General features: G+C 41.3%; 2 protein-coding genes across 8 annotated transcripts in view; one reads left to right on the forward strand and one right to left on the reverse strand.

Annotated features, from left to right (window-relative positions):
* Positions 1–2,855: 2,855 nt before the first annotated feature.
* LOC149982210 (PTB domain-containing engulfment adapter protein 1-like) lies at positions 2,856–41,854 on the reverse strand. 6 transcript variants are annotated; one of them, XM_090239812.1, is made up of 12 exons: positions 41,412–41,519; positions 13,291–13,374; positions 9,213–9,277; positions 9,042–9,113; positions 8,344–8,442; positions 8,045–8,182; positions 7,586–7,702; positions 7,335–7,421; positions 6,959–7,195; positions 6,555–6,720; positions 6,259–6,350; positions 2,856–3,788 (listed from the first exon to the last, which is right to left on the reverse strand). In XM_090239812.1, the coding sequence occupies exons 2-12, from the start codon at positions 13,316–13,318 to the stop codon at positions 3,717–3,719; spliced, it is 1,173 nt and encodes a 390-aa protein (XP_090095938.1). In that variant the 5' UTR covers positions 13,319–13,374; positions 41,412–41,519; the 3' UTR covers positions 2,856–3,716. The 6 variants fall into 6 exon arrangements, with proteins under 6 accessions (XP_090095938.1, XP_090095937.1, XP_090095939.1 ...); XM_090239811.1 differs by lacking the exon at positions 41,412–41,519 and adding an exon at positions 19,691–19,780; XM_090239813.1 differs by lacking the exon at positions 41,412–41,519 and adding an exon at positions 19,399–19,492.
* A 28,410-nt stretch (positions 41,855–70,264) lies between these two features.
* LOC110527248 (calcitonin gene-related peptide type 1 receptor) overlaps positions 70,265–72,089 on the forward strand; it is a 14,193-nt gene continuing 12,368 nt past the window's right edge. The window contains exon 1 of one of the 2 annotated variants that reach the window (XM_036982269.2): positions 70,265–70,745. The gene's annotated coding sequence lies outside the window, so the exon portion shown is untranslated. The remainder of the gene's footprint in view (positions 70,746–72,089) is intronic. The other variant, XM_090239818.1, reaches the window with a different exon arrangement.

A 72,089-nucleotide genomic window follows, 5' to 3' on the forward strand; every position in this document is an offset into this window, starting at 1 on the left:
GCTTTATATACTGTGAGAAAAGTTGCATATATTATTGAAACAATGTTGCGATTGTTTGTGAGTGCCAGGTGTGGTTCCAGTGGGGGAAAGATTCTATTGGGGAAAGATTCCCGTGGGGGTTGCCATGGAAGCCAAGAAGGGGAGTGAGGTGTGTGTGTGCTCAAACACATGCATATGGGGGTCTAGGAGAAGTGTGTCCATCTTATGAATGGGCATGTGCCTGAACTCAATTTTATAAACTAATTGTAGTCTCACCCATTGACTTCAAATGACCGGGAATACCACGGGTGTACAAAGTCAAATACCCAACATGTAATGACAATCAAATGTATTTTGTGTGTTCAGATGCCCGGTCATGGCACCTTATGACAGATCAAATGAAGTATATTTTTCAGAGAGAGAACTTGTAAATCGGTCCAATTCAACCAGAAACACAGCAGGGGGGTTAAAGGGAGGTTGTGTGAGTTGGTTTGAACAGTATTGACTTGACATTTGGCCAAGAAGATTTTTGGACATTCAGGCTTTATTTGTTTGGTCTTTGAACACACACACACTCTCATTACTCCCAAGTAATACCGAATATTGCAAATTCTCTAAGTGTTATGACTGAGTTCTTCCTTGTCAATTGTTTAGATGAAGTTGCCTTTTAAATTGCTCTGCCATTATTATTGTATGAGGTATTATTTGGTTGGGTTACACCTGTGCTGTGACGTGTGTTTTATATGGCGTCTTATCCTTTCTCTCCACAGGCTACCTAGCAAACAGGCTATCCTCTTCTCCTGATGTTTGTCTGGTGTGGTACTCTTCCATTCGGCAGGGTTAATACCTGCCTGGCGCCAAACAAATCTCTTTACCTCTAACCAATACAACGTTTATTGACAAACAATGAAAGGAAAGGTAAAGTCATTTAAAAAGAGCTTCCTGGTGCAAAATTACACAGAAAAATATTTGTTAAAGTGCAAGGAAGGGCACGAGTCTCTAAAATGAGAGGAAGTCAATGAGCTAATGGTCTTCCAATCTTGTCAACCACTAATCACATTTAATGACTGTACAATAATCCAAATCACAAAAATCACAAAAGCAATGCACCCCCCCACAAACAAAAATTACACATACATTTTATTTATGGGCTAGAAAAATAGTCATCTACTGCAGTGCATTTATCATGACATTGGTCACCATTTAAACCAATACGTACAGTGAGGGAAAAAAGTATTTGATCCCCTGCTGATTTTGTACATTTGCCCACTGACAAAGAAATTATCTGTCTATAATTTTAATGGTAGGTTTATTTGAACAGTGAGAGACAGAATAACAACAACAAAATCCAGAAAAACGCATGTCAAAAATGTTATAAATTGATTTGCATTTTAATGAGGGAAATAAGTATTTGACCCCCCCTGCAAAACATGACTTAGTACTTTGTGATTACCAACAAGGGTTTGGCCACCGAGGTCAGACGTTTCTTGTAGTTGGCCACCAGGTTTGCACACATCTCAGGAGGGATTTTTGTCCCACCTCTTTGCAAAACTCCAAGTCATTAAGGTTTCGAGGCTGACGTTTGGCAACTCAAACCTTCAGCTCCCTCCACAGATTTTCTATGGGATTAAGGTCTGGAGACTGGCTAGGCCACTCCAGGACCTTAATGTGCTTCTTCTTGAGCCACTCATTTGTTGTCTTGGCCGTGTGTTTTGGGTCATTGTCATGCTGGAATACCCATCCACGACCCATTTTCAATGCCCTGGCTGAGGGAAGGAGGTTCTCACCCAAGATTTGACGGTACATGGCCCCGTCCATCATCCCTTTGATGCGGTGAAGTTGTCCTGTCCCCTTAGTAGAAAAACACCCCAAAAGCATAATGTTTCCACCTCCATGTTTGACAGTGGGATGGCGTTCTTGGGGTCATAGGCAGCATTCCTCCTCCAACCACAGTGAGTTGAGTTGATGCCAAAGAGCTCCATTTTGGTCTCATCTGACCACAACACTTTCACCCAGTTGTCCTCTGAATCATTCAGATGTTCATTGGAAAACTTCAGATGGGCCTGTATATGTGCTTTCTTGAGCAGGGGGACCTTGCGGGCGCTGCAGGATTTCAGTCCTTCATGACGTAGTGTGTTACCAATTGTTTTCTTGGTGACTATGGTCCCAGCTGCCTTGAGATCATTGACAAGATCCTCCCGTGTAGTTCTGGGCTGATTCCTCACCGTTCTCATGATCATTGCAACTCCACGAGGTGAGATCTTGCATGGAGCCCCAGGCCGAGGGAGATTGACAGTTCTTTTGTGTTTCTTCCATTTGCGAATAATCGCACCAACTGTTGTCACCTTCTCACCAAGCTGCTTGGCGATGGTCTTGTAGCCCATTCCAGCCTTGTCTAGGTCTACAATCTTGTCCCTGACATCCTTGGAGAGCTCTTTGGTCTTGGCCACGGTGGAGAGTTTGGAATCTGATTGATTGATTGCTTCTGTGGACAGGTGTCTTTTATACAGGTAACAAACTGAGATTAGGAGCACTCCCTTTAAGAGTGTGCTCCTAATCTCAGCTCGTTACCTGTATAAAAGACACCTGGGAGCCAGAAATCTTTCTGATTGAGAGGGGGTCAAATACTTATTTCCCTCATTAAAATGTAAATCAATTTATTTTTCTGGATTTTTGTTGTTATTCTGTCTCTCACTGTTCAAAGAAACCTACCATTAAAATTATAGACGGATCATTTCTTTGTCAGTGGGCAAACGTACAAAATCAGCAGGGGATCAAATACTTTTTTCCCCTCACTGTAGTCCCAGAAATGTTGATTTTATACAAATACTTCTTTACCAATTAAATTATGTCTACAAAAAGGAAAGCATTGGGGTCATCAACTGTCCATGTTAGGGTTGTGGTCAGCGTCAACTGTCCATGTTAGGGTTGTGGTCAGCGTCAACTGTCCATGTTAGGGTTGTGTTGTGGTCAGCGTCAACTGTCCATGTTAGGGTTGTGTTGTGGTCAGCGTCAACTGTCCATGTTAGGGTTGTGTTGTGGTCAGCGTCAACTGTCCATGTTAGGGTTGTGTTGTGGTCAGCGTCAACTGTCCATGTTAGGGTTGTGTTGTGGTCAGCGTCAACTGTCCATGTTAGGGTTGTGTTGTGGTCAGCGTCAACTGTCCATGTTAGGGTTGTGTTGTGGTCAGCGTCAACTGTCCATGTTAGGGTTGTGTTGTGGTCAGCGTCAACTGTCCATGTTAGGGTTGTGGTCGGCATCAACTGTCCATGTTAGGGTTGTGTTGTGGTCGGCATCAACTGTCCATGTTAGGGTTGTGTTGTGGTCAGCATCAACTGTCCATGTTAGGGTCGTGGTCAGCGTCAACTGTCCATGTTAGGGTTGTGTTGTGGTCGGCATCAACTGTCCATGTTAGGGTTGTGTTGTGGTCGGCATCAACTGTCCATGTTAGGGTTGTGTTGTGGTCGGCATCAACTGTCCATGTTAGGGTTGTGTTGTGGTCGGCATCAACTGTCCATGTTAGGGTTGTGTTGTGGTCGGCATCAACTGTCCATGTTAGGGTTGTGGTCAGCGTCAACTGTCCATGTTAGGGTTGTGGTCAGCGTCAACTGTCCACGTTAGGGTTGTGTTGTGGTCGGCATCAACTGTCCATGTTAGGGTTGCGTTGTGGTCGGCATCAACTGTCCATGTTAGGGTTGTGGTCAGCGTCAACTGTCCATGTTAGGGTTGCGGTGTGGTCAGCAGCGACTGTCCACTGGGTCCAGAGAGAAGATGGTGCCCTCCAGGGTTAGTCCCATATTGAACCCCTCCTTCAGAGAGAGACACACACAGGTCAGTGATCCAACCAGAGACTACAGAAGTCTAGAGCAGTGTGTCCTATACAACAATGAGTAATGCTGTAATTACGGGGCAGTATCCTAGACACATTCTCAATTGAGATTCTCAAGAAACCTTGCTTTTTAATTCAGGTCTACACTTAATCTATGTTATGACAAAAGCAAAATGATGGCTAATTGATAGGAAATTAGCAGGACTGGGAGCAAACATGGTATGATACAATCATAATGTACTTTGACAGTTGGCCTCTATGTACATAATGGATTTTCATGAGAGATAAATAGAGGCAGACATCAGTGAAAATGTGAACGCATGTTTCATGGGGAAAAAATATGTGATGGGCATTGTGAAGCCTACACATAGATGAGAGTAAACTAACCGTCGCTGACGCTGCACAGTGAAGAGAGAGAATATGATTATATACTGTCGTTTACAATCTACAGTTAGATTATATATAGTTAGATGAACTGTAGGTTACAATCTACAGTTAGATTATATATAGTTAGATGAACTGTAGGTCATAATCTTGTTAGATTATAAACTCAGCAAAAAAATAAACGTCCTCACGGTCAACTGAGTTTACTTTCAGCAAACGTAACATGTATAAATATTTATGAACATAACAAGATTCAACAACTGAGACAAAAACTGAACAAGTTCCACAGACATGTGACTAACAGAAATTGAATAATGTGTCCCTGAACAAAGGGGGGTCAAAATCAAGTCAGTCAGTATCTGGTGGCCACCAGCTGCATTAAGTACTGCAGTGCATCTCCTCCTAATGGACTGCACCAGATTTGCCAGTTCTTGCTGTAAGATGTTACCCCACTCCTCCACCAAGGCACCTGCAAGTTCCCGGACATTTTTTTGGGGGAATGGCCCTCACCCTCCAATCCAACAAGTCCCAGAAGTGCTCAATGGGATTGAGATCCGGGCTCTCCGCTGGCCATGGCAGAACACTGACATTCCTGTCTTGCAGGAAATCAGCCATACTGCTTGTTCTGTGTGCGATGGCATTGTCATGCTGGAGGGTCATGTCAGGATGAGCCTGGAGGAAGGGTACCACAAGGGTACCTCCTCCCATATTTGGGAGGAGGATGTCTTCCCTGTAACGCACAGCGTTAAGATTGCCTGCAATGACAACAAGCTCAGTCCGATGATGCTGTGACACACCGCCCCAGACCATGACGGACCCTCCACCTCCAAATCGATCCCGCTCCAGAGTACAGGCCTCGGTGTAATGTTCATTCCTTTGACGATAAACGCAAATCCGACCATCACCCCTGGTCAGACAAAACCGCAACTCGTCAGTGAAGAGCACTTTTTGCCAGTCCTGTCTGGTCCAGCGATAGTGGGTTTGTGCCCATAGGCGACGTTGTTGCCAGTGATGTCTGGTGAGGACCTGCCTTACAACAGGCCTACAAGCCCCCAGTCCAGCCAATCTCAGCCTATTGAGGACAGTCTGAACACTGATGGATGGATTGTGCGTTTCTGGTGTAACTCGGGCAGTTGTTGTTGTTGCCATCCTGTACCTGTCCCGCAGGTGTGATGTTCGGATGTACCGATCCTGTGCAGGTGTTGTTACATGTGGTCTGCCAATGAGAGGACCATCAGCTGTCCGTCCTGCTTAGGCGTCTCACAGTAATGACATTGCAATTTATTGCCCTGGCCACATCTGCAGTCCACATGCCTCCTTGCAGCATTCCTAAGGCACTTTCACACAGATGAGCAGAGACCCAGATGAGCAGAGACCCAGATGAGCAGAGACCCAGATGAGCAGAGACCCAGATGAGCAGAGACCCAGATGAGCAGAGACCCTTTAGTGTCCTAGGTTTTCATAACTGTGACCTTAATTGCGTACCATCTGTAAGCTGTTAGTGTCTTAACGATCATCCACAGGTGCATGTTCATTAATTGTTTATGGTTCATTGAACAATAATGGGAAACAGTGTTTAAACCCTTTACAATGAAGATCTGTGAAGTTATTTGGATTTTTAACAAATTATCTTTGAAAGACAAGGTCTTGAAAAAGGGACGTTTTTTTTTCTCCTGAGTTTATACTTAATATATGTAAAATATTTACTCAGACCATGTAAACAGTATACGGCATTACAATAATGACAAGATGAACATTCAACTCTTATAAAACGGGTCCAGTATAAACTCTGGAAGGGCTGGGTCCCATTCTAAAGGTAGAATCCATGTCGATTGGAACGCAGCCAAAGCATACAGTATTTTACCTTTGATAGACAGCTAATCAGCATAATGGTAGAGCTTTGCTATATTTGTTTAGAGGCAATGCTATTACTTACACCAATGACTGAGCACATAATGCCTGTGTACTTTGACATTATAGGTAATATGCCCCTTTTTAACATAAATATGAGCATGACATGTACTCGCTCTAGAAACACTGCTGTTCCTACAGATGAATGTACACACCTGCATTTCATCCAGTTCAGATTGGACGTCAGGAGGAAAGGACGTGTTGCAGAGGAACGGGTCAAAAGGCTCCGCCCCCAAAATATCTGTTCCTGTTGGAGGGGAGAGATGGAAGGATGAGGGAGGGGAAAATACACAGCAGAGAGGGAAGACAGGAGTTGAATCAGCATACTGTATGTGTGAAATTGTTCATTGAACAACTTGTATGCAGTTGCATAAATACTAATACAACAGTTTATCAATTAATTTCATTACGACATAATGTAAAAAGGAGCATAGTGCGGCAGAGTAGTCACCTCTCTCTCTCAGGAAAACATGTGGAGGAGGTGGAGGAGGGGAAAAGGAGGGAGGAGGAGGAGAGGACCCATTGATGGCAGGTTTCCTTGCCATAGGAGACCCTGAGGAGAATGGAACCATGTCGAAAACGTCCGTCGGGGGACGCCTGGATATGGTGCTCCATGCCTGAGGGGGTTGAGGGGGGGGACAACCAAATACAAAGAGGTTGAATGGCAGCTGGATGGCGTACTAAGGCTAAAGTCATAACTACACACACACACACACACAGTCCAAAATAAGGGCGTTTCTGTGATTGTATATAACCTCTGTATATGAGGTGAACCATAGAACCCTTTTGCTTCTCTATAGCGCAATTTCTTCTAGCAGTGTTGTAAGGAAAAGCGAGAGAGAAGTAGCTATTTACTCGCGGTCGAGGTAAGCAACCTCCATAATGCTGCGGTAGCCTGGGCTGGGAAGGTTTACTGGGTGGCGGTGTTAGTAGACCAGCGGAGATACTGGAGTCTGGAGAGCTGGCTGGGGTTAGAGCCACAGAGGACATCTCTAGAAAGGAAAGGGCGTTCAGGCTGACACTGTCACCCCAGAACATAGATGAGGGACTCGGCAGCATGTGGGCCTCGTTAGAAGAGTTCAAGTGTAGAAGCTGAGGAGAAATCAGCCAGAGAAAGAAGAAACGGGTAGCGATTTGTTATCACTGATGTCAGGAAGGTAAGGTATTGTTACGGCAGACATTTCTAGAGATTAGTGTGAGACAGAAACTGTTAGATTAGTAGCTAATTTACCGGCGAGCCTTGACAATCTGCCATGTGATCCTCTAGATCTTGAAGTCGTTCTTTCAACTTGGAATTTTCAGTTTCCAGTTCCAGAATCTAAAGTCAACAAACACAAGATCATAATCTAAGAGGTCCCATTTTGTTAGGCCTTTTTCATGCTCTAGTTATGTTTGGATGTGGCACTACATTCCCCATGATTAAATAGTGCACCAGAGAGTTGTGATCAACATTAGTCCACTGTAGAAGGAACACAGACTTACTCTCTTCTGCAGACTGCCGATCTGTTTCCTCATCTCCACGTCTTTCCCGCCAGACTCCAGAAACTTCCTGTACGCCAGGTCAAATGCTCGCCCAATGCTGACGGTGATCTCCTCTGCCTGCAATCCAGTGCATCATGGGTATCCTCAAACATCTAGTGAAAGTACCCTTTGATGTGTTGTACATATATGATGTAGTCCACGATTTTCAGGGGCCTATTTTGCTCTTGGCCGCTATTTTCAGAACTACTAGCTTAAAAAGAAAACCCCTAACACCTCTTTAAACCTGAAACAACTAGCTAGGATGAATTCAATAATGCTACCATTCCACCGTGACCTCATACTATGGACTAACTTCTAATAAATTTACATCTAAGATTCATAGAAGGTTATTATAACCTCTAAAGAATCCATATAAAAACTCATTAAAAACAAACACTAAATTATACTTTTTTTCCTTACACATTTCTCACTGTCGAACACATAACAGATGTGTTTTTTGGTCTCTGGCTCTGTGCAGATGAAGGTGAATATCCTCTTGTCGGTTTTGTCGTCCGCGCAGAAGGATATCCTATGAAGCTGACAGTTGTGCTGTACATCCTATAATGAATGAAGATAAATGAGCTTCATCTAATTCTACTCATAAACTAAATATTAAGACAGAAACCGCTTTAGTAAGGGCTGACTGCTTGGTGAGTTTATTCTTCACAAAAGACCCAATGAATCGGGCCTATTATGAGGCCCCCTCACAGTGGACTTACTCTGGTCTTGGGGTCTAATAATTTCACTCCGTAGATGGACACCTGCAGCTCCACCTTCGGTGTTTTGTGTCCCTCTGATTTCTTGATATGCCTTTGGAACTGCAGGATTGAAACGTCAAATCAAAATCTAATTTTATTGGTCACATACACGTGTTTAGCAGATGTTATTGCGGGTGTAGCGCTATAGTGCTTCTAGTTCCGACAGTACAGTAATATCTAACAATTTCACAACCTAACAATACACACAAATCTAAGTAAAGGAATGGAATTAAGAATATATAAATATATGGTCGAGCAATGTCAGAGCGGCATCGGCTAAGATACAGTAGAATAGTATAGAATGCCGAACATGCATATAGGATGAGTAATGCAAGATATGTAAATATTATTAAATTAAAAACATTATTCAAGTGACTAGTGTTCCATTTATTAAAGTGGCCAATGATTTCAAGTCTGGATGTAGGCAGCAGCCTCTGTGCTAGTGATGGCTATTTAACAGTCTGATGGCCTTGAGATGCAGTAGAAGCTGTTTTTTAATGTCTCGGTGCTCACTTTGATGCGCCTGTACTGACCTCGCCTTCTGGATGATAGCGGGGTGAACAGGAAGTGGCTTGGATGGTACGTTATGACATTGACACATCTAAGGTCCTATAAAATCAAAATTGTTTGAGTACTGGGGGAAATTCTTAAGAGCATACCTTCAGCTTTCTCACTGCTATCCTTATGACATCTGTGCCTTTTGGTTGGTCAACCTCTGTTACGCCAAGGAACTGCAACACGATAAAACGGCACATCATTTTCTGTCCAGTAGATGGTGCTATTCCCCTCTGAGCTCAACGCCTGGCGGAAGTTTAATTAGAAGATCCTACCTTGACATTGTACACTATGTGATTCTTGGCCAAAGCCTCTGGGGCTGTCATCCCTCCAGATTTATCTGAAACAAACAAATGAAGGTTAAAACCGTACATACATGTATTGAAATTTGATACAGAAAAAAAGTTACATATTTAAGATTTAAAACATATATACAATTCTTTGCCATCCAAGCCTTAAACAGATACAGAATTAGAACTGAACCGGGTTCATCTTCCCCAGAAAGTGTCTGCAGTATCTATAAGCTAAATAATGAGATAGAAAGTGATGGCACAACAAACAAATAATATTTTTAAAAAGGTAACAGACAAACCAATGATGCATTTGCTGTGATTGTGTTCATCTTCATTAATGCAACAACAAGAAGAGGAACTAGTGTCTTGTATCAGGAGTTATCTACATGCCATCAACGATGAGGCCTGTGTCTATGTTAACCTTCACATAACAGGTAACGTAACCACAGCAATTTTTAGCATTGGCATTAGACCAGTGGCCCCGCTGAGTTGAGTTCCAACATCAAAGGCTACTGCTCCCCATGTGCTCAAGCCTTCCTTCCACATTCCATACAGAACCATGGAGATTACAGAAAGGTCACAGAGAGAGAGAGAGAGAATACAGATTTTACCTCCATACAGAGGGATACATCAGGTAGTATTAGTGTAACCTCCATACAGAGGGATACATCAGGTAGTATTAGTGTAACCTCCATACAGAGGGATACATCAGGTAGTATTAGTGTAACCTCCATACAGAGGGATACATCAGGTAGTATTAGTGTAACCTCCATACAGAGGGATACATCAGGTAGTATTAGTGTAACCTCCATACAGAGGGATACATCAGGTAGTATTAGTGTAACCTCCATACAGAGGGATACATCAGGTAGTATTAGTGTAACCTCCATACAGAGGGATACATCAGGTAGTATTAGTGTAACCTCCATACAGAGGGATACATCAGGTAGTATTAGTGTAACCTCCATGTAGAGGGATACATCAGGTAGTATTAGTGTAACCTCCATATAGAGGGATACATCAGGTAGTATTAGTGTAACCTCCATACAGAGGGATACATCAGGTATTATTAGTGTAACCTCCATACAGAGGTCAGGTAGTATTGGTGTAACCTCCATATAGAGGTCAGGTAGTATTGGTGTAACCTCCATATAGAGGTCAGGTAGTATTGGTGTAACCTCCATATAGAGGTCAGGTAGTATTGGTGTAACCTCCATATAGAGGTCAGGTAGTATTGGTGTAACCTCCATATAGAGGTCAGGTAGTATTGGTGTAACCTCCATAAAGAGGTCAGGTAGTATTGGTGTAACCTCCATACAGAGGTCAGGTAGTATTGGTGTAACCTCCATACAGAGGTCAGGTAGTATTAGGGTAACCTCCATACAGAGGTCAGGTAGTATTAGTGTAACCTCCATACAGAGGGATACATCAGGTAGTATTAGTGTAAACTCCATACAGAGGTCAGGTAGTATTGGTGTAACCTCCATATAGAGGTCAGGTAGTATTGGTGTAACCTCCATACAGAGGTCAGGTGTATTAGTGTAACCTCCATACAGAGGTCAGGTAGTATTAGTGTAACCTCCATACAGAGGTCAGGTAGTATTAGTGTAACCTCCATACAGAGGTCAGGTAGTATTAGTGTAACCTCCATATAGAGGTCAGGTAGTATTAGGGTATTCTCCATATAGAGGTCAGGTAGTATTAGTGTAACCTCCATATAGAGGTCAGGTAGTATTAGGGTATTCTCCATATAGAGGTCAGGTAGTATTAGTGTAATCTCCATATAGTGACAACTCAATATTAGGAAGGTGTTCTTAATGTTTTGTACTCAATGTAAATGAACAGATCAGGTAGTATTGGTGTAAGAGAAACACATTCAGTCAGTTGGAAATGTGCTCGTTCTGCCTACTGTAGACACATTGGCACTGATTGTACTGTAAGTTGATCTGTAATATTAATGTAAATTAATATAACAGGGACACAAGAGAGTGAGGTTTGTGGTTCAGATATAAAGAAAATGCATTGTGTTTTTTTCTGGTAGGAAAGCACACAGCCTCATTTTATTCCAACTCTTTCTCACTCTTTCTGGATGGAACAGCCACACCTAATGAATAGTTCTCATGAAAACACTATATATTTTTCATTCACCTTGATTAATCACATTCAGTGCCAATGTGTCTCTACAGTTTACGACCAACAGGAAAGGCTATAAAAGACGCAGTGTCTCAAATGCGACCGTATGGCCCTATACAGTGCACTCTCTCTGACCAGGGCCCATAGGGGCCCATTTGGAGACCCTCGCTGCATCAGATGGTCTCCATGTAAATATGTCTCTGAGATAGGAGACATCACAAATGACAAAATTAACAATAAAATACAAATAAAGAAAAGTGTGTACATGAAATGGGACTGTGGGAGAGTAACAATGTGTCTACTAACTAATCCTGGAAATACTGTCATCAGTAGAGGCTGCTTTAAGATCCAGTACACACACACACTATTATGGATGTTTAAAAGTAGTAGCAGGAAAGTGAGTGGACATTTGTAGAGTGGGGTTGACAACAGAATAGAATGTGCCTCACAGCATCCTAATGAAATATTCAGACCACCAAACCCAGCTTCTGCTGCGACTGCTAAGTGAGAAACTCTGGTCAGACGTTGGTGGTGAGGTAAAGACGGTGGAGCATCGGAGGCCAGAGGCGGCGTATGTGCACGCATATTAAGAAAGGAGGAAAGTCACTAGTCTAGTAAAACATCAGGTCAGAGACACCTGTATCAGCCCACTGACAGATGTAACCAGCCATGTCTAGAGTTTTTGCAGCTTAGAGAACGCAAGCGAGAACGAGAGATTGTGTCTAGACTTGACAGTTCACGCAGCTTTTGTATTCTGATAATGGAGTTCTGATTATGGAGTTCTGATTATGGAGTTCTGATTATGGAGTTCTGATTATGGAGTTCTGATTATGGAGTTCTGATTATGGAGTTCTGATCATGGTGTTCCAAACACGTCATCCGTCTGTCTACATTTAAAATGTGTCCAGTGTCCATTCCCGCACAATATTCAAAATCAAGTATGCATTCTACAAACGGCGGAATAGGCAAAATATGATAACACCACAACAGCTGATGGCAGTAGCTAACTACTGTAGCTAGCCAGCAAGCTAATAAGGACTGCAAACGAGTTAGAAAAAAATATTTGGCTAGAGTTATGCTAAATATTAGCTAGATGGATACCATTTGAGGCCAGCAAAGAGGTTCCCTACATGCTAGGAACATATTTCTGCCAACATTCTAATGAAACGGTGCCTCTCAGTCCCAAAACACACGTTTTCTGGAGACTTGTGGGAAGAGTGCTGATGACGTCGCCCACGCCATGCGTTTCGGTAGCCTGACTGCATCCAGACTGAGGAGAAATCTGCACACAATGCATCCCTGACCACCTCCTGAAGTGGTCAGACAGAACTGAACACAATCTGACGACAAAGCCACTTTTGTGCGTCTAGAGCCGTCTTCGTATTATGATAGCAGAAGTCACATGTACTGTAAGTGTAAAGTGTAGACACTACTAGAGCGACAGAAAGAGACACTAACGAAGAGATTGAGATAATTGAGACATTTGTTCATCAGGAATTAAATTGACCTGAGTAGGTACAAATTGCCTTTACATTATGTTCTGTAAGTAACACATATATTCCATAAAGAAGTACAACATGAAATGTCTCTACCCACTGGACACAGACCTCATTTCAATGTCAAAGTTTGATTTACATTTGGTTCAGTTGTCAACTAACATGAAATCAAACCCCCCAAAAATCTGATTATTTTTAGGTTAAAAAAAAAAATCCCTTACATTGATTTATTTTTATCCAGTTTTCCACTCTGATTCAACGTCATCACATTAAATTTGATTAAAAATGACATGGAAACAACGTCGATTCAACCAGGTCTTGCCCAGTGGGTAAGTACTTGAGGTCAACATGCTTTCAAAAGACTGTGCTGTTTGTGTATAAGAAACATGGTGTTATTTCAAATGAACTCAATGAATACAGTGAGCTGTTACCTTTTCTCCGGTTGAAAGCTCTGTTCATACTGTGATAGCTTCTATGGTGGTACTGAGACCTGGGCTCTGCAGTGGATCAGGAGCCTGGAGGGAGAAAACACCACCAAGTCAAGGTCAAGGACATTGAGGGGCTGTGGGTTAGGGGATGGCTGGGGAAGGAGAGATCAGCGTCCCAAATGGCACCCTATTCAGTGCACTACTGTTGACCTGAGCCCCGTTCCGCTAGCGGAACCCCCCCCCCATATGCATATATTAGCATCTGGGACAGAGTAGGAGGCAGTTCACTCTGTGCACGCTATTCATCCAAAAGTGAAAATGCTGCCCCCTATCCCAAAAAGGTTATTAAGGCACGTGGTCAAAAGCAGGTCAAAACCACGTCAGGAAATAGGGAGCTATTTGAGACACACTCAGAGAGAGACATCCATCTGTATTGGGTTGTCTAGGCTAACTGGTGCAGTGAGAGATCAATGTGAAGCTAAATGACTGGAGACCGGAGCTAGATTGAGGTTTGGTCTGGTGTTGGTAGGTAAAGGAAACAGGAGCTAGATTGACGTTTGGTCTGGTGTTGGTAGGTAAAGGAAACAGGAGCTAGATTGAGGTTTGGTCTGGTGTTGGTAGGTAAAGGAAACAGGAGCTAGATGGAGGTTTGGTCTGGTGTTGGTAGGTAAAGGAAACAGGAGCTAGATTGACGTTTGGTATGGTGTTGGTAGGTAAAGGAAATATGGGTTGGAGACAGAGGACAGGACTATTGTGACCTTCATTCACATGGATGCACCTAGTGGTAAACCCCCCACACACACACAATACATTTCTTTCAATACATTTCTGCTTCTACCAAAAACAATGTTCAGCCTTTAGAATGTATACCTCTATACGATTATCCCTGATCCAATCATTCAAGCCATGCTAAGCTTTAGCCAGCGCTCGACTTAAACAGTCATGCCTTAAACCCAGTCATCCCACAGAAAAGCAACAATATCCCTTTGTTAACACAATTGCAAAAATAAACATGTTGCCTTGAGTAACACTAGTGAACAGTCTGCTTGTGAATGTAGCATATTCCATATCGCCAGACCAGTTCATTTCAGTTCAAACGATTAGGTCAGAGGTTTATCATTTTTCATGATTTCACTTCCCTATATGACAAGTGCATGAGATGTAAACTAGTGAGGCTTGGTGGTGACTCAGCTGAACGGTCTCTCACACCATGGACGTTACCATCAACGTTACCAAAGGTATAACCAAGGCCACTATCATGTTCAGTAGCACTTGTAGGTGGAAAATCCCTATATCAGCCATAAACTCTTGTGTAACTGGAATGTCTTCCTATATTCCTCACCAACTACAGCTTCTTAGCCTGATGGAGCGAAAAGGCTGACATGCTGCAAGTAGCTTGAGTTCTCAACGTACTGCCACGTTCCTCACCTTTTTACTAAGATCGTAGGACGGAGACTTCTGACAGCTGTGGATGTAGGTACAAATGTAGGCTCTTTATTTGAGCCAATTTGATACAGCTGGAAAATAATGCTGCAGCAACATGAAATGTCAATTATAATTAATGCACAATTTTCTAGGGGTTGATACATTTTGTGTAAGGGAAAAATCATGTCTGAAATGTCCAAGTGGAAATTACAAACTCCAGAAGCCTTTTTTAACCTCAAATACACTACAAGTTGAAAATATCCTACAATGCAGGAAAGTTGTCCTGCAACAGGGTGATCAAATTAACAGCCTACATCTGTATGCAGTGGAGACTTTCATAGTTGATATGGTTCCTCCTCCATCTTCTTAGACACAGAGAAAAGTCTTTCCTCCCTGAAACTAAAAACTGTCGCCAACCTCTGAAATGACCTCATTCTTTTATTTAAATGACACTTTAAAAAAATGTCATGGCACAGATAGACAGGTTTAACTACGTCTAATATATGTGTTAAATTAGCTTTGTATAAGCAGCTTTGTTTTGGTCTTGTTGGGACATAATCTAACAGGGTCTGAGATGAAGAATTAATTAAGGGCAACACAGTCGGACTCAAAATCACAACATGTACTTAAGCTCCACAGGCTAGAATCAATGCATGGTCTAACGACAGACACAAAGGAGCCAAAATATTGATTTTGAAAAAGAAAGTCATAGGGTCAAGGGTCAGTTAGTCATTTCATTCAATGGGTGACATCATCACAGTTCATTGTTCTTGGTGAGACTACACCTCATGTAAAAAATGAATATACTGGCTGTAGCCAAGACATGTCATATTATAGATATTCTTGTCATGAAAAACATGTACAGAAGTTTCAAAAATACATTTATTGCAGATTGAGGGTATTGGGAAGAAATTAATGAACCATCATTACACGTATACAAAGAGGCAACCTCAGAAATCATTGTCATCAATTCAATAACATGTCAGTCATACACTGACAATCCAACACCATATAAACCCATAAAGGATCCATTAAAATGGACTTCCATCATGCACTTCCATTGACAAGTGTCTCAAAGTAGTATTATCCATCCTCTCAAAGCCTTGGAGAGTGAACGACTTTCAATTTACATGCTTTAAATACTTTAATACTTTAAATGTGGCACATGGACTATAACGGAAGTGTAATTAGATTTCCATGGATGCATGGTAACACCAGATAAATCTAAATTGAAAATACTAGACAGGAAGCCATTTTAAAGTTACGAGAAAAAAAAAGAGAAAAAAATACGTGACTTCCTTCCTTCAGGAACCTTATTAACCTCTTATTAAATGGTCTTCCTTCCTTCAGGAACCTTATTAACCTCTTATTAAATCGTCTTCCTCCCTTCAGGAACCTTATTAACCTCTTATTAAATCGTCTTCCTCCCTTCAGGAACCTTATTAACCTCTTATTAAATGGTCTTCCTCCCTCCAGGAACCTTATTAACCTCTTATTAAATCGTCTTCCTTCCTTCAGGAACCTTATTAACCTCTTATTAAATCGTCTTCCTCCCTTCAGGAACCTTATTAACCTCTTATTAAATCGTCTTCCTCCCTTCAGGAACCTTATTAACCTCTTATTAAATCGTCTTCCTTCCTCCAGGAACCTTATTAACCTCTTATTAAATCGTCTTCCTTCCTCCAGGAACCTTATTAACCTCTTATTAAATGGTCTTCCTCCCTCCAGGAACCTTATTAACCTCTTATTAAATGGTCTTCCTTCCTTCAGGAACCTTATTAACCTCTTATTAAATGGTCTTCCTTCCTTCAGGAACCTTATTAACCTCTTATTAAATCGTCTTCCTTCCTCCAGGAACCTTATTAACCTCTTATTAAATGGTCTTCCTTCCTTCAGGAACCTTATTAAGCTCTTATTAAATCGTCTTCCTCCCTCCAGGAACCTTATTAACCTCTTATTAAATCATCTTCCATTATAGGGATCCATGGATCAAATCTCCATGCTGAACAGGTCATTTACATTTGGGGGAACGTGTTTTGGTGGGAGCTGAGTTTAGTCTGTCCTCACTCAGAATAAAACAGGGCCAGGGTGATTGAGGCCGTCACTGCTTATGGCTGTCACATAGCAACCATTACAGTTAAAAAGAATTGGCCGTACACGGCACCGATGACTGTAAGAAATGTCGAAAGACAATCCTACAAACCCAGGAAGTATAAAACGTGCTATAACATGCATAGTTAGAAAACCCATTGACGGAATCAATTGACATAATTGAAGAGAATTCAAAGACATCGGTTGGTTTTCTCAAATACTTTTCACCCAATTGTTAGTCATCAAGAAGATGTTCTCACATATGCAAGTATCCTAAATTCCACTGGGGTCAAATGTATATTTAGTCTCCCATTGACATCGATGCCTGACTAAGTGAAAATTCAGCTTAGACGGAAGTTAGGATTTAGCCTCTACTGTCTACTCAAATGATGATCCAGACACTTCCTGGAAACGAATGTGGGACCTAGGAAGACAACAACAGTGTGTGTCCATCAGGGACCCATTCCGACTAATGAAGGCTATTAGATTCATAGCTACTCCCAGAGAGGAGGTACTCAGAACCCCCTTAAAGGGGCAATCTGCAGTGGGACAATAACAAAGCCATTATTCAACCACTGTTTCGCTAAAAAGGCTGAGGAAGAGGGCTTCAAACTGCAGACTGCCCCTTTTAACTAACCTATTTAACTAGCTCATTTATTAGCCAGATTAGAATAGCATTCATACTAATTACTTGGACTGCGTCTCAAACGGCATCCTATTCCTTATATAGTGCACTGCTATTGACCAGAGCCCTATGGGACACAACCTTACTTTAGTCATGCGGAAATTACAAATCCGATTGGCAGCTTCAAGTGCCGGGTGCGAGGCGGCTAGGAGGGTGTTTCAAACACTATGGCCCGTTTTCTTTTCTCTTCTCCTTTCTGATAGGTTATGTGGCAATGGTTGTCATGGGTTGGAGGGGGAAGTGTAGTTCTGTTGTTTTGGGGTGGCGTGTGCCTTTATGCTATGTGAAGTTGAGCAATGTGAAGTTGATTTGAGGCCATGACTGATGTCTGCCGCTCTCAAAGTTCTTGAGCTAGTCGTTTCGTTGCTTTGTAGAGAAGTGTGTGTGTGTGTGTGTGTGAGAGACGACAAGACAAAGCACTCTAGTATAATGAGGCAGGTCTATAAATCTCACTGAGTGATTTACGGTGAACCGTTTAAGGCTTAAACCCTTTTTAATAATTTCACTCTAATCTTCATGGCTGTTTTTGCATGATAAGGACTTTTACCCACGGAATACCAGACCGAGACATTCATAATGTGACCATATTTTACTGTCAAGCATTGATTTCCTAGGGGAAGTGGTTCTCTCAGAGGCTGAGAAAATACAAGCCCTCGAGGGCAAGGACAGACTAAACTAAGTTTAAAACTATGGTCCTGCTTTTTACTTCCAGTGGATAAGAAAAAGAGAGAAAGAAAGAAAGAGAAGGAGAGAAAGAAAAAAATAAAGAGAACTTTACAAGTTCAGTACTCTGAGAAACATTTGTCAAAGCCGAAGATGGCACTGTTAAGACTTATTTTTCTAACCAAGGGAGAACATATCCCAGCTATACCATTACTCTAAGACATACTCAGCTCCTTGACCTTGGTATTAATGACGCACATACTGTACCGGATTGCAAATAAATAAAGACCTGAATGTCGGATCTTAAATTTGAGACTGTTTGCTAAAGCAGGAACAAAAAAATCCTTCAACAAGAGGAAATGTGAATTATTATGTGGATTATAATTCATGGACATTTTTGTAGGGGTTGATAAATTGAAAGTCTAAAATGTTTAAGTGGAAATTACAAACTTCAGAAGCCTTTTTACACCTCAAATACACTGTTAGTTTTAAATGTTATGCATTGGAGCAAAGTTCTCCTTGAAAAGGGTGATCAAATTATGATCCCACATCTGTAGCACATACTGCATGTGACCAATCAGGGAACATGACAGGACTAAAGAATGCTCACTAACTGACACACTCAACAGAGCTCCATTTGGAACAATATTTTATTTTATTTCACCTCTATTTAACCAGGTAGGCTAGTTGAGAACAAGTTCTCATTTACAACTGCGACCTGGCCAAGATAAAGCATAGCAGTGTGAACAGACAACACAGAGTTACACATGGCGTAAACAATAAACAAGTCAATAACACAGTAGAAAAAAGAAAAAAAGAGAGTATATACATTGTGTGCAAAAGGCATGAGAAGGTAGGCGAATAATTACAATTTAGCAGATTAACACTGGAGTGATAAATGATCAGATGGTCATGTGCAGGTAGAGATACTGGTGTGCAAAAGAGCAGAAAAGTAAATAAATAAAAACAGTATGGGGATGAGGTAGGTAAATTGGGTGGGCTATTTACCGATAGACTATGTACAGCTGCAGTGATCGGTTAGCTGCTCAGATAGCAGATGTTTAAAGTTGGTGAGGGAGCTAAAAGTCTCCAACGATTTTTGCAATTCGTTCCAGTCACAGGCAGCAGAGAACTGGAAGGAAAGGCGGCCAAAGGAGGTGTTGGCTTTAGGGATGATCAGTGAGATACACCTGCTGGAGCGCGTGTTGTTATCATGACCAGTGAACTGAGATAAGGCGGAGCTTTACCTAGCATGGACTTGTAGATGACCTTGAGCCAGTGGGTCTGGCGACGAATCTGTAGCAAGGGCCAGCCGACTAGAGCATACAGGTCGCAGTGGTGGGTGGTATAAGGTGTTTTAGTAACAAAACGGATGCCACTGTGATAAACTGCTTCCAGTTTGCTGAGTAGAGTATTGTGTTACCTGTCCTTTACACATGCAATACGTTTCCATTTTCATGTAGAAGAACAGGAGTGGTCCTGTACCTTTATGAAATGTTCAGGGAACAACATGTTGTGACGAGAGGAAGATGAATGTACCTTCTTGATTTGGATTTGTGTGTCTGGAACCCACTAGTAGTGTCTGTCACTCATCTATCCTCCCCTCTGACTCATCAGTTCCCTCTCTCCCGTTGAGAGAAAAACAGAGGAAGTATTGATTATCATCCCCATCATGATTACAAAGGATCTTCTCATGGTAACCATACATTATTATAATATGACATCTCTTTATAGCATAAAATATTGGAAGATTATGACTACAAATTGGAAGAACACATTTTTATATTGGACAAGCTAGGCTCTAATAATTTGCATCTATATTGCTCCACGGCTTCAAACATGAAGCATAATAGGTTATGCAATATTGGTATATACAGTAGTGTATCATAGTATACTATGGAGTAGAGAGTATAAAGCCCCCTGACATTGTTTATATAACCAATACTGATGGAGTAATGGTATTTTCTCAATTTCTCTCCCAGGGAAAATAACACACATCAAATGCCAGCTGAGATTTGGCTCCTGGAACATTTTCCTTCCATTAGAATATAATGTGCATCACTACAGCAACCTGACAGCCCACACTACAACATAAATGGCTTAACCTTTTCCCCTTATAGATATTCAACCAATGAACATACAGAACCAAAAATAGGACAGAACTTGAAGATGGGAGGGAGAAAGATTTTTCTTTAAAGGAGAGGAAGAGAGAACAAGAAAGAAAGAAAAAGAGAGAAAGAGAAAAAGAGAAAGAGGACGAGGTTGAGGGAAAGCGGCTATAGGGAACATATGGCCCCCCTACAGGATCTATAATATGGCACGTTGCCCATTTCAAAGACAAAACTCTCAGAAACATTTATCGATGCTTATCCACACAGTATAAATGATACGTTCACAATGTCCCTTAGGACACGTCTCATTAATGTGAAAACAGGGCTGGTGTTCATATCATCTTCTGACAGGACACTTGACAGTTATTTGCTATGACAAGCTTAAAAGATGAAAACAGGCTAAGGCTCACTATCCCCTTCTCCTGACATACCCATCATTTAGCTTGTGTGTGATGGAAGATACATTAGACATTTCTCATAGCTATATACATTCTAACACTCTTAAATGAAGCGTATGGTTTTTAAGGCAGTGAGAAATGATTTGTGTGTCCATTCGATCAATCAGGCAGCAATGCAAATTAACAGGGTTGCACTGTGGAGAGAGAAATGACTGGCTCCATCTTCGTTTCTTCTTTATGTGTATTCTGCAGCACCTTCTACATGGGAGGGAATCTGATCCAGAAACCTGTTGTCCTGGAGCACATTCTACATGAGGGAATCTGATCCAGAAACCTGTTGTCCTGGAGCACATTCTACATGAGGGAATCTGATCCAGAAACCTGTTGTCCTGGAGCACATTCTACATGAGAGGGAATCTGATCCAGAAACCTATTGTCCTGGAGCACATTCTACATGGGAGGAATCTGATCCAGAAACCTGTTGTCCTGGAGCACATTCTACATGAGGGAATCTGATCCAGAAACCTGTTGTCTTGGAGCACATTCTACATGGGAGGAATCTGATCCAGAAACCTGTTGTCCTGGAGCACATTCTACATGAGGGAATCTGATCCAGAAACCTGTTGTCCTGGAGCACATTCTACATGGGAGGAATCTGATCCAGAAACCTGTTGTCCTGGAGCACATTCTACATGAGGGAATCTGATCCAGAAACCTGTTGTCCTGGAGCACATTCTACATGAGAGGGAATCTGATCCAGAAACCTGTTGTCCTGGAGCACATTCTACATGAGGGAATCTGATCCAGAAACCTGTTGTCTTGGAGCACATTCTACATGGGAGGAAATCTGATCCAGAAACCTGTTGTCCTGGAGCACATTCTACATGAGGGAATCTGATCCAGAAACCTGTTGCCTTGGAGCACATTCTACATGAGGGAATCTGATCCAGAAACCTGTTGTCCTGGAGCACATTCTACATGAGGGAATCTGATCCAGAAACCTGTTGTCCTGGAGCACATTCTACATGGGAGGAATCTGATCCAGAAACCTGTTGTCCTGGAGCACATTCTACATGAGGGAATCTGATCCAGAAACCTGTTGTTCTGGAGCACATTCTACATGAGGGAATCTGATCCAGAAACCTGTTGTCCTGGAGCACATTCTACATGAGGGAATCTGATCCAGAAACCTGTTGTCTTGGAGCACATTCTACATGAGGGAATCTGATCCAGAAACCTGTTGTCTTGGAGCACATTCTACATGGGAGGAATCTGATCCAGAAACCTGTTGTCCTGGAGCACATTCTACATGAGGGAATCTGATCCAGAAACCTGTTGTCTTGGAGCACATTCTACATGAGGGAATCTGATCCAGAAACCTGTTGTCCTGGAGCACATTCTACACGAGAGGGAATCTGATCCAGAAACCTGTTGTCTTGGAGCACATTCTACATGAGGGAATCTGATCCAGAAACCTGTTGTCTTGGAGCACATTCTACATGGGAGGAATCTGATCCAGAAACCTGTTGTCCTGGAGCACATTCTACATGAGGGAATCTGATCCAGAAACCTGTTGCCTTGGAGCACATTCTACATGAGGGAATCTGATCCAGAAACCTGTTGTCTTGGAGCACATTCTACATGAGGGAATCTGATCCAGAAACCTGTTGTCTTGGAGCACATTCTACATGGGAGGAATCTGATCCAGAAACCTGTTGTCCTGGAGCACATTCTACATGAGGGAATCTGATCCAGAAACCTGTTGTCTTGGAGCACATTCTACATGAGGGAATCTGATCCAGAAACCTGTTGTCCTGGAGCACATTCTACACGAGAGGGAATCTGATCCAGAAACCTGTTGTCTTGGAGCACATTCTACATGAGGGAATCTGATCCAGAAACCTGTTGTCTTGGAGCACATTCTACATGGGAGGAATCTGATCCAGAAACCTGTTGTCCTGGAGCACATTCTACATGAGGGAATCTGATCCAGAAACCTGTTGCCTTGGAGCACATTCTACATGAGGGAATCTGATCCAGAAACCTGTTGTCCTGGAGCACATTCTACATGAGGGAATCTGATCCAGAAACCTGTTGTTCTGGAGCACATTCTACATGGGAGGAATCTGATCCAGAAACCTGTTGTCCTGGAGCACATTCTACACGAGAGGGAATCTGATCCAGAAACCTGTTGTCTTGGAGCACATTCTACATGAGGGAATCTGATCCAGAAACCTGTTGTCTTGGAGCACATTCTACATGGGAGGAATCTGATCCAGAAACCTGTTGTTCTGGAGCACATTCTACATGGGAGGAATCTGATCCAGAAACCTGTTGTCTTGGAGCACATTCTACATGGGAGGGAATCTGATCCAGAAACCTGTTGTTCTGGAGCACATTCTACATGGGAGGAATCTGATCCAGAAACCTGTTGTCCTGGAGCACATTCTACATGGGAGGAATCTGATCCAGAAACCTGTTGTTCTGGAGCACATTCTACATGGGAGGAATCTGATCCAGAAACCTGTTGTTCTGGAGCACATTCTACATGGGAGGGAATCTGATCCAGAAACCTGTTGTCCTGGAGCACATTCAACATGGGAGGAATCTGATCCAGAAACCTGTTGTCTTGGAGCACATTCTACATGGGAGGGAATCTGATCCAGAAACCTGTTGTCCTGGAGCACATTCAACATGGGAGGAATCTGATCCAGAAACCTGTTGTCTTGGAGCACATTCTACATGGGAGGGAATCTGATCCAGAAACCTGTTGTCTTGGAGCACATTCTACATGGGAGGGAATCTGATCCAGAAACCTGTTGTCCTGGAGCACATTCTACATGGGAGGAATCTGATCCAGAAACCTGTTGTCCTGGAGCACATTCTACATGGGAGGAATCCAATTCAGAAACCTGTTGTCCTGGTTAAGCAATGTCTCTGTTGATGTTGTTTAAAAGTATAAATCACTCAGTCGAATAAATATGATATAATAGAACAGCAGTCTGTGTAAGTGTGTCTGTGTATGGGTTGGATGTGTAGTGCGAGGTCAGATAGTCTCTACGGTGCAGGTCTGTGCAGGCAGACAGCTAGGATTATCTGTTCAGCAGTCTGATGGCCTGGTGGTAGAAGCTAGAGGTCGACCGATTAATCGGAATGGCCGATTAATTAGGGCCGATTTCAAGTTTTCATAACAATCGGAAATCAGTATTTTTGGGCGACGATTTGCCAATTGTATATTTTTTTTTACACCTTTATTTAATATTTATTTAACTGGGCAAGTCAGTTAAGAACATTCTTATTTTCAAGGAAGGCCTAGAAACGGTGGGTTAACTGCCTCGTTCAGTGGCAGAACGACAGATTTTCACCTTGTCAGCTCGGGGGATCCAATCTTGCAACCTTACAGTTAACTAGTCCAACGCAATAACGACCTGCCTTTCTCTCATTGCACTCCACAAGGAGACTGCCTGTTACGCAAATGCAGTAAGCCAAGGTAAGTTGCTAGCTAGCATTAAACTTATCTTATAAAAAAAATCACTAGTTAATTACACACATGGTTGATGATATTACTAGATATTATCTAGCGTGTCCTGCGTTGCATATAATCTGACTGAGCATACAAGCATACAAGTATCTAAGTATCTGACTGAGCGGTGGTAGGCAGAAGCAGGGGCGTAAACATTCATTCAAACAGCACGTTTTGCCAGCAGCTCTTCGTTGTGCGTCAAGCATCGCGCTGTTTACGACTTCAAGTCTATCAACTCCCGAGATGAGGCTGGTGTAACCGAAGTGAAATGGCTGGCTAGATAGCGCACGCTACTCGCTCTGAGCCTTGGGGTGGTTGTTTCCCTTGCTCTGCATGGGTAACGCTGCTTCGATGTGGTGGCTGTTGTCGTTGTGTTGCTGGTTCGAGCCCAGGGAGGAGCGAGGAGAGGGACGGAAGCTATACTGTTACACTGGCAATACTAAAGTGACTATAAGAACATCCAATAGTCAACGGTTAATTAAATACAAATGGTATAGAGGGAAATAGTCCTATAATTCCTATAAAAACTACAACCTAAAACTTCTTACCTGGGAATATTGAAGACTCATGTTAAAAGGAACCACCAGCTTTCATATGTTCTCATGTTCTGAGCAAGGAACTAGCTTTCTTACATAGCACATATTGCACTTTTACTTTCTTCTCCAACACTTTGTTTTTGCATTATTTAAACCAAATTGAACAGGTTTCATTATTTGGAGCACGCGCTCCAGCAGGCGTATCTCACTGATCATCCCTAAAGCCAACACCTCATTTGGCCACCTTTCCTTCCAGTTCTCTGCTGCCTGTGACTGGAACAAATTGGAGTTGGAGACTTTTATCTCCCTCACCAACTTCAAACATCTGCTATCTGAGCAGCTAACCGATCGCTGCAGCTGTACATAGTCCATCGGTAAATAGCCAACCCAATTTACCTACCTCATCCCCATACTGTTTATATTTATTTACTTCTCTGCTCTTTTGCACACCAGTATCTCTACCTGCACATGACCATCTGATCATTTATCACTCCAGTGTTAATCTGCTAAATTGTAATTATTCGCCTACCTTCTCATGCCTTTTGCACACAATGTATATAGACTCTTTTTTTTCTTTCTACTGTGTTATTGACTTGTTAATTGTTTACTCCATGTGTAACTCTGTGTTGTTGTCTGTTCACACTGCTATGCTTTATCTTGGCCAAGTCGCAGTTGTAAATGAGAACTTGTTCTCAACTAGCCTACCTGGTTAAATAAAGGTGAAATTGAAAAATCATAATCGGTCGACCTCTAGTAGAAGCTGTCGTATCAGAGCCTCATCCACTCTCCCTCACACTTCAACATGGACCAGAACACTCCAGGCCCTGTGAATACCTGTATTGGTTTCCCTGTGCTGCATCTCTGAAAACAACAGCTCAGCACAGAGGACATTGGAGATCTAATTTTTCCAATTGAGACAACCCCTATCCCTGTTAAGACTGATCTGCAGTCCTCTGTCTGGAGTAGATAAGTCTGTGCCATCCCCCAAAGCCCTCCCTGTGGCCAGTACCATGTAACCTACCCAGCCAGGCCCGCTCCTTGTACCCAGTCAACCCCCTTAGGGGACTCGTGGAAACACACCCAGCCAGGCCCTCTCCCTATAGCCAGTCAACCCCCTTAGGGGACTCGTGGAAACACACCCAGCCAGGCCCTCTCCCTATAGCCAGTCAACCCCCTCAGGGGATCCCTGGAAACATACTCAGACAGACCCTCTCTTTGCACCTTCTAACACACAAGTCTCTCATTTAAAATGACAAAACTGTCCATTTCTTGACAGATGAATAGTTCTGGACAGAAAATTCCCTTTTAATAAATGTAATTGGATGGTGCAAGTCAGAGAAAAACTTTAGGTACACTTCTGTATGACAAATAGTGTTTTGCCTGAGCCATTCTAGACACAACTGATCGATTACCCATGTCAACCTGATGACAGTCAAGATAAGTTGAAGCAGAGACTTTAAGGGAACAAATACCGCTTCAAAATACCTAACATTGAACCTGCAGGCAGAGTATTTACAGACTGACAGGAAAAGAGAATAGTTGTTTATTTTACAGAGTGTGTGAGTAATATGGGTTTACCCCCTGGCCCAGCTCAACCCTAAACCTAGCTTCATGTCCACACCCCAGCTCAACCCCAAACCTAGCTTCATGTCCACCCCCTGGCCCAGCTCAACCCTAAACCTAACTTCATGTCCACCCCCTGGCCCAGCTCAACCCTAAACCTAGCTTCATGTCCACACCCCAGCTCAACCCCAAACCTAGCTTCATGTCCACACCCTGGTTCAACCCTAAACCTAGCTTCATGTCCACACCCTGGTTCAACCCTAAACCTAGCTTCATGTCCAAGCCCCAGCTCAACCCTAAACCTAGCTTCATGTCCACGCCCCAGCTCAACCCTAAACCTAGCTTCATGTCCACACCCTGGTTCAACCCTAAACCTAGCTTCATGTCCACGCCCCAGCTCAACCCTAAACCTAGCTTCATGTCCACACCCTGGTTCAACCCTAAACCTAGCTTCATGTCCACACCCCAGCTCAACCCTAAACCTAGCTTCATGTCCACGCCCCAGCTCAACCCTAAACCTAGCTTCATGTCCACGCCCCAGCTCAACCCTAAACCTAGCTTCATGTCCACACCCCAGCTCAACCCTAAACCTAGCTTCATGTCCACACCCTGGCCCAGCTCAACCCTAAACCTAGCTTCATGTCCACACCCCAGCTCAACCCTAAACCTAGCTTCATGTCCACACCCCAGCTCAACCCTAAACCTAGCTTCATGTCCACACCCTGGCCCAGCTCAACCCTAAACCTAGCTTCATGTCCACACCCTGGCCCAGCTCAACCCTAAACCTAGCTTCATGTCCACACCCTGGCCCAGCTCAACCCTAAACCTAGCTTCATGTCCACACCCTGGCCCAGCTCAACCCTAAACCTAGCTTCATGTCCACACCCTGGTTCAACCCTAAACCTAGCTTCATGTCCACACCCCAGCTCAACCCCAAACCTAGCTTCATGTCCACACCCCAGCTCAACCCCAAACCTAGCTTCATGTCCACACCCCAGCTCAACCCTAAACTTAGCTTCATGTCCACACCCCAACTCAACCCTAAACCTAGCTTCATGTCCACACCCCAGCTCAACCCTAAACCTAGCTTCATGTCCACACCCCAACTCAACCCTAAACCTAGCTTCATGTCCATACCCCAACTCAACCCTAAACCTAGCTTCATGTACACACCCCAACTCAACCCTAAACCTAGCAATAACCCTAACTTTCCTCAATTATCCCTTTCTCTTACAATGATGATTCATAAGCCACCTTAAACATTGACCAATGACAAGTAAGCTATTCAAAACAGGATTTCTGATCATGTCTAGAGCATTGGAAAGAGTGTCTGGTTTTGTAGAGATTGACCTATATTTCCACAGTTAAGCACTGTTAATAACAATAATATAAAACCCTCTCTAAGCAGTCGGGGTGGGGGCGACACACCAAACAATGAAAATAATGTTTCTCGCCTTTGTTACCAAATGTAGGTCAATTATCTTGATGTGTTTGGCCAGTTATACTGGAATATAAAGTACTTGTATTGCATGTAGACTATTTAGGGAGATTATATTACATGTCTATTATGCAAACTAATATTTCCTCATTAATATTCAATCCAGATATAAGCATTGAGGAGACCAATCAATATGCCAGACGTATCATACCGATCTTGTCTAGATGAACAATAAAGAGGATTCTACAGTAAGGTAGCACTGTTAGGGAAACTAGGGCTATATATATATATATATATATATATATATATATATATATATATATATATATATATATATATATAGCTCTGGATTTATCCACACAATAGATTTATATTTTCCTTATAAAAGCTAACTAAGATAAACTGTAGCTTCACCAGGTCATTCATCTCTGTGCCTACATAACACAGCGTTGGTCGCTTCCTTTGTCTTCTCCAGCCACAACGCATTTCCATAACACATTTACTACAGAGATGACAGCTTTATTATGCTATCATATCTCGGTAATGCAGTTCCTTCCCGCTCCAGCCGAATATCCATCACACATAAACTCACCACTCTGGTCAGAGAGAGGACAGGAGAATACAAACAATTCAAAAGTAGGAGCGAGAGAGAACCCCTGACTGGCCTGTATGTATGCCACAAGGACTCATGTTTCAGTTATACTGTAGTGTATAACTGCAGCAGGAACACGACAGAAACCCATTGAGGGGGAAGGAGGACTGTAACATTGAGCTCCTAATGGATGCCAAGGCTCCAACCATAGCCCTATTCCAGCCCCTGCTATCTAGCTCCTGCAAACACCAAGCTCAACTAAGCCCGTTACCACGACAATCACACAGCAGATTCCATACACAAGGCTTCCACTGGCCTGAACAGTCACACATTCCAAATCCAACAATGCCTTAGAACCCAGCGGATTCCGAGCTGGAATACATTGAGACGGACAACAGCCAACGAGATCAAAGGAGAAGGGCTCTGTTTGAGCAGTGTTCTGTGTTCTCTGTTGGACATACTGTACCTCATGTAATCTACATGCACTGAAAACACACCATATTTCCATCAACCCATCTCAATATAGATTCGATGGTAAAGTTAGTAGTGGGACAGTGGATGTCATGTTCATTTAGTGAAAAACAGCAGCAAATAGCCTACAAGAAGTGATGACTAACTATGTGTTCATTAGCCTACACGGTTTTCTGCTAATCGATGTGATTTTGTTTCACACAATCTCTGTCTGTACATGAGGTTAATTCTCTGGCTGGGCAAATAAGTTGGTGGTATAGCTCTGTATGCTCATCTATCACTGATCAGAAACATTTAGCATGCAATAATGTAGCCCTAAATCAAGCGTAAGCCTATTATTTTGCTCGATAGCGTAAAGGCAACTCCAAAAGCCTGCAGAGGTTGTGAAATATGAACATGAGATTCACATACTTTTTAAAATATAGATTGCTATTACTAATCCGATCAAAAAAGAATGGGCTTGCCTTGGGCTCTGTTTCGAAATATCCCTTTTTTACATGACAGCGGTTACACACTTTTTTACATGACAGCGGTTACACGTTTTTTACATGACAGCGGTTACACACTTTTTTACATGACAACGGTTACACACTTTTTTACATGACAACGGTTACACACTTTTTTATATGACAACGGTTACACACGTTTTTACATGACAACGGTTACACACGTTTTTACATGACAACGGTTACACACGTTTTTATATGACAACGGTTACACACGTTGCTGTGAGGGAAGTTGTGGGGAAAATATTAGCAGTATTTTATTCTGTTATATTTCATTATATTCTTACTACAAAATATGTGTCTTGTCTATTTATTGAACAAAATAATAACTATTGATTTCATTCTATTTGGATGTAACAAACTCAAAATATGGCATTCTATTGTTATGAAAATACATTTTATTAGTCTTGTGTTTCTTAGGACCTGCCTAAACAAATTCATGGTGTATACAGTATTCAATGGATTTATTCAAATAGATGCCTACCCACATCTGCACACCACAAACACCACTATAACCACCACCACAGTAAAAATGGGCCTGTTTGTAAGAGATTCATATAAACCTTGCCCAATTTTTTTTACAGACAAAATACCGTAAATCCTATGTGAAAGCAGTATATGAGACTATTGTGTAACATTACCAAGCCACCGATATCCATTAACTGGATCAAAGCACACAGACAGGCCATGATAAGATGGATTTTATATCCTGTGGTAGACAGGCATATAGGATTTTGGTTCAAATCAGACCCAAGTCCCATTTCTGTCAGCCCCCGGAAATCCCTTCCTGTTTCTCCAACGCGAAAGGAAATTGAGCAACACGCACACCGCCCAGTCTAAAACAAGCATTGTAATTGCTGAGATACTGATCTGGTATATCACGTAATGTCCTATTTTATTAACAGAATAACAGATCTAATCATTCATTAATACAAATACAGCACTGTGAAATCATTTGATCTATTTTAGACCTGCCCATACCTCAACATTACCCTGGTCTGTGTCCACACACTGCCAAGCTATGGCTATTGAAGTGCACCCTCAGTGTTTTTCTGTGAAGCAGTGGTCCCCACCCAGTGTTGCAAACAGAGGTCTGGGTGAGGTGGGTGCTGGGAGATACACTACATACCCAAAAGTATGAGGACACCACTTCAAATTAGTGGATTTGGCTATTTCAGCTACACCCGTTGCTTATAGGTGTATACATATCAAGCACACAGCCATGCAATCTCCATAGACAAACATTGGCAGCAGAATGGCCTTACTGAAGAGCTCAGTGACTTTCAACGTGGCACCGTCATAGGATGCCACCTTTCCAACAAGTCTTTAGTCATATTTCTGCCCTGCTAGAGCTGCCCTGATCAACTGTAAGTGCTGTTATTGTGAAGTGGAAACATCTTGGAGTAACAACGGCTCAGACGCAAAGTGGTAGGCCACACAAGCTCACAGAACGGGACCCGTCGAGTGCTGAAGCGCTTAGTGTGTAAAAATCGTCTGTCCTCAGTTGCAACACTCACTACCGAGGTGTAAACTGCCTCTGTAAGCAACGTCAGCACACAAGCTGTTCGTCGGGAGCTTCATGAAATGGGTTTTCATGGCCGAGCAGCCGCACACAAGCCTAAGATCACCATGCACAATGCCAAGTGTCAGCTGGAGTGGTGTAAAGCTCGCTGCCATTGGACTCTGGAGCAGTGGAAACGTGTTCTCTGGAGTGATGAACCACGCTTCATCATCTGGCAGTCCGACAGACAAATCTGGGTTTGGCGGATGCCAGAAGAACGCTACCTGCCCCAATGCATAGTGCCAACTAAGGTTTGGTGGATGAGGAACAACAATGGTCTGGGGCTGTTTTCATGGTTCGGGCTAGTCCCCTTAGTTCCAGTGAAGGGAAATCTTAACGCTACAGCATACATTGATATTCTAGACGATTCTGTACTTCCAACTTCGTGGCAACAGTTTGGTGAAGGCACTTTCCTGTTTCAGCATGACAATGCCCCCCGTGCACAAAGTGAGGTCCATACAGAAATGGTTTGTTGAGATCGGTGTGGAAGAACTTCACTGGCCTGTACAGAGCCCTGACCTCTGTTCCAACAGCTAGTGGAAAACCTTCCCAGAAGGTTACAGCAGCAAAGGGGGGAACCATCTCCATATTAATGCCCACGATTTTAGAATGAGATGTTCAACGAGTAGGTGCCCACATACTTCTGGTCATGTAGCGTCATAAGGGGAATGTGACCCTAAAGTCATAAGACTGAGAACACTCCTGGCCCATCTCATTCTTCAGAGAGAAGAACACATTGAACTGACCCTAGATCAGTTCTCTACCCAGATCCCAACCTAAAAGCCCTCCTCGCTCCTCAGGCAGAGGGGAATCCAATCAGAGCACTCTGGTCTAAGGTCAGCTTTTTCCCAATCATTAAAGTTCAACATTCCTAGGTCATCATATGTGCTTCAAAGAGAAGTTGCACTCTAATGAACGGGTCTTGGATCAGAGCCCCCTCTGCCGAGATCCTACATTAAACCACTGGGGGCTACACTTAAATATCTCCTGCACCTGGAGAACTACTGCAACACTGGCTGAAACATCATTGTACTTCAGACTCCCAAGTACTATGTCTGGCCCCTTAGAGTTCCTTTCTACAACACTAGTACATCATATTCACATGACTCAGCTCAAGGGTGAACTTGTTTTGTTCCTCTTCTCTGAGTGTCCTAGAGAAGTGATCCATTGTGCTCTGCCATCCATCTTGCTGGCCATGTCTCCATTTGAAGTACCTTTTTACTTTTCTTCAGCATTTGATGCAGGGGTAGAGTGTGTATCAAAGACAGAGAAGGTGTTCACCTTGATACGGTAGAAACTAGAGTAATATTAGTCTGGTTAGGATCATCATGATACAGTAGAAACTAGAGCAATATTAGTCTGGTTAGGATCATCACGATACAGTAGAAACTAGAGCAATATTAGTCTGGTTAGGATCATCACGATACAGTAGAAACTAGAGCAATATTAGTCTGGTTAGGATCATCACGATACAGTAGAAACTAGAGCAATATTAGTCTGGTTAGGATCATCACGATACAGTAGAAACTAGAGCAATATTAGTCTGGTTAGGATCATCATGATACAGTAGAAACTAGAGTAATATTAGTCTGGTTAGGATCATCATTGATACAGTAGAAACTAGAGTAATATTAGTCTGGTTAGGATCATCATGATACAGTAGAAACTAGAGTAATATTAGTCTGGTTAGGATCATCATGATACAGTAGAAACTAGAGCAATATTAGTCTGGTTAGGATCATCATGATACGGTAGAAACTAGAGCAATATTAGTCTGGTTAGGATCATCATGATACAGTTAGAAACTAGAGCAATATTAGTCTGGTTAGGATCATCATGATACAGTAGAAACTAGAGCAATATTAGTCTGGTTAGGATCATCATGATACAGTAGAAACTAGAGCAATATTAGTCTGGTTAGGATCATCATGATACAGTAGAAACTAGAGTAATATTAGTCTGGTTAGGATCATCATGATACAGTAGAAACTAGAGTAATATTAGTCTGGTTAGGATCATCACGATACAGTAGAAACTAGAGCAATATTAGTCTGGTTAGGATCATCATGATACAGTAGAAACTAGAGTAATATTAGTCTGGTTAGGATCATCATGATACAGTAGAAACTAGAGTAATATTAGTCTGGTTAGGATCATCACGATACAGTAGAAACTAGAGCAATATTAGTCTGGTTAGGATCATCACGATACAGTAGAAACTAGAGCAATATTAGTCTGGTTAGGATCATCATGATACAGTAGAAACTAGAGCAATATTAGTCTGGTTAGGATCATCATGATACAGTAGAAACTAGAGCAATATTAGTCTGGTTAGGATCATCATGATACAGTAGAAACTAGAGCAATATTAGTCTGGTTAGGATCATCATGATACAGTAGAAACTAGAGCAATATTAGTCTGGTTAGGATCATCATGATACAGTTAGAAACTAGAGCAATATTAGTCTGGTTAGGATCATCATGATACAGTAGAAACTAGAGCAATATTAGTCTGGTTAGGATCATCATGATACAGTAGAAACTAGAGCAATATTAGTCTGGTTAGGATCATCATGATACAGTAGAAACTAGAGCAATATTAGTCTGGTTAGGATCATCATGATACAGTAGAAACTAGAGCAATATTAGTCTGGTTAGGATCATCATGATACAGTAGAAACTAGAGTAATATTAGCCTGGTTAGGATCATCACGATACAGTAGAAACTAGAGCAATATTAGTCTGGTTAGGATCATCATGATACAGTAGAAACTAGAGCAATATTAGTCTGGTTAGGATCATCATGATACAGTAGAAACTAGAGCAATATTAGTCTGGTTAGGATCATGATACAGTAGAAACTAGAGCAATATTAGTCTGGTTATGATCATCATGATACAGTAGAAACTAGAGTAATATTAGTCTGGTTAGGATCATCATGATACAGTAGAAACTAGAGTAATATTAGTCTGGTTAGGATCATCATGATACAGTAGAAACTAGAGTAATATTAGTCTGGTTAGGATCATCATGATACAGTAGAAACTAGAGTAATATTAGTCTGGTTAGGATCATCATGATACAGTAGAAACTAGAGCAATATTAGTCTGGTTAGGATCATCATGATACAGTAGAAACTAGAGTAATATTAGTCTGGTTAGGATCATCATGATACAGTAGAAACTAGAGCAATATTAGTCTGGTTAGGATCATCATGATACAGTAGAAACTAGAGTAATATTAGTCTGGTTAGGATCATCATGGTACGGTAGAAACTAGAGTAATATTAGTCTGGTTAGGATCATCATGATACGGTAGAAACTAGAGCAATATTAGTCTGGTTAGGATCATCATGATACAGTAGAAACTAGAGTAATATTAGTCTGGTTAGGATCATCATGATACAGTAGAAACTAGAGCAATATTAGTCTGGTTAGGATCATCATGATACAGTAGAAACTAGAGTAATATTAGTCTGGTTAGGATCATCATGATACAGTAGAAACTAGAGTAATATTAGTCTGGTTAGGATCATCATGATACGGTAGAAACTAGAGTAATATTAGTCTGGTTAGGATCATCACGATACAGTAGAAACTAGAGTAATATTAGTCTGGTTAGGATCATCATGATACAGTAGAAACTAGAGCAATATTAGTCTGGTTAGGATCATCATGATACGGTAGAAACTAGAGTAATATTAGTCTGGTTAGGATCATCATGATACAGTAGAAACTAGAGTAATATTAGTCTGGTTAGGATCATCATTGATACAGTAGAAACTAGAGTAATATTAGTCTGGTTAGGATCATCATGATACAGTTAGAAACTAGAGCAATATTAGTCTGGTTAGGATCATCATGATACAGTAGAAACTATAGTAATATTAGTCTGGTTAGGATCATCATGATACAGTAGAAACTAGAGCAATATTAGTCTGGTTAGGATCATCATGATACAGTAGAAACTAGAGTAATATTAGTCTGGTTAGGATCATCATGATACAGTAGAAACTAGAGTAATATTAGTCTGGTTAGGATCATCACGATACAGTAGAAACTAGAGCAATATTAGTCTGGTTAGGATCATCATGATACAGTAGAAACTAGAGCAATATTAGTCTGGTTAGGATCATCATGATACAGTAGAAACTATAGTAATATTAGTCTGGTTAGGATCATCATGATACAGTAGAAACTATAGTAATATTAGTCTGGTTAGGATCATCATGATACAGTAGAAACTAGAGTAATATTAGTCTGGTTAGGATCATCATGATACAGTAGAAACTAGAGTAATATTAGTCTGGTTAGGATCATCATGATACAGTAGAAACTATAGTAATATTAGTCTGGTTAGGATCATCATGATACAGTAGAAACTAGAGCAATATTAGTCTGGTTAGGATCATCATGATACAGTAGAAACTATAGTAATATTAGTCTGGTTAGGATCATCATGATACGGTAGAAACTATAGTAATATTAGTCTGGTTAGGATCATCATGATACAGTAGAAACTAGAGTAATATTAGTCTGGTTAGGATCATCATGATACAGTAGAAACTATAGTAATATTAGTCTGGTTAGGATCATCATGATACAGTAGAAACTATAGTAATATTAGTCTGGTTAGGATCATCATGATACGGTAGAAACTAGAGTAATATTAGCCTGGTTAGGATCATCATGATACAGTAGAAACTATAGCAATATTAGTCTGGTTAGGATCATCATGATACAGTAGAAACTAGAGTAATATTAGTCTGGTTAGGATCATCATGATACAGTAGAAACTATAGTAATATTAGTCTGGTTAGGATCATCATGATACAGTAGAAACTAGAGTAATATTAGTCTGGTTAGGATCATCATGATACAGTAGAAACTAGAGCAATATTAGTCTGGTTAGGATCATCATGATACGGTAGAAACTATAGTAATATTAGTCTGGTTAGGATCATCATGATACAGTAGAAACTAGAGTAATATTAGTCTGGTTAGGATCATCATGATACAGTAGAAACTAGAGCAATATTAGTCTGGTTAGGATCATCATGATACAGTAGAAACTAGAGTAATATTAGTCTGGTTAGGATCATCATGATACAGTAGAAACTATAGTAATATTAGTCTGGTTAGGATCATCATGATACAGTAGAAACTAGAGTAATATTAGTCTGGTTAGGATCATCATGATACAGTAGAAACTAGAGTAATATTAGTCTGGTTAGGATCATCATGATACAGTAGAAACTATAGTAATATTAGTCTGGTTAGGATCATCATGATACGGTAGAAACTAGAGTAATATTAGTCTGGTTAGGATCATCATGATACAGTAGAAACTAGAGTAATATTAGTCTGGTTAGGATCATCATTGATACAGTAGAAACTAGAGTAATATTAGTCTGGTTAGGATCATCATGATACAGTTAGAAACTAGAGCAATATTAGTCTGGTTAGGATCATCATGATACAGTAGAAACTATAGTAATATTAGTCTGGTTAGGATCATCATGATACAGTAGAAACTATAGTAATATTAGTCTGGTTAGGATCATCATGATACAGTAGAAACTAGAGTAATATTAGTCTGGTTAGGATCATCATGATACAGTAGAAACTAGAGTAATATTAGTCTGGTTAGGATCATCATGATACAGTAGAAACTAGAGCAATATTAGTCTGGTTAGGATCATCATGATACAGTAGAAACTATAGCAATATTAGTCTGGTTAGGATCATCATGATACAGTAGAAACTAGAGTAATATTAGTCTGGTTAGGATCATCATGATACAGTAGAAACTAGAGTAATATTAGTCTGGTTAGGATCATCATGATACAGTAGAAACTAGAGTAATATTAGTCTGGTTAGGATCATCATGATACAGTAGAAACTAGAGTAATATTAGTCTGGTTAGGATCATCATGATACAGTAGAAACTAGAGTAATATTAGTCTGGTTAGGATCATCATGATACAGTAGAAACTAGAGTAATATTAGTCTGGTTAGGATCATCATGATACAGTAGAAACTAGAGTAATATTAGTCTGGTTAGGATCATCATGATACAGTAGAAACTAGAGTAATATTAGTCTGGTTAGGATCATCATGATACGGTAGAAACTAGAGTAATATTCGTCTGGTTAGAATGAAATGAGTCAAAGGAGGGCAGGATTTGGGGTTTCAGGCTTTTCCACTCAAACAATATGGCTGACCCGTTTAGACGAAAAGCCAATTGGATTACAGCAAAGTGGGACCACAGACTCAATACGCTCACTAACAAAACAATTACAACTGTTCTTCACAACAATATAAAACAAGATTGAAGCCAGTTTTATGTTTTACCATGACTTCTCGCTCTGTCAACATTTCCATTTCATTTGTTTTCTCTGCTTACTTTGGGACACGGGTCTTTTTAGCCATCTCTACGCAGATCAATTGGGTTATTTCAATCATTAATCTGTGTGTGTCATAGGAAGGACACCTGCCAAACCAAAGCAATGAGGTGATTAATGAGCTTCTGCCTCAGGAGAGAATTATGACTGAGCAGTGTACAGGGACTCACTATACCATGAGGATGAATTAGATCATTATACTGGTGACTGGAAACAACCAATATTAAAGAGCTAATTTCTCCTTAATTTGGTTGTTTTAATGTTGTGTGTTGCGATTTAAAATGCACTTCAAATAAAGATTTGACGCATTCTCTTGATTTGATTGATTAAGGACAGAGTAGTAGAACAATAAATAGTATTGTGCTCATACCTCATTGACAACTATGGTCAAGACTGAGAGAAAGCAACATTATTCACCATTATAAACTGGGTGGTTCGAGCCCTGAATGCTGATTGGCTGACAGCCATGGTATATCAGACCGTATGCCACGGGTATGTCAAAACATTTATTTTTACTGCTCTAATTACGTTGGTAACCAGTTTATAATAGCAATAAGGCACCTCGGGGGTTTATGGTATATGGCCAATTTACCACGGCTAAGGGCTGTCTCCAGGCACTCCGCGTTGCTTCGTGAAAAGAGCAGCCCTTGGTCATGGTATATTATCCATATATCACATCCCCTCATGCCTTATTGCTTAATTACTGCATGTTAGTTCCTCCAATATTAAAAACTGATATATATATCTTATCTTTTATGATCGAAACAATGTTTATGTATGAAAAGTATGCGTAAGAAAACACTATGCACACGCTACACACACAGTTCCTCATTGTGTATTGCATAAATGTTACACTTCTGACTTCTGGAGCACATCAGTCGATATACTGTCTCCCAGAAGGTGAAATAGGTGCATGACAGTGAAGTTGGCCCACTGTGGAATTCAAGTGGAATTCAAATCTAATTCAAAGCACTCACTGGGAAACCCAACATAGTCGCATAAGATAATTGGAAAACGACATCCAATTCCATTCATGCATGGATGGTGAACAAGTCCAGTCTAAACACGCCTTGTATTTCCCTAAAGGAAGGTCAGTGTGGAGCCACAGTGTTCTGGGGACTCAATCAAATCGCTGCAGAGTTTGTCTTTATTTACAGAATTCGTTTTAAAGGCAATGAGCTTTGAGCCTGGAGTGTGTACTTTAAAAAAAGTTTATTAGATTTGTTTTGAACTTTGATTTCATTTGATTCCTTTAACTTTAAATAACTGTTTAAACTGACCATTTTCAAAAGAACTTGCAGCAGTCTCCATAATGAATGAGTGAAGGCAGTTCAGGCGTTTTTAATGAGATGCTGCCGCCATTAAAACAAGTCAATTCATAAATGAGAAATGTCCCATTTTGTGCTGCTCATTTTTTTAATCAATAAAGCTTTCCAATCAAGTGGAAAATGGAGATGAATAAATGTCTATAATTTATATGCAGAAGCATAATTCTCTCCAGACTCTAGAAAGAGCCAATCACATAGAAATATAATCTATAGATCATATTTCTATGGCCAGTCACAAATCGTTCTATATGAGCAAAGAATGAAATATTATAACTCGAGTATTGAGTCAGAATTAACAGCGCTGTGTGATGTCAATCTTTTTAAAACTTTTAAAACTTTTAAGAAAATGTTGAAACAAATCACTCAGAGATATAGGTACTGCTGACTAACACGAGCCACATCTTTCCAATCAGGAAAAAACAGATTCAAGCACACAGAAATAGGCCTTCATGACCAAACAGTCTCAATACAAACTGATCTGATTCCATTTTCTCTGGGCTGAATGACAAAATACTTTTCAGTGAGAAAGTGGTTTAATACAGGTGCTCATATTGGCAGCCGGCCAGACACTATCGAGCATCACTCTTTTACTATCAATCGTTTCAGGACGAGTCTCTCACCAGTCGACATGACCAATTAATTAGCCTAAGCATCTTCATTATAGAGCATTGATCGCCAAACTGTTCAGCAGCCCGTAATTAATATCAGTTTATGAAATAACACTTAATCAAGCTCAGCCAATTAAACCGCTATCCTTCTAATGAGAATGCCAAAACTACAGTATAGTAAAACCCTCAACAGCCTGCAAGTCCAGACAAGTATAATGGAGCTATGTGGTGTATTGCACCGTCAAAAACAGCATCCATTTACTGGTCTATGAAGTCCACCTTAATATGGAAGACATTAATGCTGTTACATAAAGGTAGAGAACCATAACTAGCCGGTATTACTATGGATTCACTTGAGTTGAAACTTCTTCACAGGGTGCTTAAGCTTCCTCCTGCTTTGAGAATCAATGTGTTCTGACAGCTGAGTAGGGTGCTGCTGTCAGACAGACTTGTGTGATGCTGACGCTTCTTCTCCTAGAGAGCAGCAGGTAGAGCCAGCAGCATCAGAATCCCCACAGGAAGTAGGAAGGAGCCTCAGGTAAAAGGTCACTATAACCCCTGGGAGATGCCTGGAAATGTCTGTTTGTAGAGGGCAGGTGGATTGACGTCTCCGTGGTCAGGACAGACCACGAAGCAAACGAGGGGTTTAATTTGACAGTGATGCGCTAACCAAGCAGCATGGGATTGCCCTGGACACCGCTTCAGGTTCACTTGAGCCTTAGAGTACTGCTAATGATTATAAAGAGAGGAGAAACAGGGATCCAGCAGCAGGTGCCATCCTCAGCACAAGACAAAGCAGAGCACTGATTCCATGTGACAGTGAGGGCTGTACGAACAGTGGCAGCATACAATATCTGTAAATAAATGTAGAGTCCAGTGCTTGTCTGAGTTTTCTGCTGTTATCAATAACTCCTTGTAGCCTAATTGTCTGATCAATTGGCCATAGAGCCAGCTCACTAAACTAAGTTTATTCGGAACCAGTTGCTGATTAAAAAAGGTAAAAACTAGACTTAGCCAGGATTAGGCTGGGTTTCTGTATAAGCACTGCTGATGTAAAAAGGGCTTTGTAAATACATTTGATTGATTGATTGATTGATTGACACGTGTGGTCCATGTGGACTCCAGCAAAGCAGTCCTGGCTGCATCAGAGTCATGCGTGGCTTGCATCAACAAAGTGAAATTCGGCAGCTTTAGAGAGGGGAGCATTTAACGTGGTTAGGTTTGAAATTGGAGAAGCAGCACTCTGTCTATTAGTGTGTATAGAGTGCAGGACTGTTAGAGATATCAGCTATCACAGCATGGTGCTGCAAAGCTCCATGTCTAGAGCAGAAAAAAACTCTTCATTATCATTTACTCTTTTTGCATTTGTCCTGCAGGCCGTTTTAACTTCTGCTATAAAGCCTTGTTCTTGGGGTTAAAGAGGACATTCTCATTGGGTGAATACAGTTCAGGGAACATCTTCTAATTCAAGCTCTTGCCTCAAGCAGAACTTTTATCATCACGGGCCAGCTCTGCTTCAGTCAAACAATGGGGAAGAGAGACACTTAAAAACTCAACGTTTTGCTCTATTAAAATGTTGCGCAACACAATAACCCACAGTGACCTAGAATGGCCAGATCTGCTCACACACCAGTGTGCTGCACATTACAAACCTTGCTAAAAGGAAGATGCTCCCTTAATGTATTTTTAAGGTCTTTAAAAAACAACCTGTATTCAACATAGCCTATAGCTATTTAAACATTACATGTGACCCTTCAACAAATTAACCCCCTTTTCACTACAACGTTGTTTATTTTAACTCTGGCTGTTTACTCATTTGTAAATACTGAGTATTTAAAAATTTATATTTTTAAATAAGCACGTGTGTAGCTCTTCTTAGAACGTGTCTGAAATCAGTCATGAAAAATCGCTTTAATGACACCTGCCATAGTTAGACAAATAAGAAAAGCAAAAACACAACGTAGCCTATTCCAGCAGAATCCATTCAGCAAGAAATCCCGGCATAACAAAAACAGTGAGTATATTAACGCAGCGCTGTCAAAAACAGCAGACATTGTGTTCAGTTTAATCGAACCAGCAATTCAATGAAACAAAAATGCCATAACATCGTTAGTTATAGGCTAACTCATAGGAAAACTTAAAAGTCTGCACAAAAAGTGGCCTATGCATTCCCCCTTTTCCTAATAGGCTACAGAGAAAAGAGAAAGAAAACATTAACCCACCGAATGAAGTGAAAGAGTCCTTGTTTTGTACGGTCTCCTTGTCGCCCAGCTCTCTCTCGTTCCCGCACGGTTCTGTTCTGTCTCTATTCACAAACGCGGACGGCGCGCACCGCTTCTTGAAAAGTTTAGTGACGTCAACCCAAGTATTTAAAAATCCACAATTCCGCTGCAATTGAACAACTTTCCATTTAAATTGATCACGCACATAACATTATATAATGAAAAAGTCGCTTGGGATTAAAACTGAAACTGATCATATGCTTTGATAATAGAAGATAGTCTATTGCAGTCAAATATCTCTTTCTCTGGCAAAAATAACTTTTGTGATTTCAAAAAACATGGGAAGACTTCTAGCCTTTCTAAATAACTTGAGACAGAGCAGTAGATTACAGCATTGCACAGCCCCAGCAGAGAAACAGTTGACATGATTGTTTATCATGGGCAGTGGCGACCCGTCATTCAGCGCAGGTGCAGCCCCATCTGTTTTATGCCCCACCTCTTTAGCTAAAACAATATTTATATATATTTTTGTTGTCGCCTGTTTTGCATGTTATTTTGGCATTAATACTAGTCACATATCAGTTTACAAACAATGTAAAACATATATATATAACTGAGGTAATAAAGCCACATACAAACATGGCCTATTTTTTACTTTCTTGAGTAAGGCAGCTCCAAAATGCAGGTGTTTCAGTCTAGCTCAGTGCTTTCTGTGGTGGTGGGAGGGGCAGCCAGCAGAACATACAGAGCATAGGGTTGGTAATGTTCTCTAGCTGCGCCGTGATTGGCTCAGTGTTCTGTCATTCATGGGGACACCACATCACCGAAAAATCTACAGGGTGAGCTCTAAAAATTCAAGCCCTTTGGTGATGCCATAGATTTACATTAGAAATGCCCATCCAAGAAGGCTCAAGGTCACGCATAAAATGACGTCAAATCATGTTATATCTACCGTAGCTTTGATTGTAATGATCAAATAGCAAGTTAGACAATCGGTCATCATCAGGAATCAAGTCGACAATCTACTGGCAAATCCTTTTCAATCATTGTCATATGAAGAGAAATGATAGATAAAACATATCGGTGCTCATCGGTCATTGGACATAAACATTACACAACAAGTTGGAAATCACAAATTCAACAAAAAAAAAAATAATACGTTTTGAAGTTTTGAAAGTTTTGAAAGTTTTGAAGTTCATCCAACTCGGAATTTCAAGTTGGGAACTCGGGCTCTTTCTAGAGCTCCGACCTCAAGATCACTGACGTCATGATTCAACCTTGTTTTTTTCAGAGTTCCCAGTTGTCTTGAAAGCACCATAAATCCAGAGATGACATAAATCCAGTTTGATGACCAAATTTGCCCACAGGAAGGACCACCGTGCCACTTTGCTGTTCAAGTGAGCATAGCACAACAAAAATGTATTGTATGCTGCTGCATAAATTATGTAATATGCCAGGGAGATATGTATACTGTAGCTAAGAAAGTAATACTAAGTGTGTGTTGTGTAGTAAGCTGTTAGTAGCCCATGTGCCTCACCCTAATAATTGTGTCCTTTTCCCCCTCATAACATAGCCTACTGTTCTGACTTGGTGGTAGCCTGTTTTAGAGAAATGTCCTCATCGAATATTGTACAAGCTTTCACTGTCTGCTTATATGCCCCTTTTATTTATCCTATGGCTCTGACTTGGTGTACAGGGAGAATACTGTAAGAACAGCCCTTGTTCTGAATTCTGTCGCTGTACATTTCAAAAGTGTTGAACAGATAGTTATATTGACTACGTTCGTCCTAGCTCGTTCATTAATGTCTTTATCTAAATTAGGGATTGCCTCTTATCCACTCATCATTCCCTTATGCCATAGTTTGTACATCTCAATTGTCAGTAGAAACCACATTTGTTTAAGCAAGTCAGCCATATCCGCTATGTTTTTTTTAAAGGCAATAAATGAGGCTGAGTGAACTGTTTCACTGCCAGACAAGGTTCCGCTGAAAGACAGGTGTAGCGGTGGTAAGGTGTTGGGACTGCTGTTGGGACAGCTTCATATAGGTCCTAATAGTTTTTGGGCACCGTTTGTTACCGTTATTGTTCAATTAATTGTTTAGTGTTGTGTTGTGTAGTGGTTTTGCTGGCATGCATCCCCCCCCCAAAAAAAATGTGTTTTGCCCCACCAAGATTGACATGCTAACATTGCCACTGATGATGGAGGGTGCATATTAGCATAATAGGCTATTACAAATATGCATAAGCATAGTGCTTAAGTTTTTCCTTCGCTCTAGTTAGACTAGCCTATATCAATGAATGTCTGAACTATTTTGGGAATAGGAGTGTAACTATCTAAATATACACACTTTTCAAAGTAGTCACATTCTAACTGAAAACTGGGACAGAGGAGAGAGGAGGGGTGATGACAGGTGAGGTGACATGGTGGAATTGAAAAGCTCCTCTATGTTTTCATGTTGTCTGTTTCCCTCTAGTGATTCACTTAATCATAACAGAGTACCTCAGCTTGAGAGAGCATTGTGCTATAACCCCCCTTGGGAAAGATCATGTATCAGGCTGCTTGCTGAGAAAGTCCACTGTCACGGTCATAGGCTGGTTTATTTTGAACATCTTGGGATTTATATTTTACCTCGGCCTGGCAATCATTACACTCAGTAGAGAGAGAGGTTTTGAATACTGTGCCTCTTTGAGAACATGAATCTGTTCTGCTTCAATGTGGCTATAACAACTGAACATATTTGAATGTAATTCACTGAAAAAGACATGCATTCTCCTTTCCTATCGTCCTATGTCTGATTATGTCTGGAAACTGCCCATAGCAGATCAAACCCAAAACCAGCTCATGTAGTTGTACGGAAACAACTGATGACAGCAATTTTCATGGCAATTTTGCCTGTCTGAAAGGGCTCCCCATTCAGATCGATGGCTGATTGTGTGTCAATGCATCATCATTAGAATCTCCATCAGACGAAGAATAGGAAATGGGCTGCACGATGAACACATCACCAAACAAGGAACAGATGGACCCATTGACCCACATAGCATAACGCAACATGGCACGCACTGAAGTGAGAGTGGTGCCTGTATTATTACATACAACGGTGTATTCTGTAACGCCTTGAGCAATATTTCAAAGAGGATATCATTATGCATACACTACAATAAAGTGGATTGAAATGAACTGCATCATTGGTGTTGAGCAAAACCTGCAACAGAAAGTTGAGAAGTGTCGAGGTAAGTAAGACAAATGAATTATATTTTAATGGAACATAAATATAGGACTTTGAAAGGTTAAAATCACAGTTAAATTCACAGGTGGCACCTTAATTGGGGAGGACGTGCGCGTGATAACGGCTGGAGTGGAATAGGTGGAATGGTATCAAATACATCAAACACGTGGTTACCATGGTTACCATGTGTTTGATTCATTTCCATTCACTCTGTTATTATGTGCCATTCTCCCCTCAGCAGCCCCCACTGGTTAAAATGTTGAGAAGAAGTCAGGAGTTGGCTGGAATACCTGTTGGGATTGTATTAAGGAAGAAATTAAATGTCTGCATAGTCAATATTCACTACTTCATCATAAAAACTGATTTATTGTCAATGTCTTTCAAAGTACACTTAAATCATATTAGAGCTAAGGCTTTTTATGGCATGACCTGTAGAGCATGGAAAATGCAGCAATGAGAGGACAATTTAACTAATGCACACAGATATATGATTCAGTATGTACTAGAATTCTTATGACTGCGTGAAAAACCAATCAGTGTCCAACTGTTCTGATACACATTACCAGTCAAACGTTTGAACACGCCTACTTATTTCATGGTTTTTCTTTATTTTTACTATTTTTTACAGAAATAATAGTGTAGAATAATAGTGAAGACATCAAAAAAGGAAATAACCCATGTGGAATCATTTAGTAACCAAAAAAAGTGTTAAACAAATACACATATATTTTATATTTAAGATTCTTCAAAGTAGCCACCCTTTGCCTTGATGACAGCTTTGCACACTCTTATTCTCTCAACCAGATTAATGAGGTAGTCACCTGGAATGCATTTCAATTAACATGTGTGCCTTGTTAAAAGTACATTTGTGGAATTTCTTTCCTTCTTAATGTGTTTGAGCAAATCAGTTGTGTTGTGACAGGTAGGGTTGGCAAACAGAAGATAGCCCTATTTGGGAAAAGACCAATTCCATATTATGGAAAGAACAGCTCAAATAAACAAAGAGAAGCGACAGTCCATCATTACTTTAAGACATGAAGGTCAGTCAATCTGGAAAATGTCAAGAACTGTTAAAGTTTCTTCAAGTACAGTCACAAAAACCATCAAGCGCTATGATGAAACTGGCTCTCATGAGGCCAGCACAGGAAAGGCAGACGCATAGTTACCTCTGCTGCAGGGGATAAGTTAATTAGAGTTAACTGCACCTCAGAAATCCGCAATTAACTACACCTCAGATTGCAGCCCAAATAAATGCTTCACAGAGTTCAAGTAACAGACACATCTCAACATCAACTGTTCAAAGGAGACTGCTTGAATCAGGCCTTCATGGTTGAATTGCTGCAAAGGACACAATAAAAAGAAGAGACTTGCTTGGGCCAAGAAACACAAGCAATGGATATTAGACCGGTGGAAATCTGTCCTTTGGTCTGATGAGTCCAAATTTGAGATTTTTGGTTCCAACCGCCGTGTTTCTGTGAGACGCAGAGTAGATGAACGGATGATCTCCACATGTGTGTTTCCCACCATGAAGCATGGAGGAGGTGTGATGGTGAGGGGGTGCTTTGCTGGTGACACTGTCAGTGATTTATTTAGAATTCAAGGCACACTTAACCAGCATGGCTACCACAGCATTCTGCAGCGATACACCATTCCATCTGGTTTGCGCTTAGTGGGACTATCATTTGGTTTTCAACAGGACAATGACTCAAAACACACCTCCAGGCTGTGTAAGGGCTATTTGACCAAGAAGGAGAGTGATGGAGTGCTGCATCAGATGACCTGGTCTCCACAACCACCCGATTGTGGAGCATTCCAGGTGACTGCCTCATGAAGCTGGTTGAGAGAATGCCAAGAGTGTGCAAAGCTGTCATCAAAGCAAAGGGTGGCTACTTTGAAGAATCTAAAATCTAAAATATATATCCATTTGATTAACACTTTTTTGGTTACTACATGATTCCATATGTGTTATTTCATAGTTGAGATGTCTTCACTATTATTCTACAATGTAGACAATAATGAAACATAAAGACTAACCCTTGAATCAGTAGGTGTGTCCAAACTTTTAACTGGTACTGTATATAACTCATATCCGCTACTATGGAACAATTTGATTTGTCACATGCTTTGTACACAACAGGTGTAGGTAGACAGTGAGATGCTTATTTACGGGCCCTTCCCAACAATGCAGAGAGAAAACAAGAGAAATAATAGAAAAATAAAACACAAGGAATAAATACACAATGAGTAAACATGGCTGCTATACACGGGGTACCAATACCGAGTCAATGTGCAGGGGTACGAGGTAATTGAGGTGGATATGTACATATAGGTAGGGATAAAGGTTACCAGGCAACAGGGTAGATAATGAACAGTAACAGCAGTATATGTGATGAGTCACAGTAGTTCACTGTGAAAAAGGATTCTGTGTTCTTGATCCTCAACTAAATGAAACTGTTGGAACGGTTGAACATACTTATTGAGCAGCGTCTTTCTCTGTAGGTTCCTATACATTCCTGTAACACGTCAATGAAATAGGCCTCTGGGGACATCAAAGTGCTCCTCACAATCAATATGGTGATCACGGAACACTTTAATCACCTGTCTACGCTGAGATTGGCCGTTCTGTGTTCTCATACCACGCTGATTAGGGTTTCTAATTGGCCAAACCAAACTCATTATGCGTATTGTGCTAAATCAGTGTTGCATGGTCCCATCCAGATGCAAAGTCGGGAAATACGGACAAGATATACACACACATGTACACACACACACACACATACACACACAGAGTCTACTAATTAACCTCCAATGTTCTAGAGTTTGTTTACCCAGACGTCACAACAAACATGCTCATTCATTCTGACAGTTTAGCAAGTCGCAAGCACACTGATTTGATTTGATTTCAGATTAAGCAGTGATATTGTAAATCAAGATGTTCAATGTTGCAACTTGCAAATGTTCAAAGCTCTATGTTTTCTAAAGGTCAGTCTATAATTACCATTCATGGGTTAAAGCTCTTCCTACAGTATTTCATAATCATGTCAACATTGTTCAGACTGCACACTGTGCACAACACGTTGCTTGTATTTCTTAGACTTGCGCCACAGTGCCTTTCATGAATGTACATGAGGCAGCAAGAGAGCTACAGTTTCTGTATTCAATGTCTGTATTCAGTGGATGACCTTATATAAAAGGAGTAGTCATTAAAGTTATAAATGTAAAAGGCTCTAAATGCACAGAACAGACGTATTCCCAATTGTTGGTCGGCTCCATGAATATATTTATTGTGATGATCCGTACACATTGACCAAGCTTCATCTATATATCAGTCACTAAGCAACCTCATTTGATACATTAATCAAAACCCAATCTGAGCTGTATTACTGACATTTGCATATCATAGACCTCTCATCTATATTTAATGGCTGATATTAGACGCTCACCTTGATCAAATATTCTGCTAGCACCGCTCAAGTTTACATATCCATTAGTCAACCTGTGGTGTGATTACATATCCATTAGTCAACCTGTGGTCATGATTACATATCCATTAGTCAACCTGTGGTCATTATTACATATCCATTAGTCAACCTGTGGTGTGATTACATATCCATTAGTCAACCTGTGGTCATTATTACATATCCATTAGTCAACCTGTGGTGTGATTACATATCCATTAGTCAACCTGTGGTGTGATTACCTTTCCATTAGTCAACCTGTGGTGTGATTACATATCCATTAGTCAACCTGTGATGTGATTACATATCCATTAGTCAACCTGAGGTGTGATTACATATCCATTAGTCAACCTGTGGTGTGATTACATATCCATTAGTCAACCTGTGGTCATGATTACATATCCATTAGTCAACCTGTGGTCATTATTACATATCCATTAGTCAACCTGTGGTGTGATTACATATCCATTAGTCCACCTGTGGTCATTATTACATATCCATTAGTCAACCTGTGGTCGTGATTAATATCCATTAGTCAACCTGTGGTCATTATTACATATCCATTAGTCAACCTGTGGTGTGATTACATATCCATTAGTTAACCTGTGGTCGTGATCACATATCCATTAGTTAACCTGTGGTTGTGATTACATATCCATTAGTTAACCTGTGGTCGTGATTACATATCCATTAGTCAACCTGTGGTCATTATTACATATCCATTAGTCAACCTGTGGTCGTGATTACATATCCATTAGTCAACCTGTGGTCGTGATTACATATCCATTAGTCAACCTGTGGTCATTATTACATATCCATTAGTCAACCTGTGGTCATTATTACATATCCATTAGTCAACCTGTGGTCATTATTACATATCCATTAGTCAACCTGTGGTGTGATTACATATCCATTAGTCAACCTGTGGTGTGATTACATATCCATTAGTCAACCTGTGGTGTGATTACCTTTCCATTAGTCAACCTGTGGTGTGATTACATATCCATTAGTCAACCTGTGATGTGATTACATATCCATTAGTCAACCTGAGGTGTGATTACATATCCATTAGTCAACCTGTGGTGTGATTACATATCCATTAGTCAACCTGTGGTCATGATTACATATCCATTAGTCAACCTGTGGTCATTATTACATATCCATTAGTCAACCTGTGGTGTGATTACATATCCATTAGTCCACCTGTGGTCATTATTACATATCCATTAGTCAACCTGTGGTCGTGATTAATATCCATTAGTCAACCTGTGGTCATTATTACATATCCATTAGTCAACCTGTGGTGTGATTACATATCCATTAGTTAACCTGTGGTCGTGATCACATATCCATTAGTTAACCTGTGGTTGTGATTACATATCCATTAGTTAACCTGTGGTCGTGATTACATATCCATTAGTCAACCTGTGGTCATTATTACATATCCATTAGTCAACCTGTGGTCATTATTACATATCCATTAGTCAACCTGTGGTCATTATTACATATCCATTAGTCAACCTGTGGTGTGATTACATATCCATTAGTCAACCTGTGGTCATTATTACAGATCCATTAGTTAACCTGTGGTCGTGATCACATATCCATTAGTTAACCTGTGGTTGTGATTACATATCCATTAGTTAACCTGTGGTCGTGATTACATATCCATTAGTCAACCTGTGGTCATTATTACATATCCATTAGTCAACCTGTGGTCATTATTACATATCCATTAGTTAACCTGTGGTTGTGATTACATATCCATTAGTTAACCTGTGGTCGTGATTACATATCCATTAGTCAACCTGTGGTCATGATTTCATATCCATTAGTCAACCTGTGGTCATTATTACATATCCATTAGTCAACCTGTGGTGTGATTACATATCCATTAGTTAACCTGTGGTCGTGATTACATATCCATTAGTCAACCTGTGGTCGTGATTACATATCCATTAGTCAACCTGTGGTGTGATTACATATCCATTAGTCAACCTGTGGTCATTATTACATATCCATTAGTCAACCTGTGGTGTGATTACATATCCATTAGTCAACCTGTGGTCATTATTACATATCCATTAGTCAACCTGTGGTCATTATTACATATCCATTAGTCAACCTGTGGTCATTATTACATATCCATTAGTCAACCTGTGGTCATTATTACATATCCATTAGTCAACCTGTGGTGTGATTACATATCCATTAGTCAACCTGTGGTCATTATTACATATCCATTAGTCAACCTGTGGTCATTATTACATATCCATTAGTCAACCTGTGGTCATTATTACATATCCATTAGTCAACCTGTGGTGTGATTACATATCCATTAGTCAACCTGTGGTGTGATTACATATCCATTAGTCAACCTGTGGTGTGATCACATATCCATTAGTCAACCTGTGGTGTGATTACATATCCATTAGTCAACCTGTGGTGTGATTACATATCCATTAGTCAACCTGTGGTGTGATTACATATCCATTAGTCAACCTGTGGTGTGATTACCTATCCATTAGTCAACCTGTGGTCATGATTACATATCCATTAGTCAACCTGTGGTGTGATTACATATCCATTAGTCAACCTGTGGTTTGATTACATATCCATTAGTCAACCTGTGGTGTGATTACATATCAATTAGTCAACCTGTGGTGTGATTACATATTCATTAGTCAACCTGTGATGTGATTACATATCCATTAGTCAACCTGTGGTGTGATTACATATCCATTAGTCAACCTGTGGTCATTATTACATATCCATTAGTCAACCTGTGGTGTGATTACATATCCATTAGTCAACCTGTGGTGTGATTACATATCCATTAGTCAACCTGTGGTCAGTGGAAGTATGATGACCTTAAAGGAACATTACACTCCAAAAACAAGATTAGTCAAATGTTTTCAGACCTCAAAAGGTGGTCTTATTTTGAAATGAAGTTCAGGTCCCTGGCCATCTGTTGTGTAGATCCAGCTATTTTCCATTATCCCAAATGAATGGGAAAGATAAGCACCGTATCATTTCCTGGTTATCTATTCTATTCGTTGGGGGTTATGGGGCTTTAAGGGGCTTGGGGAGTTATATATCCCTTTAAATCCACCTGTAGAAAGACTTAGGGAAAATATCTGAAAGCATCAAACTTGCAGTACAGATTCCCTAGTGGAGACAAAGCATTCATTTACTTTTCAGACATGTAATGGTAACCAGAGAGTTGAGGCGAAAGGCCACGTGAAAGAGAGATGTGTACAGTATTTAAATACATCTAACAGCATTTCCACAGTACATTGTGTTGCATCTACCTCCACTGTCTACCTACAGTAATTGATTCATTCTTGACTAAGGATGCTACCCGACAGGATGTCTACAAATCGCATGGCATTACAATGCTAATGATCCCATTAGGATACAGTAGCGAGGAGGAGCGATAGCAAAACACTATTCATTATGCTGCTGCACTTTTCTCAGGGAAGCCTGTGGCTACTGTGCTAAGGAAGGTGGTAAACTAGATAGCATGGTATTGGCACACAGTCAGGAAAATGGTAAACTAGATAGCATGAGATTGGTACACAGTCAGGAAGATGGTAAACTAGATAGCATGGGATTGGTACACAGTCAGGAAGATGGTAAACTAGAAAACATGGGATTGGTACACAGTCAGGAAGATGGTAAACTAGAAAACATGGGATTGGTACACAGTCAGGAAGATGGTAAACTAGATAACATGGGATTGGTACACAGTCAGGAAGGTGGTAAACTAGATAACATGGGATTGGTACACAGTCAGGAAGATGGTAAACTAGATAACATGGGATTGGTACACAGTCAGGAAGATGGTAAACTAGATAACATGGGATTGGTACACAGTCACGAAGATGGTAAACTAGATACCATGGGATTGGTACACAGTCAGGAAGATGGTAAACTAGATACCATGGGATTGGTACACAGTCAGGAAGATGGTAAACTAGATAGCATGGGATTGGTACACAGTCAGGAAGATGGTAAACTAGAAAACATGGGATTGGTACACAGTCAGGAAGATGGTAAACTAGAAAACATGGGATTGGTACACAGTCAGGAAGATGGTAAACTAGATAACATGGGATTGGTACACAGTCAGGAAGGTGGTAAACTAGATAACATGGGATTGGTACACAGTCAGGAAGATGGTAAACTAGATAACATGGGATTGGTACACAGTCAGGAAGATGGTAAACTAGATAACATGGGATTGGTACACAGTCACGAAGATGGTAAACTAGAAACCATGGGATTGGTACACAGTCAGGAAGATGGTAAACTAGATACCATGGGATTGGTACACAGTCAGGAAGATGGTAAACTAGATACCATGGGATTGGTACACAGTCAGGAAGATGGTAAACTAGATAACATGGGATTGGTACACAGTCAGGAAGATGGTAAACTAGATAACATGGGATTGGTACACAGTCAGGAAGATGGTAAACTAGATAACATGGGATTGGTACACAGTCAGGAAGATGGTAAACTAGATAACATGGGATTGGTACACAGTCAGGAAGATGGTAAACTAGATAACATGGGATTGGTACACAGTCAGGAAGATGGTAAACTAGATAACATGGGATTGGTACACAGTCAGGAAGATGGTAAACTAGATAACATGGGATTGGTACACAGTCAGGAAGATGGTAAACTAGATAACATGGGATTGGTACACAGTCAGGAAGATGGTAAACTAGATAACATGGGATTGGTACACAGTCAGGAAGATGGTAAACTACATAACATGGGATTGGTACACAGTCAGGAAGATGGTAAACTAGATAACATGGGATTGGTTCCAGATGTGGAAAAGTATGTGAACCCTTGGATTTAATAACTGGTAGACCCTCCTTTGGCAGGAATAACCTCACCAAACGTTTTCTGTAGTTGCGGATCAGACCTGCACAACCTTCAGGAGGAATTTTGGACCATTCCTCTTTGCAAAACGGTTTCAGTTCAGCAATATTCTTGGGATGTCTGGTGTGAACCGCTCTCTTGAGGTCATGCCACAGCATCTCAATCGGGTTGAGGTCAGGACTCCGACTGGGCCACTCCAGAAGGCCTATTTTCTTCTGTTGAAGCCATTCTGTTGTTGATTTACTTCTGTGTTTTGGGTCGTTGTCCTGTTGCATCACCCAACTTCTGTTGAGCTTCAATTGGCGGACAGATAGCCTAACATTCTCGTGCAAAATGTCTTGATAAACATGGAAATTAATTTTTCCGTCGATGATAGCAAGCTGTCCAGGCCCTGAGGCAGCAAAGCAGCCCCAAACCATGATTCTCCCTCCACCATACTTTACACCTGGGAGGAGGTTTTGATGTTGGTGTGCTGTCGTTTTTTCTCCACACATAGTGTTGTGTGTTCCTTCCAAACAACGCAACTGTAGGTTCATCTGTCCACAGAACATTTTGCCAGTAGCGCTGTGGAACATCCAGGTGCACTTTTGCAACTTCCGACATGCAGCAAAAAAAAAATGTTGACAGCAGTGTCTTCTTCCGTGGTGTCCTCCCATGAACACCATCGTTTAGTGTTTTACGTATCGTAGACTCGTCAACAGAGATGTTAGCGTGTTCCAGAGATTTCAGTAAGTCTTTAGCTGACACTCTAAGATTCTTCTTAACCTCATTGAGCATTCTGCGCTGTGCTCTTGCAGTCATCTTTGCAGGACTGCCACTCCTAGGGAGAGAAGCCACAGTGCTGAACTTTCTCCATTTATAGACAATTTGTCTTACCGTGGACTGATGAACATCAAGGCTTTTAGAAATACTTATGTAACCCTTTATGCAAGTCAACTATTCTTAATCTTAGGTCTTATGAGATCTCTTTTGTTCGAGGCATCGTTCACATCAAGCAATGCTTCTTGTGAATAGCAAACTCAAATTTTGTGAGTGTTTTTTATGGGGCAGGGCAGGTCTAACCAACATCTCCAATCTCGTCTCATTGATTGGACTCCAGGTTAGTTGACTCTTGACTCCAATTAGCTTTTGGAGTACCTAGGAGTTCACATACTTTTTCCAAACTACACTGTGAATGTTTAAATTATGTATTCAATATAGACAAGAAAAATACAATCATTTATGTGTTATTATTATAAGCACACTATGCTTGTCTAAATTTGATGACCAATTTATTCCAAAGGGTTCATATACTTTTTCTTGCCACTGTATGTTGTAGACACACACACACACACACACACACACACACACACACACACACACAGTTAAATATACAGTAACTACTGACATTTCATTACATGTTCGCTTTTAAACCAAGGCCTACTATTACTTGCTCTGATGAGTGCACTGCAGTAAAATCCTACAGGCTGTATCGTTAAAACGCTTTCTGCCTCAGATTCAAAAGAAAACGATTCCACTCGTCTGTTTTTCTTGGCAAATTTCAGGTTTTTAATTTCAGTTTTTTTAATCGAAAGGTTTATTCCGTTCAATTCATTACGGCTGCGGAGTCAGTCATGCATGAAAGTGATCATTTTTCTCTATCTCCTCCACCTAATTTCATGCACCTCACTCTCTCACCCTACTTTCTATACTGTCTGGAATGTCATTAAAATGTCAGAAGTCTTTTGCCCTATCTCCAAAGCAGCTCTTTACCTGTCAGTGAAAAGGAACCAGAGCCAGAGCTTCTCTATGTATTTCACTAGACAGATAGCCAAAAGCACAGAGTGTGGGGATTTTAAAACCGTGAAATAATGTAGGCACGTGTATTCACTCCGTCAATTTGTACACCGCAGTTCAGTACTTACAGAAGATCATTCAGAAAGGAGATCTTCTTTCTCCTCTTGAGAGCCACAAATGTTCCCGTTCAGAGTTCATTTCCCAGGGAGCTATGCGATGAACTGTCTCGCTCCCATCTTTCATTTATCTGAAGGAGTTTTGCTTTGGCAAAGTGTGAACAGGAGCCAATTTCACAGCCTGTTCTGTCCTAGCACCTCTCTATCACTCTCTGACAGACAGACAGACGTCTTCACTAGCTGTTTACTCCAACAGGAGGTGAAGATTACTATGAAGAAGTGGAGCATCTCACAGCAACGGGCCCTCTCCTCTTCTCTGCTCTCCTTTTCCAACATCTCCTCGTCTCTTCTACAAGAGCAAAACAGTAACAGTAGTATCAGTGGTTGAAATTAGAAAGTTTTACTTCCTTGAAGTGCAGGTTTTCTTGCAGTCTTTTTGTTATCTGCCATAACTTCTGCAGGAAACTTCCAGAAAGAGTATGGGGTTGTATACTCTAAAGACCAAAACTGGTGAGAGAGTCCAGAGTAGAGCTTCCAATCCCTCACAGTGCGGAGGTGGGTTATGGCCCAGTCTTTCCTCCATCATTCTGAGCTCCTCCACTTGCAGTGGAGAGTAGCAGATGACAGAGTGCGGGAGAGATTGCGGCCAAAAATAAAACTTCTCATCCCGACTGTGTTGAAATAGACTTAATTCACTTCCCCCATGCAATAAACCATAGATGTTATTATGGCAAGTGTATAATAGTGCTTTCATGTATGTGGACAGCATTCAAGCAGCATAGCTGCATATAATAGAGCTATGTAAAAAAACACCATCACAGAACAAGTGTGTATAATTATTTGTGCACAGAGCTACATTTTTACCTTTATTGAAGTAGGCAAGTCAGCTAAGAACAACTTGTTATTTTCAATGACAAGCCTAAGAACAGAGGGTTAACTGCCTTGTCCAGGGGCAGAACAACAGATTTGTACCTTGTCATCTCAGGGATTTGATCTTGCAACCTTTCAGTTACTGGCCCAACACACTAACCACTAGGCTACCTGCCTAGGCCTATGTATCCCCTTAGTATATCCCCTTAGTAGGCATATGTATCCCCTTAGTATATCCCCTTAGTAGGCCTACGTATCCCATTAGTATATCCCCTTAGTAGGCCTATGTATCCCATTAGTATATCCCCTTAGTAGGCCTATGTATCCTCTTAGTAGGTCAATGTATCTCCTTAGTATATCCCCTTAGTAGGCCTATGTATCCCCTTAGTATATCCCCTTAGTAGGCCTATGTATCCTCTTAGTAGGCCTATGTAACCCCTTAGTATATCCCCTTAGTAGGCCTATGTATCCTCTTAGTAGGCCTATGTAACCCCTTAGTATATCCCCTTAGTAGGCCTATGTATCCCCTTAGTAGGCCTATGTATCCCCTTAGTATATCCCCTTAGTAGGCCTATGTATCCCCTTAGTAGGCATATGTATCCCATTAGTATATCCCCTTAGTAGGCCTATGTATCCCCTTAGTAGGCCTATGTATCCCCTTAGTATATCCCCTTAGTAGGCCAATGTATCCCATTAGTATATTCCCTTAGTAGGCCTATGTATACCCCTAGTATATCCCCTTAGTAGGCCTATGTATCCTCTTAGTATATCCCCTTAGTAGGCCTATGTATCCCCTTAGTATACACCCTTAGTAGGCCTATGTATCCCCTTAGTATATCCCCTTAGTAGACATATGTATCCCCCTAGTAAATCCCCTTAGTAGGCCTATGTATCCCCTTAGTACATCCCCTTAGTAGGCCTATGTATCCTCTTAGTAGGCCTATGTATCCCCTTAGTATATCCTCTTAGTAGGCCTATGTATTCTCTTAGTAGGCCTATGTATCCTCTTAGTAGGCCTATGTATCCCCTTAGTATATCCCCTTAGTAGGCCTATGTATTCTCTTGGTAGGCCTATGTATCCTCTTAGTATATCCCCTTAGTAGGCATATGTATCCCCTTAGTATACACCCTTAGTAGGCCTATGTATCCCCTTAGTATATCCCCTTAGTAGACATATGTATCCCCCTAGTAAATCCCCTTAGTAGGCCTATGTATCCCCTTAGTATATCCCCTTAGTAGGCCTATGTATCCCCTTAGTAAATCCCCTTAGGTGGCCTATGTATCCCCTTAGTATATCCCCTTAGTAGGCCTATGTTTCCCCTTAGTATATCCCCTTAGTAGGCCTATGTATCCCCTTAGTATATCCCCTTAGTAGGCCTATGTATTCTCTTATTAGGCCTATGTATCCCCTTAGTATATCCCCTTAGTAGGCCTATGTATTCTCTTAGTAGGCCTATGTATCCCCTTAGTATATCCCCTTAGTAGGCCTATGTATTCTCTTATTAGGCCTATGTATCCCCTAGTATATCCCCTTAGTAGGCCTATGTATCCTCTTAGTATATCCCCTTAGTAGGCCTATGTATCCCCTAGTATATCCCCTTAGTAGGCCTATGTATCCCCTAGTATATCCCCTTAGTAGGCCTATATATCCCCTAGTATATCCCCTTAGTAGGCCTATGTATCCTCTTAGTATATCCCCTTAGTAGGCCTATGTATCCCCTAGTATATCCCCTTAGTAGGCCTATGTATCCCCCTAGTATATCCCCTTAGTAGGCCTATGTACCCCCCTAGTATATACGCTTAGTAGGCCTATGTATCCCCTAGTATATCCCCTTAGTAGGCCTATGTATCCCCCTAGTATATCCTCTTAGTAGGCCTATGTATCCCCTAGTATATCCCCTTAGTAGGCCTATGTATCCCCCTAGTATATCCTCTTAGTAGACCTATGTATCCTCTTAGTGTTGCGAGGGCAACTATACGCATTAAAGGGGTATGACAGTTCAAACATGAGCTAATATCAATGACAAAATGCTTACTTGGGCACATTTCTAAAAAGTTGATTTCCTTTAGTTGGTTAATTCAATGCAATCCAACAGCAGCAAACTAAATTCCTGAAGTAAATATTCCTCCCAATCCAAAATGGTGTATTCTGCAGCCTGTATCTCTTTGACTTGGGTTCAGGGAGAGAGTGGACCAATAATACATTGGTCATATGGTACATAGGCACATGGTGATAATACCCTCACAGGAACGTCAGTCAATGTGGCAGAAAGGCCCACTGTGTATACCTAGTCAGCACATTACTGAAATGAAGAAGTGTAACGTCAGATATCACATGTGTACACACCTACATACACACACACACACATACACACACACACACTCCCCCAGGAAGGCCCACTGTGTATACCTAGTCAGCACATTACTGAAATGAAGAAGTGTAACGTCAGATATCACATGTGTACACACCTACATACACACACACACACACTCACACACACACACATACACACACACACACACACACACACACACACACACACACACACACACACACACACACACACACTCCCCCAGGAAGGCCCATCACAGCAGAACAATAAAGTGATGTATTCAGTGCTGTGGCTCAGAGAGTGTTTTCTAAAGGCTGGGACAAGCTGCATTACTCTCTGCCTCATGTAACAACCAGACTGCTACAAGCAGAGCTTGGTGTAGATTAGAGTCTGTTGGAGTCGTTTGGAGCGTCTAAACACCATCCAATACACTTCTGAAGACAGAAAGAAAGTAAGAAAGTTGCCAGTTCTAAAGAGAAATGTGAAAGAGAGAGAAAAGGGAAGAAACAAACAAATAAATCAAGAAGATAGAAAAATAAAGGATTTTAAAGAAACAAGCACCAACGTTTCCTTCCGTTTCCTCCACTCTCTCTAAAACAAAGACATCCTCCACTCTCTCTAAAACAAAGACATCCTCCACTCTCTCTAAAACAAAGACATCCTCCACTCTCTCTAAAACAAAGACATCCTCCACTCTCTCTAAAACAAAGACATCCTCCACTCTCTCTAAAACAAAGACATGCACCACTCTCTCTAAAACAAAGACATCCTCCACTCTCTCTAAAACAAAGACATCCTCCACTCTCTCTAAAACAAAGACATCCTCCACTCTCTCTAAAACAAAGACATCCACCACTCTCTCTAAAACAAAGACATCCTCCACTCTCTCTAAAACAAAGACATGCACCACTCTCTCTAAAACAAAGACATCCTCCACTCTCTCTAAAACAAAGACATCCTCCACTCTCTCTAAAACAAAGACATGCACCACTCTCTCTAAAACAAAGACATCCTCCACTCTCTCTAAAACAAAGACATCCTCCACTCTCTCTAAAACAAAGACATCCTCCACTCTCTCTAAAACAAAGACATCCTCCACTCTCTCTAAAACAAAGACATCCTCCACTCTCTCTAAAACAAAGACATCCTCCACTCTCTCTAAAACAAAGACATGCACCACTCTCTCTAAAACAAAGACATCCTCCACTCTCTCTAAAACAAAGACATCCTCCACTCTCTCTAAAACAAAGACATCCTCCACTCTCTCTAAAACAAAGACATCCTCCACTCTCTCTAAAACAATGACATCCTCCACTCTCTCTAAAACAAAGACATCCTCCACTCTCTCTAAAACAAAGACATCCACTCTCTCTAAAACAAAGACATCCTCCACTCTCTCTAAAACAAAGACATCCTCCACTCTCTCTAAAACAAAGACATCCTCCACTCTCTCTAAAACAAAGACATCCTCCACTCTCTCTAAAACAAAGACATGCACCACTCTCTCTAAAACAAAGACATCCTCCACTCTCTCTAAAACAAAGACATCCTCCACTCTCTCTAAAACAAAGACATCCTCCACTCTCTCTAAAACAAAGACATCCTCCACTCTCTCTAAAACAAAGACATCCTCCACTCTCTCTAAAACAAAGACATCCTCCACTCTCTCTAAAACAAAGACATGCACCACTCTCTCTAAAACAAAGACATCCTCCACTCTCTCTAAAACAAAGACATCCTCCACTCTCTCTAAAACAAAGACATCCTCCACTCTCTCTAAAACAAAGACATCCTCCACTCTCTCTAAAACAATGACATCCTCCACTCTCTCTAAAACAAAGACATCCTCCACTCTCTCTAAAACAAAGACATCCACTCTCTCTAAAACAAAGACATCCTCCACTCTCTCTAAAACAAAGACATCCTCCACTCTCTCTAAAACAAAGACATCCTCCACTCTCTCTAAAACAAAGACATCCTCCACTCTCTCTAAAACAAAGACATCCTCCACTCTCTCTAAAACAAAGACATCCTCCACTCTCTCTAAAACAAAGACATCCTCCACTCTCTCTAAAACAAAGACATCCTCCACTCTCTCTAAAACAAAGACATCCTCCACTCTCTCTAAAACAAAGACATCCTCCACTCTCTCTAAAACAAAGACATCCTCCACTCTCTCTAAAACAAAGACATGCACCACTCTCTCTAAAACAAAGACATCCTCCACTCTCTCTAAAACAAAGACATCCTCCACTCTCTCTAAAACAAAGACATCCTCCACTCTCTCTAAAACAAAGACATCCTCCACTCTCTCTAAAACAAAGACATCCTCCACTCTCTCTAAAACAAAGACATCCTCCACTCTCTCTAAAACAAAGACATGCACCACTCTCTCTAAAACAAAGACATCCTCCACTCTCTCTAAAACAAAGACATCCTCCACTCTCTCTAAAACAAAGACATCCTCCACTCTCTCTAAAACAAAGGCATCCTCCACTCTCTCTAAAACAAAGACATCCTCCACTCTCTCTAAAACAAAGGCATCCTCCACTCTCTGTAAAACAAAGACATCCTCCACTCTCTCTAAAACAAAGACATGCACCAAGGCTTTACTGGGACCCTAATTTCAGGAACAAAGTCTTGTTTCCAGCACCTCCACAGTATTTGACCTTTATTTAACTAGCAAGTCATTTAACAACAAATTCTTATTTTCAATGACAGCCTAGTCTGCCTTGTTCAGGGGCAGAAATAAAGATTGTTTCCTTGTCAGCTGAGGGATTTGATCTTGTAACCTTTTGGTTACTAGTCCAACAGTCTAACCACTAGGCTACCTGCAGCTGCCTTGACCAGTCAATGTATTGGGAAAGTATTCAGACTGCTTGACTTTTTCCACATTTTGTTTCGTTAGACTTATTCTGAAATATATTAAATTGTTTTTTCACCCTCATCAATCTACAAACCATATCCCAAAGGAACAAAGCAAACATTTACAACTGTTTGCAAATTTATAATTTAAAAAAACTAAAATATCACATTTACATAAGTATTCAGACCCTACACTCAGTACTTTGTTGAAGCACCTTTGGCAGTGATTACAGCCTTGAGTCTTCTTGGGTTTGACGCTACAAGCTTGGCACACGTGTATTTGGGGAGTTTCTCCCATTCTTCTCTGCAGATCCTCTCAGGCTCTGTCAGGTTGGATGGGGAGTGTTGCTGTACAGCTGATTTCAGGTCTCTCCAGAGATGTTCGCTTGGGTTGAAGTCCAGGCTCTGGCTAGGCCACTCAAGGACATTCAGAGACTTGTCCCGAAGTCACTCCTGTGTTGTCTTGGCTGTGTGCTTAGGGTCGTTGTCCTGTTGGAAGGTGAACCTTCGCCCCAGTCTGAGGTCCTGAGCGCCCTGGAGCAGGTTTTCATTAAGGATCTCTCTGTACTTTACTCCATTCATCTTTCCCTTGATCCTGACTAGTCTCAAATCAAATCAAAATCAAATCAAATGTATTTGTCACATGCGCCAAATACAACAGGTGTAGTAGACCTTACGGTGAAATGTTGAATACAACAGGTGTAGTAGACCTTATGGTGAAATGCTGAATACAACAGGTGTAGTAGACCTTGCGGTGAAATGCTTACTTACAAGCCCTTAACCAACAATGTTTTAAGAAAAACAAGTGTTCAAGTATTTACTACATGGAGGCTACATACAGAGGGTACCGGTACAGAGTCAATGTGGAGGCTACATACAGAGGGTACCGGTACAGAGTCAATGTGGAGGCTATATACAGGGGGTACCGGTACAGAGTCAATGTGGAGGCTATATACAGGGGGTACCGGTACAGAGTCAATGTGGAGGCTATATACAGGGGGTACCGGTACAGAGTCAATGTGGAGGCTGTATACAGGGGGTACCGGTACAGAGTCAATGTGGAGGCTATATACAGGGGGTACCGGTACAGAGTCAATGTGGAGGCTATATACAGGGGGTACCGGTACAGAGTCAATGTGGAGGCTATATACAGGGGGTACCGGTACAGAGTCAATGTGGAGGCTATATACAGGGGGTACCGGTACAGAGTCAATGTGGAGGCTATATACAGGGGGTACCGGTACAGAGTCAATGTGGAGGCTGTATACAGGGGGTACCGGTACAGAGTCAATGTGGAGGCTATATACAGGGGGTACCGGTACAGAGTCAATGTGGAGGCTATATACAGGGGGTACCGGTACAGAGTCAATGTGGAGGCTATATACAGCGGGTACCGGTACAGAGTCAATGTGGAGGCTATATACAGGGGGTACCGGTACAGAGTCAATGTGGAGGCTATATACAGGGGGTACCGGTACAGAGTCAATGTGGAGGCTATATACAGAGGGTACCGGTACAGAGTCAATGTGGAGGCTATATACAGGGGGTACCGGTACAGAGTCAATGTGGAGGCTATATACAGAGGGTACCGGTACAGAGTCAATGTGGAGGCTATATACAGGGGGTACCGGTACAGAGTCAATGTGGAGGCTATATACAGGGGGTACCGGTACAGAGTCAATGTGGAGGCTATATACAGAGGGTACCGGTACAGAGTCAATGTGGAGGCTATATACAGGGGGTACCGGTACAGAGTCAATGTGGAGGCTATATACAGGGGGTACCGGTACAGAGTCAATGTGGAGGCTATATACAGAGGGTACCGGTACAGAGTCAATGTGGAGGCTATATACAGGGGGTACGGGTACAGAGTCAATGTGGAGGCTATATACAGGGGGTACCGGTACAGAGTCAATGTGGAGGCTATATACAGAGGGTACCGGTACAGAGTCAATGTGGAGGCTATATACAGGGGGTACCGGTACAGAGTCAATGTGGAGGCTATATACAGGGGGTACCGGTACAGAGTCAATGTGGAGGCTATATACAGGGGGTACCGGTACAGAGTCAATGTGGAGGCTATATACAGAGGGTACCGGTACAGAGTCAATGTTGAGGCTATATACAGGGGGTACCGGTACAGAGTCAATGTGGAGGCTATATACAGGGGGTACCGGTACAGAGTCAATGTGGAGGCTATATACAGAGGGTACCGGTACAGAGTCAATGTGGAGGCTATATACAGGGGGTACCGGTACAGAGTCAATGTGGAGGCTATATACAGGGGGTACCGGTACAGAGTCAATGTGGAGGCTATATACAGGGGGTACCGGTACAGAGTCAATGTGGAGGCTATATACAGAGGGTACCGGTACAGAGTCAATGTGGAGGCTATATACAGGGGGTACCGGTACAGAGTCAATGTGGAGGCTATATACAGGGGGTACCGGTACAGAGTCAATGTGTGGGGGAACAGGTTAGTCCAGGTAGTTAAAGTAATATTTACATGTAGGTAAAGTGACTGGTCTCTGCCTCTGGAAAAACATCCCCACAGCATGATGCTGCCACCACCATGCTTCACTGTAAGGATGGTGGTGGCCAGGTGATGAGCGGTGCCTGGTTTCCTCCAGACGAGAAACTTTGTATTCAGGCCAATAAGTTCTATCTTGTTTCTCAAGGTTCTGAGTCCTTTAGGTGCCTTTTGGCAAACTCCAAGCGGGCTGTCATATCCCTTTTACTGTGGAGTGGCATCGGTCTGGCCACTCTACGATAAAGGCCTGATTGGTGAAATTCTGCAGAGATGGTTGTCCTTCTGGAAGGTTCTCCCATCTCCACAGAGGAACTCTGTCAGAGTGACCATCGGGTTCTTGGTCACCTCCCTGACCAAGGACCTTCTCCCTGACTGCTCAGTTTGGCCAGGCGTCCAGCTCTAGGAAGAGTCTTGGTGGTTCCAAACGTCTACCATTTCAGAATGATGGAGGCCACTTTTCTTGGGGACCTTCAATGCTGCAGGACTTTTTTGGTACCCTTCCCCAGATCTGTGCCTCAACATAATCCTGTCTCGGAGCGCTACAGACAATTCCTTCGACCTCATGGCTTGGTTTTTGCTCTGACATGCACTGTCAACTGTGGGATCTTACATAGACAGGTGTGTCTCTTTCCTAATCATGTCCAATCAAGTTGTAGAAACATCTCAAGGATGATCAATGGAAACAGGGTGCACCTGAGCTCAGTTTTGGGTCTCATAACAAAGGGTCTGAATACTTATGTAAATAAGGTATTTTTTTATTTTTTTATTATAAATTTGCAAACATTTCTAAAAACCTGTTTTTGCTGTGTCGTTATGGGGTATTGCGTGTAGCTTGATGAGGGGAGAAAAATATTTTATCAATTTAAGAAGGCTGTAACGCAACAAAATGTGGAAAAAATTGCAGGGGTCTGAATGCACTGTATATAGCCAGTAGCCAATACGCTCTTAGAAAGCCCCTCTCAGAGCTGCCACTCAGATGACAGAGAATGAGAGGTGCTTTCTAAGAGTCACTTCCCCTTCCTCTCTGTTTTGATGTGGGGTTTCAGTGAGTGCTGTCTGTTGAGGTCAAATAATATTCTCTGTCTATTTAACCCCATTGGCACAGAGGAATGCATGGCAGCCCAGCTAGCACATAACGTTCTGAGAACCATATGTTTCTTAGAGCTTGGTGAGAGCGTGGTTGTCCTATGGTTATTTTGCATACAACCTTCCCACAACTTTCTGGGAATGGTGCAGAATAGTTGCTTGGCTTTGGAACGTTCTCAGCACATTTAAGGAACTTGACAAAATAACGTTATTTTCTTGGTATTTCATTACATTAACAGAACGTTTCCTAAAAGTTCAAACATGGTTACGTTTAATAAACATTTTGGTAATGTTCTGGGAACGTTCTGGAAATGGTTTAACATTGGGAATGTTCTCAAATAGTTCATTGACTTTAATTCTGATGAATGTACTTTTCTGGTTTTGAACGATTACAGTAATTTGTCATGGAGGGAAACAGCCAGAGGCACCTACCACCTTGATGTTTGACCATTTCCATATTAAAACACTTTACATCATTTTGTTCAGAACCGGTTACCTACTCTTTCATAACCTTTCAACATCAAGCATGTTTCCCTTCAAAACACCTTCACAAATTCATTCATAAGTAATCAATGTATTTTAGTTTCAGCCTGCAAACCTTCAACACCATATCTATGAGTAATAATACTGGGGTGGAACGAGAGACCATAGGGCATTTTGTTACTGTCAAACCTGTGTCCCTCTCACCTTTAAAAAACAATCAGAACAATTGCAATAAAAATAAAGCTGTGTGTCCCTCAAAGCTGCAAGGATGGAATGTGGACAAGCAACACGCAAAGCAGTCTGGGAAATGTTAATAAATAACAAAGGGAATTGAATAATTAGAACACTATTGTTAGAATGATCATAGGCTCTCCTTAGGAGTTCCATTAACCAGTTTGTTCTCCACTTCCTCAGTGTCAGAGGAGCCGTGGGACATATTCACGTTATTGTGGTAATGAGCTGAAATGGTCATTTCCCCTGAAAGCTGAGTGATCACAGAGCGTTGAAACAACAGCTGTTTGTGTCTGAGAGACATGTATAAGGGGACAGAACATACGATGGGGGAGCTAACAGTCTTCAATATGAGGAGCACATCAGTTTGGATTCTAATGTGACCATGTTAATGGCGTGTGAGCAATGCTAGCCTGGTGACCTGGTCTGGAGCATAAAGATTGGTGTTCCTCTAAGCTAATACTCAGTGGCAAACAGGGTCTTGATTTTTGAGTCATGTCGATGGTCTGGGTTCTGAACCTTGTAGGTTTTATGGTACAATATTTCCATTCCGTGTAGGTTTAGGTTACATTAGTTCTGTAACTTGGAACATCAGTCAGATGTGTTTTCTATGAATAAAGCACACTATGTTAAATGTATTACATATTACACATGCCTTCTTTTTATGCAAAATAACCCTCCCACAAACAGACGCCACAGGCTCGTGATTGTACTGTGGTTTGATGGATGGAGGGTATGTGTCCTGTGTCATGTCATTCCTGATGTATCCTGATATGACTGATGCTTGTCGTTACTGACTCTCCATACAGAGCTCTGTTGATTGGAGTGTCTCATGCACACAGACACACACACACACACATGCACACTTTCTGGAATTTCTTAAAGTGCCTCTTGCATGTTTTCATTATGCATGTTAGAGACGCTGGCTAAATATAGATACGTTTCTCACCCTTCATTAGTTCTGCAGGCTCTCCTCAGATTTTGTTGTGATGGTCTTTCGTGTCGAACCAATCATCGATTTATGCCCATCAACACACACCCTGTGTAACTAATGGAGTGGCTGAGATGTTCTAGGAATGAGACTCAGTTAGTCAGTGAAAGCATAGGGATGTGTGTTAGTTATAATATTGAAGGCAATTTATTCGCATTCCACGTTTTATATTGACTGATTGATTTTTGCCCTTAGCTGTTTTATAACCATACCAATTAGGCAAATATGTCTCTCTCTCTCTCTCTCTCTCAATTTTAATTTAATGGCTGTATTGGCATGGGAAACAAATGTTAACATTGCCAAAGCAAGTGAAGTAAATAATAAACACTCACTGTCAACTGAGTTTACTTTCATATTTGTATGAACATAACAAGATTCAACAACTGAGACATAAACTGAACAAGTTCCACAGACATGTGACTAACAGAATAATAATAATAAGGCTATGCTCACTGAGTCTGTACATTGTCAAATCTTTCCTTAATTTTGGGTCAGTCACAGTGGTCAGGTATTCTGCCACTGTGTACGCTCTGTTTAGGGCCAAATAGCATTCTAGTTTGCTCCGTTTTTTTATGAATTCTTTCCAATGTGTCAAGTAATTATCTTCTTGTTTTCTCATGATTTGGTTGGGTCTAATTGTGTTGCTGTCCTGGGGCTCTGTGGGGTGTGTTTATGTTTGTGAACAGAGCCCCAGGACCAGCTTGCCTAGGGGACTCTTCTAGGGGGTTCATCTCTCTTTAGGTGATGGCTTTGTTACGCAAGGTTTGGGAATGGCTTTCTTTTAGGTGGTTGTTCATAGACAGGATAACAGTCTAATAGTCTTCCCTTCTCTTCCTCCCTCAATCCCTCCGTAAACAGGATAACAGTCTAATAGTCTTCCCTTCTCTTCCTCCCTCAATCCCTCCGTAGACAGGATAACAGTCTAATAGTCTTTCCCCCTTCTCTTCCTCCCTCAATACCTCCGTAGACAGGATTCTAATAACAGTCTAATAGTCTTCCCTTCTCTTCCTCCCTCAATCCCTCCGTAGACAGGATAACAGTCTAATAGTCTTCCCTTCTCTTCCTCCCTCAATCCCTCCGTAGACAGGATTCTAATAACAGTCTAATAGTCTTTTCCCTTCTCTTCCTCCCTCAATCCCTCCGTAGACAGGATTCTCATAACAGTCTAATGGTCTTCCCTTCTCTTCCTCCCTCAATCCCTCCGTAGACAGGATTCTAATAACAGTCTAGGTGACAGGTACAGTTGAAGCACCAGTGCTTCTGAGAACACTGTCCTGAGGCGACACAGCAAGGATTTGTCACATATAGGAGACACTTCTAGTGAGGAAGTGATTCACTTGTCTGTCTGACTGTGCCAACTGTCAGTGTATCTACTCTACCATGAATAAATAACATGCTCATTTTCCTTCAGCTTGAGTCAGTGGATGGGGGTGGCATGTGCCACACTCTGTGGCTTATGTCCCTGGCAGGCAGATGTCTCAGCCAGCTTATGTTTAACCAGGGCCCAGATGTCGTGCACTGCTTGTCAAAATGATGCTTCATGGTTGCCAGACTTGGTATAGCTCCCGAGTGGTGCAGCGGTCTAAGGTACTACATTGCAGTGGAAGAGGTGTCACTACAGTCCCTGGTTTGTATCCAGGCTGTATCACATCTGGCCATAATTGGGTGTCCCATAGGGCGGCACACAATTGACCATGAGTTGCCTGGGGTAGGTTGTCATTGTAAATAAGAATTTGTTCTTAACTGACTTGCCTAGTTTAATAAAAAATATAGAAGGTACCTTTAGCTCCCAGGAGATTGACTGGGGATGTGGGGTTAGAGTTTCAGAAGTAATGGTTCCAATCTGTGAGTCGATAAAAGTTTAAAACCATATCAGAATACAAGAAGAGCTTTGTTTTGTGTTACTCCCTGACACCTGACACTTCTGGATTCTGGTTTTGATTGATAGTGCCCTCAGGCTGTATGCTGGTTGGACAGCCTAGTTTAAATGCACTCTACTCTTCTTGACCATGTTGATTCACAGGTTTCATGGCTTCCAGAATCTATTCTCAACATTCCAGGGAAATATCGCTCAAATGCTCTTTACTCCTGAAGTCCTGGAAGGCCTAATCTCAGAACCCAGAACCAAATCTCCTGTGCACTGGCCAGCTACTCCTTTGACGTTAACATAACAATCTGTCACGAGAGACCTACCTTCCCTGTATGGCTTCGTAAAGGGTCTCTCAGCACCTCCACATTTAACCTTACATCCAACAATAACAGTGTATGAAAACATCTCACCACTTCTCCAGCCTGTACCACTGCGTTGTTTTTCTAGAACATGGCCCTGTTGATATGTTAGCAATGAAGTCGGTACAGAGAACACGCGTGTGAGCGGAGATTTGCACCCCTAATTACATGGATGAATGAAGTGAATCAAAGAAGTACTTCATGCAGCAGAATAATTGGGTGTTTTAATGTCATGGAGCAACAGCTGAAAACAAGACATTTTTTTATGGCTGATTTAATGACCAGTGGTTGTGTTCTAAGAGATTTTATAGATGCTTAGCAATGGCTGAGCGCCCTTTATAAGGATCATTTAAGGGTTTTGAAATAGCTATTGTGTCAAACCCAGTGAGCAATGTCATTAAAATAAATATGAAACGTTCATTTCATACTTTAATCTGAGTTATCCCGTAAGAGAGCTAATGAGTTTGTCTCTTATCCTTAGAAACATCAGAAACACCATCAGAGCTTCACTAATCATTTTCTCAGTTCCTTTTGCATTACAATCCCTTTGCTTAAGTAGGCTGCACACAAGTTAAGGATTTTAGACTCAAAGACCCCTTGGAGTGACATGTAATGCCACTTGTTAATTTGTACATTTTCATTCCGAGAATTAAATGGGTCAAAATTGATCAAAGCTGTGTCTGGGTTCAGGAAATGACTCTCTACAATGACTGGCAGACCATGAAATAGGTTACCTTTCTGCAGTGGATTTTGATTCAGTGTCATGGTCATTCAAATTCTGTGTAGGCTGCAGATGGTTCAGTGAGTGGAATTGATTAGGCTACTTGAAGTAGTGCCAATTGAAAGCAAGTATACTGTACAAACAAATATTCACATCAGCTTTCAGTGATTTCAAGTTGTCTTTTTTCCTTGCCAGTTCCAATATCTGTATCTAACAGAGATCCCATCTCTTATGGATACCCTCTATAACTGCATTATAATTCAGCACTAAGGCACGGAGGTTGGCTAACATACTACGGCCAACCTACCACAAACCCATGAGGTGACTTAATTGCTATTAGAAACTGGTTACCAATGTAATTAGAGCAGTAAAAATAAATGCTTTGTCATACTCGTGTTATACGGTCGGATATACCACGGCTGTCAGCCAATCAGGGGCAGTAGCATAGCCTAGTGATTAGCGCATTGAACTAATAACCGAAAGGTTGCAAGTTCAAATCACCTAGCTGACAAGGTACAAATCTGTTGTTCTGCCCCTGAACAAGGCAGTTAACCCACTGTTCCTAGGCTGTCATTGAAAAGTTGAATTTGTTCTTAGCTGACTTGCCTAGTTAAATTAAGGTAAAATAAAAAATCAGCATTCAGGGCTCAAACAACCCAGTTTATAATTAATATTTTAAACCTGGGGTTTGTTCAGGAGGATGAAACATTATTGAACGTTCAGAGAGAAACATGGAAGTCAACTAATGTGGCTCAACTTGTTTATTTGGATCCCCATGAACTTTTGCAGAAGCAGCAGCTACTCCTCCAGGGGTAAAAAAGATGCAATACATTTTTAAAAAAGTCACACAAATGTTAAATACAACGATATATAAATACAAAATAAAATAACATTCAAACAATACAACAACAAATAATGTGTGTGTTGAGAGTGTCTGTACAGTATGTGCTTGTTTGTGTCCCTTGCCGTTCCATGTTTACCCCACAGAGAGGCAGTATTGGACTTTAAGCAAGGAGAAAAAAGTGTGCGCCTATTTTTGGTCAAAGAAATGGGTAGATGGATCAAGTAAGTAAAGTATATGTTTTAGGTTACATTAAACTATATATATTTAAGACGTTTTTAGCTTATTTGATCATTTAAAAAATGTGTATAGGCCTATCAAATTTGGAAAATGTCGGTCAGCCTAATTCAATTGTAGTCGAAATGTGACACTCCCAACGAATATAGAGATGTAAAATAGTCTAAATCAGAGCCAGACTGAGGGCATTCTGACATCAGCAGTCCAAAAGGGGATGAGACCCTCGGAAGGAAGAGGCGGTTTGTGATGATGTCACAGGATGCCACCGTAGTGGATCAATTTCAATTTGAAGCTCGAGCTCCTCTCCTCGCTTTTACCGTAGAGCACACTGGATTGAACCATTAGTGAACGGACAACCGGACTATTGGGCTCTGGGAAAAGGGTCGGGAAAAGCAGAATTCGCTCTTTTCTTCTCATTTGAAGGCGACATTTCTCAGTAAGGTAAGACACATTTTAATGAATTCCAGTCCAGCAGAATGACAGATTGGAATCATTTCTGGTCTCTTTCTGGAATTGGTTCTGATTGGGTTTGGGTAGGGTATCAAGGTGGATCAGAGTAAAACTGTCTACACAAATAGGCCTAATGATAATAAAGTGATAGTATATTGTTGATTGTTAAGATTGGGTCAAGAGCTAATAAAGCTTGATCAACCATGCAGAGTTCCTCTGAAGAACAGTTGTTTAAACATCACGGTTTACGTCCACTGTTGCTGTTGTTGTTTTTGTTGTTGTTGTTATCTGCATTTTTATGTAAGAGGGAGTTTGAAAATGACGAAATGCTAAGGGATAATATGGTTTAGATAGACAGGGCTGGCCATGGTGTGATGCAGCACGGCAGGAATATATGCACTTCTAGAAAGAAAACTTCACGACAGGCAGGGAGACTATATGGACAAAGGAAATAACACATATCAACGGCTATATCCTTCACACACGAGGTGATACTATAGAAGTTTCATCGCTTTTCTACCAACTTGTCATCTTGTTATTTTAATGTTCTTTCTTTTGAGCATTACAATGCCACACATTGGCTGGTTGGCAAGTTGCGCAGCTTCACTGTTCTATGATGACATTGGTCCTTCTCAGGGTAATAGAACCTTCACTAGCTGTTGTCAGGGAGATTCAGACAGTTTGGAGTATGTCTGGAAGACACTTCTTGATGCCTGCTGAATGGCGCACACTGCCTGTTACGAAATAGTCTGGACTGCAGATGTCTGCTGGCAAACGTCTCATTGCCATGGTTACGTGGTTACAAAAGCACCATGGTCAGTCTAAACAGATTGATATAAGGCTTTGGTTCTGACTTCAGAAGCAGCACCATGTAAAATGTACACACATTGGTGATTGGTTTTGCTGCAATTCATTGATGTGAAAAGATTCCATTCCAAAGAGATGAGATGTGAGAGTACACACACACACTGACAAAAGGTTTATCTTATTTCAATACTATACAGATGCAGGCGGTGCTTGACTTGGGCAGGAGCTCACCGGAGCTGAGTACCGGCACCTCAACGTTTCTACTGCTTGAGCTCCTGTTCTTCATATAGAACATTACCTCAACAGTGTTGTGGAGCTCCTGCATCTAAATATCAACAGTACAGGCACCTATTTCAGTCCAAGTCAAGCACTGGTTGCAGGGCATGCTGTAACAAAAAGAGTGCAACAACACTTTCATCTTCAGGTGTCTGAGCTACACAGTGGAATGGGCTTGGTGCCCCTGAAGTGCCCCTTTAAGAGAGAAAGCACTGTGTGGTGACCAGTGTGTTGGACAGTGGAAAGGTTTGG

Source organism: Oncorhynchus mykiss, chromosome 7, assembly GCF_057628025.1.
Source record: "Oncorhynchus mykiss isolate SJ-2025 chromosome 7, ASM5762802v1, whole genome shotgun sequence".
Classification (NCBI taxonomy): domain Eukaryota; kingdom Metazoa; phylum Chordata; class Actinopteri; order Salmoniformes; family Salmonidae; genus Oncorhynchus; species Oncorhynchus mykiss.

Bases quoted from the DNA above. Each gene is read 5' to 3' on its own strand.
- LOC149982210 (XM_090239812.1), bottom strand. From the start codon at position 13,318: ATGAACAGAGCTTTCAACCGGAGAAAAG. The intron at 9,114-9,212 runs GTAGGATCTTCT...ATCGTGTTGCAG, and splicing joins ACATAGTGTACAATGTCAAG to TTCCTTGGCGTAACAGAGGT. The intron at 7,703-8,044 runs GTAAGGAAAAAA...ACTGGATTGCAG, and splicing joins TGTTCGACAGTGAGAAATGT to GCAGAGGAGATCACCGTCAG.